At 47.5% G+C, this 71,549-nt stretch overlaps 4 protein-coding genes across 5 annotated transcripts in view; 1 reads left to right on the plus strand and 3 right to left on the minus strand.

The window, feature by feature from the left end:
• Nucleotides 1-7,937: 7,937 nt before the first annotated feature.
• On the minus strand, nucleotides 7,938-12,167 carry tbxtb (T-box transcription factor Tb). 2 transcript variants are annotated; one of them, XM_067236732.1, is made up of 8 exons: nucleotides 11,962-12,167; nucleotides 11,412-11,676; nucleotides 11,013-11,147; nucleotides 10,703-10,764; nucleotides 10,269-10,330; nucleotides 9,157-9,333; nucleotides 8,450-8,576; nucleotides 7,938-8,193 (listed from the first exon to the last, which is right to left on the minus strand). In XM_067236732.1, exons 1-8 carry the CDS (start codon nucleotides 12,165-12,167, stop codon nucleotides 7,938-7,940), a joined length of 1,290 nt encoding a protein of 429 aa, XP_067092833.1. The 2 variants fall into 2 exon arrangements, with proteins under 2 accessions (XP_067092833.1, XP_067092834.1); XM_067236733.1 differs by lacking the exon at nucleotides 9,157-9,333.
• Nucleotides 12,168-33,122: 20,955 nt separating this feature from the next.
• Nucleotides 33,123-34,533, minus strand: prr18 (proline rich 18). The gene has a single exon (XM_067236865.1). It carries the CDS (start codon nucleotides 34,417-34,419, stop codon nucleotides 33,637-33,639), a length of 783 nt encoding a protein of 260 aa, XP_067092966.1. The 5' UTR covers nucleotides 34,420-34,533; the 3' UTR covers nucleotides 33,123-33,636.
• Nucleotides 34,534-37,892: 3,359 nt separating this feature from the next.
• sft2d1 (SFT2 domain containing 1) lies at nucleotides 37,893-57,733 on the minus strand. Its single transcript, XM_067236311.1, has 8 exons — nucleotides 57,550-57,733; nucleotides 56,528-56,614; nucleotides 54,892-54,974; nucleotides 49,652-49,733; nucleotides 47,095-47,130; nucleotides 46,334-46,392; nucleotides 41,659-41,688; nucleotides 37,893-38,484 (listed from the first exon to the last, which is right to left on the minus strand). Exons 1-8 carry the CDS (start codon nucleotides 57,613-57,615, stop codon nucleotides 38,445-38,447), a joined length of 483 nt encoding a protein of 160 aa, XP_067092412.1. The 5' UTR covers nucleotides 57,616-57,733; the 3' UTR covers nucleotides 37,893-38,444.
• A 1,825-nt stretch (nucleotides 57,734-59,558) lies between these two features.
• The window catches only part of lhcgr (luteinizing hormone/choriogonadotropin receptor), a 12,299-nt gene continuing 308 nt past the window's right edge, over nucleotides 59,559-71,549 (plus strand). Inside the window, exons 1-10 of the mRNA XM_067236718.1 lie at nucleotides 59,559-59,722; nucleotides 61,550-61,621; nucleotides 61,949-62,023; nucleotides 62,826-62,900; nucleotides 63,265-63,339; nucleotides 63,529-63,606; nucleotides 66,677-66,745; nucleotides 66,858-66,932; nucleotides 67,231-67,416; nucleotides 70,450-71,549. The exon at nucleotides 70,450-71,549 is cut by the window's right edge and continues 308 nt beyond it. Of these exons, the coding sequence (XP_067092819.1) occupies nucleotides 59,559-59,722; nucleotides 61,550-61,621; nucleotides 61,949-62,023; nucleotides 62,826-62,900; nucleotides 63,265-63,339; nucleotides 63,529-63,606; nucleotides 66,677-66,745; nucleotides 66,858-66,932; nucleotides 67,231-67,416; nucleotides 70,450-71,549 (1,969 nt within the window). The remainder of the gene's footprint in view (nucleotides 59,723-61,549; nucleotides 61,622-61,948; nucleotides 62,024-62,825; nucleotides 62,901-63,264; nucleotides 63,340-63,528; nucleotides 63,607-66,676; nucleotides 66,746-66,857; nucleotides 66,933-67,230; nucleotides 67,417-70,449) is intronic.

Raw genomic sequence — 71,549 nt, forward strand, 5'->3', positions numbered from 1 at the left:
AGCTTGTAACCTAGGAGATGAGACAAGAGCAGCTTGTAACCTACGAGATGAGACAGGAGCAGCTTGTAACCTAGGAGATGAGACAGGAGCAGCTTGTAACCTAGGAGATGAACCTGGAGCAGCTAGTAACCTAGGAGATGAACCAGAAGCATCGAGTAACCTTGGAGATGAGCAAGGAACAGCTAGTAACCTAGGAGATGAGACAGGAGCAGCTTGTCAGATAGGTTAAATGGTGCATTCAAACGTTCATCTCCCAAACATGGATAAACATCAACAGCAGTAAATGTAGAGGAGGAAGAGAGAAAGCTTGTGTGCTGTGCTGAAAGGAAACAAACAGAGAGAGAGAGAGAGAGAGAGAGAGAGAGAGAGAGAGAGAGAGAGAGAGAGAGAGAGAGACAGACAGACAGACAGGCAGGCAGGCTTGTAGACAGACAGAGAGACAGACAGACAGGCAGGCTTGTAGACAGACAGAGAGACAGACAGGCAGGCTTGTAGACAGACAGAGAGACAGACAGGCAGGCTTGTAGACAGACAGAGAGACAGACAGACAGGCTTATAGACAGACAGAGAGACAGACAGGCAGGCTTATAGACAGACAGAGAGACAGACAGACAGGCAGGCTTGTAACAGACAGAGAGACAGACAGACAGACAGGCAGGCTTGTAGACAGACAGACAGACAGACAGACTTGCGAACGGACAGGAGCAGGGTGGGAGGGAAACCTGGCTTTACTACTGATTGGGTGGCATGGAGGGGGGGGGGGGGTTGTTCTGTAGTTGTAGCCACACCCCCATCACAAAGCTGCCTTCAGTGTGTTTACGTGCAGGCGTCTGACCAAGACGTTATCTTTATACTCGCATGCTAGCACCTCCATATTACTAATCCAGATATGAGTGGAGCCAGTCAGTCAGTCATCAGTCTCAGTCAGTCAGCCAGTCAGTTTCAAGTTCAAGTCTTTTATTGCAAGATGCACAGAACAACACAGGGTCAGACAAGACAACGCAAAACAACCTGGCATAACATGACATATAAGTACTCAGAACATAGGTCACACCTATGACAATCTAACATATAATATAATAAACCTCCAAAATATACAAAATAATAAACAATACAGTATACTAAACCTATAATACACATAATATCCTATACTAACCTTATAATCTATACTAACCAAGATACAAGTAGGGTACAATTAGTGCTATATTGTTGATTGTGCAACCAGTGTGTAAAGTGACTAGTGTGAGTGTCGACAGTGTATCAACGTCCAAATCAATGTTCATTCAGAAGCCTGATGGCCCTTGGAAAGAAACTGTTGTCCAGTCTGCGTGTGTGAGACCGAATGCTTCGGGATCGCCTGCCAGAAGGAAACGGGGTAAAAAGACTGAAGGATGGGTGGTAACAGTCTCTTAGAATCTGGACAGATTTCCTGAGTTTGTCTGTCTGTCTGTCAGTCAGTTAGTATGCTAGTTGTGCCCTTCAATGGAAGCCTGAGAGCTGTGTAATCCAGGGGCAGTCTGGATGATGTGACACGTCGGATTAGGAATGTGTGTTCATGACCACGTGTGTTGGGAACAGCTACGTATGATTGGTGAATTTCTGTGGATTATTAAAGGGCCTTGTGTTTGACATGCAGGGATGGACTGTAGGGCCGGACAGTAGGGAGAAGAGGAGAGGTGGAGGAGAGGTGGAGGGGATGGTAGGGGAGGAGAGTGGAAAGGAGGGGAGGGGAGGAGGAGAGTGGAGGAGAGGAGATGAGAGAGGAGAGGAGAGGAGAGGAAAGGAGGAGTGGAAAGGAGATGAAAGGAAAGGAAAGGAGAGGAAAAGGAAAATATGAGAGTGGAGAGGAGAGTAGAGAGGAGGGGAGAGAGGAGAGGAGGGGAGAGAGGAGAGGAGAGGAGGGGAGAGAGGAGATGAGGGGAGAGTAGAGAGGAGGGGAGAGAGGAGAGGAGGGGAGAGAGGAGGGGAGAGAGGAGAGGAGGGGAGAGAGGAGAGGAGGGGAGAGGAGAGTAGAGAGGAGGGGAGAGAGGAGAGGAGGGCCCAGATGTCATGCTCAGCGAGGGAGTGGAGGATGTTCCTATCTCTTCTTCCTGCTCGCCAAGGAAACCTCCGGTCTGGGCCCCGACCCAAGACCCTGCGGCCTGTCTGGATCCTGGCCCAGCAGCCACAGCACCTCAGGCCCGGGGCCATGCTCTCTGTCCCAACACGAACACAGCTCCACAGAGTTCTCCATACTACTTCATGAAGCATAGCGTTTTCAGATTACAATAAGTGAGATTAGGACGTCGTAAAGCAGGCTATGCCAAAACTATATACAGTAGGATTGACAGCGTTCATGCTGGGTGGATTAAACGTGCTGTCTAGAGAGCCTGGTCACTAAGCAGCAGCTCTCCTCTGAGCTATGCTTTTTCAACCAATAAAAAACGACACTATCTTCTTCTATGGTAGGCCTACTGTTCGTTAAATCACTTCCTCTGACAGACTGAATTAGACAATTCTGGTGTAAATCACACTCCAGGCATACACTTCCAGGAGTATGGTATCATTGTCCAACCTAATGCATAGTATGTATTTATATAAACTGCATATTGTAAATAATTCAGACATAACTTTCATCACCATTGAACCAGAAGCTTCCACGTACAACACGCACCATATAGACGTCGAATAACGTACCTGTGTCACTGCTTCCTGTATGCTGGAAGTCTTCAACACTTGCAAGGTCCCCAGGACTTTTCCGTTTCTTCGACATTTGCCGCTCTTTGTTTAGCAATGACGCCCGGGTCCTTCGGTCTAGCGCAAGCGAGAGGAGGTGTGTAACGAGATGCTAGCAGCAAATCACAGTTGGGCTTGTGTACCAGTCAGAGGTTGAAGAGAGCAGAGGTCCTGATAAACGCCAGTATCGTTCATCCAGACCTCTTCTCTTCTTCACTGTACTCTCTATTCTCCCACCTAGACCAGTGTGTTTCCGACCAGTTCAGACTGAGGAAGTTGGCAGGTGCGCAAGTGCCCGGTCCCCGCAGACGCACAGATTGAGGTACTGTCGGTGACAACAGCGGTAATATAAATGTGCGTCTTCGGGGAGGCGATAGGCTTATCTTTTTTCTCTGACAAACGATAAATTTGGCAGCGGAGGTGATTTGTTGATCACGTGTGTCCCGGCGTATTCTTTCCCGTGCTGGGTGGGAAATTACGCACGAGAACTAATTTGCGCCCTTTCATGACTCCGAGACAGACCAGCAGCTCAGAGACTCACTTGTCTGATTCTGCTGAAAATAGTTTTCATTTCCTTAAAATCAGTCACCTGGATGTCTCTCGTTTCATGCGTGAATCTCTGGCGCGCTAAAATGACACGTGCAAAAGCCAGGGACCTGAGAGCACAGGCCTGCAGGCTGACAGGTGTGATGCTAGTCTACATGACGTACTCTCCCCTTCCCGCTCTCGTCCATACTAACAACTGACTCTCGCTGAGGTAAGGCAGCAGTCCGTCTAACTTGACTGAACGGACACCCTATGGTGTCTATTTGGCACCCGCGCGCATTATGGTTGTTGTGGCACGGCCAGGGAGCCATGGGTGACAGATGCCAACAACATCTGGCGCACGCCTCTTCAGACTTCGTCCTTCCGTGTCGGTCCGCCACAGAGCACCGGGAACCACGCTGGGAGAAACAGCTTTGCTCTTTTCCTCTTGTTGGTAAAACGCGCCGTCAGTCCGTGGACTTGTCGAGAACACTCCGCTTGTCATCTGAGCTCCTTTTGTAAAACTTCTTAATCCTGTTGCTAAGGAAACATAACTCGACCAAACGGGCATGGTTTTGCGCCGGTCTTTAGCGACCAGGTTTTAGGCAGCGACACAATGTCTTTATCTTCTCCGCCAATGCAGGCAGATGTCCGTCTCACTACAAGGTACTTAACACAGCTACTTGAGGTTTGAGACAGTAAGTAAGTGGTAGGCTTCGCGAGACGCTCCGGGGGTGGCTCCCTCGTTCTGGAGGGGGCAATGACGTCAGTGGCTTTTTATTTAACCGTTTTTTTCGTTGGTCTTTATCCTCCCGTAAACTAACTGTGTCAAAGCGACACTTTTAGATGAACTCCATGCAATAACCACCGAAGCCATCATGATCACCAAGACCTTTACACACTGCTCACATAGTCTGGCTATGAATCGACCCATTCAACCGACTGTTTAGGTACTTTACCGAGACCTAAATATCTTCAGATTTAAGCAAACAAAGAACCATAGACAAAAGATAATCATAATCTGCTTCATCCCACTCTTCTGCTTTTAATCCCGTTCATGTGTACAGCTACTGGTTTCTCTGGAGACATGCTCGAGTCTAGCCACCTGTTGAGCTTTTAGTCATCTAGACACACACACCCCTACACGCACACACTTTTCTTTTTCCCTCAGTCTCTCCCTTTTCTCTCTCTCTCTCTCTCTCTCTCTCTCTCTCTCTCTCTCTCTCTCTCTCTCTCTCTCTCTCTCTCTATCTCTCCCTATCTCTCTCTCTTTATCTCTCTCTTTCTCTGACCAACAACCCATAATTGTTTCATGCCGAAAATAGATTATGCTTAGTTAAGTGTGCTGCTTGGATGGTTGTAGTCTACTTTTAAAATTGAGTGTGTAGATATAAATGCCATGTTTCATTCATATATAGTCTGTCTTTTAGCACGGACGCCTGAATGTGTATTTCTGAGCTTTCTCACGTCTTCAATCGATTTTATGTCGTTTCATGGGTGTCTCTTTTGAATTTTTCGAAGTGGCATACAGTTGCGTTTATGCAAGTGACGCTCGTCCGCCGTATTTTCTGAGGGCAAACATGCTCGGTGCTCTGCGGCCCTCCCCCTTCTCCCTCTCCCCACTTCTCATTCACTGCAGTACTGACGTCAGAGCTGCTTGCGTCAATGCCGGGCTCTAACAGAGAGAGAGCTGTTTTTCAATAGGATCCAAATGGGATTATTAGGCTTGGAGAGAAAGAAAACTGCCTTCGGGCTTTTTAGATTTAAAATAAAAAAGGTCCTATCATCGATGCCTGCTTTATGCTTTAGTTTTCAGATTTAAAAAAGGCTTGGGCCTCAATACACCTATCTTAAGGTTTAAAGAGGCATTTTAGGGACCCTGACTAGTTTCTTTGTCTATGTTTGTCTGCCTGGTGTAAATAGCAGTTGAAATGCCAGGGTTGCTTGAGTAGGAGTATGAATGGTCTCATGATCAAAAAGGAGCAGATACGGTCTGTTTCTAACACCTTCCTGACGATTCTACCGGTAATCACAACCCTCTTTCACCCCTTCTCCATCTCCTCTCATCACCCTATTTCCCCCCCCCACCCCCCCTCCTGTGACGCGAGAGATGCAGCCCGTCATACAACCATGCATCAGCGGCATCACCAGCGTCATCACCAGCATCATCACCCTCAGCAGCGTGTAGAACAGCCCTCGTCACTCCTTCCAGCATGTCAATAGAGATGTGCTCACATGCGGTTGGCTGTCTGAGATGATGACACGCCTGTGATTGGCTGGCTAGAGCTGAAAGATGGCAAGCTCTATTTGAGGGGGTAGACAGACAGACAGACAGACAGACAGGCAGACAGCCAGGCAGGCAGGCAGGCAGGCAGGCAGGCAGGCAGGCAGGCAGGCAGGCCGACAGGTACACCAAGATAGTGTGACATGCATGTCTGAATAACTGTGTTTGTGCATGGATGTAATACATAGGTTAGTGCTGCCCTCTGCAGGAGGTATGTTGTCACTACACTGTGCCAACACCTAAATGTTACAAATCTTTTGTTCAGGTATTTAAAATATGTAAAATGTTTTTGTGTAGTATGTCAAATAAAATGACAAACTTTGAGTTGGTTATTACATTATAACAGGTGTGTGTGTAGCACTGTGTGGTACAGTGTTAATCCACACATACTGTATATTGTAAATATACATACACACACACATACAGAAACTGTGTGCGTGTTCTTCCAGATAGGTAATTGTCCAGACACAATTCTATTGTAATTTAATCATTTTTCACGCACAATTGACATACAAAAACACAACATACCTTATTTACACAGTGACCCTCACATGGAGAAGATGATATAATTATAATTAATATTTACACTATCAACAATACTTATGTACATCCATCTTTACAGTTAAAACAGAATTCAATTTATCAGCCGGTTTAATCCCTGCTTCCTTTTTCAAAACCAGCATGTCAGTGTTGACATCTCTTTATCACGGTGTCACAAGGTGTTCCACATGGTGTTCCACATCTGGTTAGAATAATTGAGATACTGCTGTACATTTTCTGCATTTTATATTTTCAACATTTTATATTTAAAATTCTTATACGTTTATCGTATGCACCTCCCTGCGATAGTAGAGTCCTTGTTTGTGTAAACTTACTTGACAAATTAAGCTGATTCTGATGGAAGCTCTGACCGAGCAGCATTGTTGTTGCTGAATAGTTCTACAGGTCCAGGGAGGGGTCCAGAGAGAGGTACTAGTTCTACAGGTCCAGGGAGGGATCCAGAGAGAGGTACTAGTTCTACACGTCCAGGGAGGGGTCCAGAGAGAGGTACTAGTTCTACAGGTCCAGGGAGCGGTCCAGAGAGAGGTACTAGTTCTACAGGTCCAGGGAGGGGTCCAGAGAGAGGTACTAGTTCTACAGGTCCAGGGAGGGGTCCAGAGAGAGGTACTAGTTCTACAGGTCCAGGGAGGGGTCCAGAGAGGGGTACTAGTTCTACAGGTCATGGGAGGGGTCCAGAGAGAGGTACTAGTTCTACAGGTCCAGGGAGGGGTCCAGAGAGAGGTACTAGTTCTACACGTCCAGGGAGGGGTCCAGAGAGAGGTACTAGTTCTACAGGTCCAGGGAGGGGTCCAGAGATAGGTACTAGTTCTACACGTCCAGGGAGGGGTCCAGAGAGGGGTACTAGTTCTACAGGTCCAGGGAGGGGTCCAGAGAGAGGTACTAGTTCTACACGTCCAGGGAGGGGTCCAGAGAGAGGTACTAGTTCTACAGGTCCAGGGAGGGGTCCAGAGAGAGGTACTAGTTCTACACGTCCAGGGAGGGGTCCAGAGAGAGGTACTAGTTCTACAGGTCCAGGGAGGGGTCCAGAGAGAGGTACTAGTTCTACAGGTCCAGGGAGGGGTCCAGAGAGAGGTACTAGTTCTACACGTCAAGGGAGGGGTCCAGAGAGAGGTACTAGTTCTACAGGTCCAGGGAGGGGTCCAGAGAGAGGTACTAGTTCTACAGGTCCAGGGAGGGGTCCAGAGAGGGGTACTAGTTCTACAGGTCATGGGAGGGGTCCAGAGAGAGGTACTAGTTCTACAGGTCCAGGGAGGGGTCCAGAGAGAGGTACTAGTTCTACACGTCCAGGGAGGGGTCCAGAGAGAGGTACTAGTTCTACAGGTCCAGGGAGGGGTCCAGAGAGAGGTACTAGTTCTACAGGTCCAGGGAGGGGTCCAGAGAGAGGTACTAGTTCTACACGTCCAGGGAGGGGTCCAGAGAGAGGTACTAGTTCTACAGGTCCAGGGAGGGGTCCAGAAAGAGGTACTAGTTCTACAGGTCCAGGGAGGGACCAGGGAGGTGGTTGGGGAGGTGGTTGAGGAGGAGGTTGGGGAGGTGGTTGAGGAGGTGGTTGGGGAGGTGGTAGGGGAGGTGGTGGTTGGGGAGGTGGTGGTTGAGGAGGATGTGGTTGGGGAGGTGGTGGTTGAGGAGGATGTGGTTGGGGAGGTGGTGGTTGAGGAGGAGGTGGTTAGGGAGGTGGTAGGGTAGGTGGTGGTTGGGGAGGTGGTGGTTGAGGAATGAGGATATGGTAAAAGAGGTGGTGGGAGGGGGAGTAGTAATGAGAAGGAAGTGTTTGTGGTGGAACCAGAACAAGGCTGTGGGGGTTGTGGTGTTTGGGAAGAGGAAGAGCAACAGGAGGAGGAGTTTTCCAGGGTCACAGAGAGGGAGGACTGACAGGAGTCCAGGCGGAGGTGTGGTGTGTGTGTGGAGAGCTGTCGTACTGGCCGCTGTCCTGCAGGTCCAGGTTGCTGTCATACAGCGGAGAGCCTGAGGGGGGTGCTGTGACCAGGCCAGGGTAATAGGAGGGGCCACACAGGAACTGGGAACCCAGGCAGTTGGCCAAGCCCCCTCCTGACTGGGAGACTGGGGGGAGGGAGGGGCTGCTGACAGACCATAGGCTGGTGTACTGACTGGGGGGGAGATGGAGGAGGAGTTATCTTCAATTCATTTCCATGTAATCTTCATATGACTGTCATGACATTGATCCAAGACATCAACATAGATCACTTCACAGAGGAGTGGAGGAGAAGAGAGAGAGAGGAGAGAGAGGAGGAAGAAGACATGTTGAAAAGAAGGAGAGGTGGAGGAGAGGGAGGAGGAGAGAGACGGAGGAGAGGTGTTAAAGAGACGAGGAGGAAGAGGAGGAGGAGGGTGGCATCCACAGACCTGTTGTTCCCAGGAGGGGCGCTGTGTGCCGTGGGCAGCAGGGAGGGGTGGGTGTTCATCTGCAGGCTCCAGCTCTCATGATAGGGCAGCAGGGAGGGGTGGGAGGATGTGCTGTCACTGTAGCCAGCTGGATGACAGACACACAGACAGGCAGACAGACAGACACACAGACAGGCAGGAAGAAGGGCAGGCAGACATGGAATTAAATCATCTCTCCTGGTTGTGCTGGTGTACATATCTAACACCCCTGTCTCGTGGTTGGGCTGTGTGAACAGCTTCCTCCCTGGACAGTGTGTCTGCCAGCCAGCTGTTTACAGCTACGACCCTGCGCTCACACAAAGGCCAGAGGAATGCCAACCATCCTGGTCACACAGACATGTTTGACTTTCTGGTTAATGGCAGGGAGGACAAGGAGAAGCACCAACAGGAGGACACACACACATGCACACACATCTGTGAGCCTCAGAAAGAGGTGGTCCTCTGTGTGTGTGTGTGTGTGTATGTGTGTGCAGGGTACTTACTAGGAGAGCTGGTTCTGTGTGTGTGTGTGCAGGGTACTTACTAGGAGAGCTGGTTCTGTGTGTGTGTGTGCAGGGTACTTACTAGGAGAGCTGGTTCTGTGTGTGTGTGTGTGTGTGTGTGTGTGTGCAGGGTACTTACTAGGAGAGCTGGTTCTGTGTGTGTGTATCTGTGTGCAGGGTACTCACTAGGAGAGCTGGTTCTGGGTGTGTAAGGGTTGCAGTATGGGGTAGAGCGATGGTTTCGCAGGGGGGAGTATCTCTCACAGCTGTGGGGGGAGGACAGAGACAGGGGCCCCCCGACCTGACCCTGGGGGCTGGAGGAGGGGCACCGTGACCCGGTGCTGGGCAGAAACCAGCCACTCACTGGGGGAGACAGTCACACTGGGAATAAGTACACACAGACACCCATACACACTCTCACACTGGGAGTAACTACACTCACACTGGGAGTAACTACACACACACACCCATACACACTCTCACACTGGGAGTAACTACACTCACACTGGGAGTAACTACACACACACACCCATACACACTCTCACACTGGGAGTAACTACACTCACACAGGGAGTAACTACACACGCTCACACAGGGAGTAACTACAAACACACAGACACACAATGGGAGTAACTACACACACACTGGGAGTAACTACACACACATATACAGTGGGAGTAACTAACTACACACAAACTCACAGTGGGAGTAACTAACTACACACAAACTCACAGTGGGAGTAACTAACTACACACAAACTCACAGTGGGAGTAACTACATACACACTCACAGTGGAAGTAACTACATACACACACTCACAGTGGAAGTAACTACATACACACACTCACAGTGGGAGCAACTACACACACACTCACAGTGGAAGTAACTACATACACACACTCACAGTGGAAGTAACTACATACACACACTCACAGTGGAAGTAACTACATACACATACACAGTTGGAGTAACTAACTACACACAAACTCACAGTGGGAGCAACTACACACACACTCACAGCGGAAGTAACTACACACACACACACTCACAGTGGAAGTAACTACACAACACTCACAGTGGGAGTAACTACACACAAACTCACAGTGGGAGCAACTACACACAAACTCACAGTTGGAGTAACTACACAACACTCACAGTTGGAGTAACTACACAACACTCACAGTGGGAGTAACTACACAACACTCACAGTGGAAGTAACTACAGACACACACACACACACACACACAGTGGAAGTAACTACACACACACACACTGGGAGTAACTACACACACACTCACAGTGTGAGTAAGTGGGCTGCTGGCTGTCCCTGGGGTCCTCCAGGAAGTCCTTGTGGTCAGTCCTGAGGAGGAACACAGGACTCAGAGCAGCCGACACAACACAGTGTTACCTCAGTCTTATCTGATAACTGCATTATCATAGCTGACATTATCTGACTGTGGCAGTCTGGTAAAAATACTGACCGTTCTTCAACTCCAACCACTGTTATACTGAACTGTGCACTTCTAATTCTGGATTATCTGCTGTTTTATATGGACTATTTGTAATTGTATAGCATCTGCTAAATGATGATGCAACAAGAATGACAAATATGTATAATTTATTTTACATCTATATTTCTGTAAAATCTCCAACAATGTATGCCCTCTTATAATGTTCCCTAACCATAACCCTAACAGCAAATAACATTTTCCAAAGCAGTCAACAGTCAGACCTCTCTTTGACATCCAGAAAGGCCTTGGCAAATGGGTTGAACTTGATTTTCAGAGCAGTGATCTGAAAATACCAAAATCAATGTAATTATTACACAAAATTCATGAGAAACGAAACGTTTTTGATCAAATGTATTTAGCTAATTTCCCCATGTTCCTTTTCCAGAATGATTGAACTGGAAATCACACTAGTTCGTGCGTAAACCGGCGGCGATCTTTAATACACAAAAAACGAACAAAGTATGTTTGAGTTTCTCTTCATTAAGACAATATCTGAAAAATATGAAACAGAATTCATCAATGTCCAGATACCTCCTCGTTCTGATATGCCGTTACAGCGATAAACTGGGTCTCCGGGAACGAGTGGCTCGTGATCATCCTCTGCGGGCCTCCGACGCGCACGATGTGAATACGTGGCTCATACTTGTGCAAAGAGTTTAACATGATCTAAAACAAATATATATTAGTATATTTTATATACGTATATATTTATATAAATGTATCGGATGTAGAATCATACAATATGTGTAGCTGTTTACATTGAATAATGTAGCCTGTGTTTGTAAATAAACCCAAAGGGTAAATATAGACTTTGTTAGACTAAGGAGCAATAGTCACTAAAAATCAATTAGCCTGAGTAATACAAATATGCAATAGGCCTACAATATATAATAAAGTTAATAATATGGAATAAAGTTTCAGATTTCTTACCTGGCCTCCGCCGTTTAGTTTGTTGGTGAGTTTGACTTTACTGAAGGAGACCGGAGCTTTCATCCAGTGCGCTCCGAAGTTGGGCGAGTCGGGATGAATGTACACACAACTTGGAGTCTGGGGCTCAGGCTTGCCACCGGGGACCCACTCTCCGTTAACGTACTTCCACCGGTGGTTGTCGGCGGCCACAAAGTCCAACAGAATGGAGTACATGGCGTTGGGGTCGAGCCCGGAGACGTTAACTTTTAGCACTGGAAACATCCGCCTAGAAATCATGATAGTATGTTAAATTAAATATTAGCACTTTAACAGGTTACATATTTAGTAGGTTGTAGCCTATCTACTAGATCTAATCATGTGTAATGAGGCCTGTTTAAACTAGAGGACGTAGTAGGCTATTTTCCAGTCGTCCGTTAACCACATAAATTCTTTTCTGGCCCCTGTACGGCGGATGCAACTTTTGCTCCCTTAAAGCCTACTTTTGATCTAGCAATAGTCTGTTCAGAAGGCTAAAACCTGTTTAACTATGTCATTGAAATCTAAGCCATACCTTCCATTTTTGGTTACTATCATTTCATTAGTGAGATCCTTGAACTTCTGCCACAATTCGTTTTCGTCTAAGCAAACTTTCAGATTTCGCTCCGTGGGATCCCCCTTCTCGCTGCCCGACTGAAGCTCCGGCTCCACGGCGCTGAGAAGGTGGTCTACCCGGTACTGGGGGCTCTTCTCGGGGCAGTCACTGGCACCTGTGGCCATCCTGTTCAGCAGCTCCAGGGTGGAATGCTGAGGTGTGAGCATCCCTTGTTTTTAAGTAAATTAAAGTTAATTTGTCTTCCTAGAAGACTCAAAACACAAATATTTCCAGGTTAATTCCAGTTGGGATTTTGAAGAAAAGCAACCTACCTACCTAATAATCTGCGGTTATATACCCCGTAGTGCCAGGTCGTTACCGGATAGGCTCACACCAGAGTACTGGTTGGCTGATCTCCGCTTTGATGTCTCCGTCGTGGTATGGATTGGTCGCTGGCGCGCATATCAATGGGGAATACACATTGTGTGAAGGTAATTGCCGGACGAGAAATTCGAATGCTTTATTACTTCATTCTGTAAATATTGACACTCATATCAAAGTAACACACGCAGTTAGGAAGCATGCATTTAAATGTGTTTTTTTATACGACAACTGTTACAAATTCTGCTCTATTCTGAAAGGAAACAGTGGACCCCCGCCTATCTCTAACTGAAGTCTGCTATCTGGTCTGTTGTTCGTCAAACTACAACGGAAGTGCAAGCACCTGCAATTTATATATGTATTATACATAGTATAAATTAATTTGATGTGCACAATAATAACCCAACATCTCCAACAAGAACAATCTGAAATATTTTTTAATCCGAGACAGTGAAGTAAAATGTTTCTCTTTTCCAAATACTCTTGTATTGACATTAAACTGGTCAAATCCAAATTTACAGGTTCCTTGGTAATTGATTATTTGCTTTAATATATGTTCTTATGCAGTCTTATAGTCTACAGTTAAAATATGTTTTAAGACCTCAATCCGAGCGATTGAAAAGATTCAGACACCATACACGGAACTCATGATCCTTGCCAAATGAAATATTATCTGGCATCAAAAATGTCCTTTTCAAATGGGCAATAAAGGGCAGCGTTGTGCGTCATCTTCATGGGAGGTGTGTCCTGGTGACGTCATCTTGGAGCCCTCAGCTTTCTTCATCCCTGGCATAGTTCCACCACAGCAGACCCCCTGCAAGCACCACCTGCACACGGACACACCACACAGTCACATGGAGGACAGCCACCATCACAAACACCTCACTCTCTCTGACAGCAGAGCCTTCCTGGCTGGCCTCTGTTGCTGAACACAAGCCTTTGTGGAATGAAGAGAAAAGGAAACAACCTTTCCGGAGGTGTCTGACTGGACCCGTGAGCTGAGGCTTCAGTCTACAGGAGCATCACAAGGACCCTTAGAGGACAACTTTACATCTACACATAGAACCTGCTCATAGAGAGAGGCTTATGTGGTCAGAAACGGTTCTGAGCCTGTGTTTGAGGAGTGTTTGTGAGAGATGGCTTACCCCAGAAGGATTCCTCTCGTACACGTCCTCCATGGATAGGGGGACTGGAGTGTGGCTCCTGCTTGCTGTCTCCCTAGCATCATCATGGCTGCAGAGCTGTGGTGCCTCCCCAGGACCCACAGGGGGGGCACCATGCCCCTCTGCCTGGGGAGGGAGTGCACTGGTGCTCTGGCTGGGCTCTGATTGGTTCAGGCGAGGGAGAGGGTGAAGTCCTCCAGTGGAGCTCTTCTTCTCTGGTGTGGAGTAGATGTCTGGGAGGACACCCGGCTTCTGGTGAAGAAGAAGAGGACATGAGAGTCCTTTCCTCTAAAGACTGGTCAATGGGATCAATACAAACAATTTGAAAAAATAAAATAAAAATACATATATATATATATACAGTATGTATATTCCAGTAAACAATAAGCTCCATTTCAGATTTATCAAGCCAAGTATTTGAGTTGGAGTATGACCTCTGGGTTCAGATATGAGGAAATATTTAACTCCAGTAGCCATGAAGACTGCTGTAAAAAAACAGAGGGAGGAGTGCTAGGTGTGATGTCTGATGTAGTGCTGCCTGCAGGTGAGCTTGTGTCCTGCTACTGACCCACTCCTGGTTGCTGGTCTGGGGCTCCCAGCTCGGACACGGCCTGTCTCTCCCCAGCAGGCTGCCCAGGAGAGTTCACATCACCCAGAGAAAAACAAACACCGGAGTTTACACACCAGCTGAAGGAAGACCTCATCATGCTTCTGATCCTTTTGACCTCTCTCTCTCTCTCTCTCTCTCTCTCTCTCTCTCTCTCTCTCTCTCTCTCTCTCTCTCTCTCTCTCTCTCTCTCTCTCTCTCTCTCTCTCTCTCTCTCTCTCTCTCTCTCTCTCTCTCTCTCTCTCTCTCTCTCTCTCTCTCTCTCTCTCTCTCTCTCTCTCTCTCTCTCTCTCTCTCTCTCTCTCTCTCTCTCTCTCTCTCTCTCTCTCGAACGCACCTAGAGGTGTACCTCTAGGTGCGTTCGACTTCATGAAGCGCCGGCGGCGCCGACAGCCGGCTGCCTTGAAGCTGAGAATGCTATTGGCTGCTTCATGTCAGGAGAGACGGCCATGTTGGTGAGGGACAGGGTGTACCTCTGAGAGACGGCCATGTTGGTGAGGGACAGGGTGTAACTCTAAGAGACGGCCATGTTGGTGAGGGACAGGGTGTACCTCTGAGAGACGGCCATGTTGGTGAGGGACAGGGTGTACCTCTGAGAGACGGCCATGTTGGTGAGGGACAGGGTGTACGTCTGAGAGACGGCCATGTTGGTGAGGGACAGGGTGTACCTCTGAGAGACGGCCATGTTGGTGAGGGACAGGGTGTACCTCTGAGAGACGGCCATGTTGGTGAGGGACAGGGTGTGCATGCGGTGCAGCTTGATGTTGTAGAGCTGAGCTCTCCTGCTCTGCTGTGGAGGCTGAAGTAGGGTCTGAACACAAGACAACTTGCCTCTCACAACCAGTCCAGCATGTATGTGTGATCCATAATATGATCAGGAGGAATAAAGATGAGCCCACCTCAGGCATACTGCATTGCAGGTTTTTCAGAAAACTGGGTTGGAGGCTGGAAAATTTTGGAATTTTCACCTGTGTAGACACTGGACATTAGTACATGAGCACCTGGATAAGAATCAGATTAAACGACGATACGCACATATCGATGTGAGAACACTTGACTTTTCTGTCTCGGATGCAGAGCAACCGGTGGAGGGGTAACCATGGTGATGGTTGATGGCAGATAACCGGAGTTGTTGTGGTGAGTGCTGTTCACCACATTCCTGGTGTCCTGTTTGGAACCACCACAGCACACAGCTCAACCCCCTCCCCCCGGTCTTCAGTCACTTACAGTAGCTTTCCTCCACAGACTTCAACACACTTCAACACGCACACACTGTCAGCACAGGTCTGGGTGAGTAATGCTGCTGGCCCATTATCCTCTGGCCCGCTGTAGACCTGTCTCCATGCTGTTTACCTACCCTTCTCCTGGCCCCCACACCCCCCCTGCCCCTCCACACCCTCCTATCCCCTCTCCTGGCCACCACACCATTCTCCCCCCTCCCCAACACACATCCTACTCCTGCCACCCCCCCCCCCCCCCACCACAAACACTCCTCCTGCACCCCTCAACCCTGCACTCCTCCTGCCCCCGCCACGCTCACACCCACACCTCTCCACACACCCTTCTCTTCCCCTCCCCCATCCTGCCTTCCCCCAGTTGCCCCAGTCCTATTTGAGCAGTCTCATTCTCACACGGAGGAGATAAAATGAGTGTTGCCTGTCTGCCTGGTCATATATGCCCCTCTAACCCCTCAGAACCCCCTCTCCTGTCCCCCCCACCCTTCCCTTCCCTTCCCTTCTCCCCTCCCTTCCCTTCTCCTCCCCACCCTCCATGATAATGTTTTACACCAGTGTTCCACATCTAACATGTTCACTAAAGTTGACTGGTCAATGTCTCTGTGTATGTCAACATGTGCATGTGTGGTTGTTCTGTATGTGTGTATGTGTGTGTGCATTGATGCACAAGTGCATGCTAGCGTGTAAGTGTGTGCGTGAATGTGTGTGACACAAGCGTGTGTACTTGTGTATGTGTGTGTGGTTTGGTACGTACCCTGCTAGCCATCTGCTCTGTGGGATCCTGCTACAAGGTGGCACAAAATATAAACAGTTAGAGACAGTTGGAATCCACAGCTACTAGACAGACAGGACAAGCCCTCACACAGACAGACAGGCCCAGCCCTCACACCAGCAGTAGCGCCGTCAGGGGGGGGGCAAGGGGGTGCAGGGGTGGCCACGGCCCCCCTGAAAAAATAGCTGGCCCCCCCATCGCGAGCCGCATATTGTCCGTCATCCATATTATTATTTATTTTTTCATTAATCGAAAACGGGATTTCAACTTCACTGTAGTACAAATCAACCTCAAAAAATAATTTTAAAACACATTTTAGCCTATAGAAACCACAATCTACGATTGAAACATTTCGTCATAGAAATCCACGTATCTCCACACTCAGATCCTGACACCTCTGTGTCACCACTCCCCCCACAAGAGGTTGCACTGGGCCAGGTGAGAGTGCAGTCTATAGACCAATTATTTGTTTGTAAACATTCAGGATGCGCGCGCATCATGGTGGCAGAAAACTGGGAAGATAGCCTTTATAACGGCTAGAGAATTACATGGATAATACAAATAGTTAGATTTAAAAGACCAAAAATGTCGAGGAGGACAGTATTTAAGAGAGAAAGCAATTCCCCATTGATCTGTCACATCAGAATTCTGATGTGGGTCACGAAAGTCTTGAAATCGCCAGATAGACCGCATAGTCTTACTACTATAGGCAGTAGCCATGTCTCTTTCTTGGTCGAGTCAATTACAAAATTGAGCGAAAATTACAGTTCGGTCAATTCTACACCAAAAGTTTTACACCAAAAAAGTCAAGCAGGGCATCTTTCAAGAGATAAGGGAATTTTGCTTTTAGACATCCGATTATTTTAGTGATTTGTGTAAATCTGAGTGAGATTGCGTTCCACGGCATTATACTGTTTTGACGTTAGCCTAAGAGTCAGACGCAGTCTAATGTTGTATTTCACTCCATTCTACACCAAAAACGTCAGGGAGGACTGCCTTTTGTAGATACGAGCTTGCTGAAGATAGCCAACATTCGGATTTCTTTAACCGAGCCTGTTTCATTCGTCATTTACCTGAGAAAGCGACCTCTGTTAGCCAGGCTAGTTTTGGTCAGGCTATTTAAAGGTATCGGGGTCAAGTGACTTTTGTGCATGGACAAGTGAAATGTAAATGTACTTGTCAAGTGCCTCAAAAAGTTAATGTCAAGCCCTACAATCCAGTGGCCAGAGATATATGATGACCTGATCGACACTCCAAGTGTATTATACCCGGGAGAAGTTCATCTTTTGCCTCCGACATGCGCAGTTGAGCCTGCTTGACAGTCGTGTGACGTAGGGTGATAATTGGTCTATAGCCAGAGAATGTCTAATATAGGGAGAACTGCCACTCTCGGGAAACTTCCGGGTTCTGAACTGGTTGCAGTTCCACTCTATTTCCATATGAGTGCACTAACGAGCAAGTGCAGAATGAATGGAGGTCTATAGAGCTAAACCCCTCAAAATCCACTTTTCTCAGGATATCATTTTTTGTCTAATAATTTGAATTCTGAATTAGAAAGGGGAGGCAAAAAAAATACACACTGCTGGGTGTTAGATTTTTTTTACGTCGCCTTTCTGTTCTAAAAGGCCTTTAAAATGTCAATGACGTCATACACATCGTACGACCAGAGAAACTGCTTTACGGCAAGCTCTGGTCACTTCTTTTTTTCTCTCGAGGCATCAACAACACAACTGACAGGATAGGCTCTCCCTGTCAATACACATTCTAGAAAGAGGCTTGCTAATGTTGTTGGTAATGTTACTAATGCTCTGACATTCTGGTTCTGCTTCGGATGCCATCAAGCGGGATCTCTCTTCGTAGTCAGTCCTTCACTAACCAATCAGTATTCATTAGCAGAATGCTAGCGTGTTATGGGCAACAACGACTCATCCTGTAAGAAATCGAAAGGACATAAGTACTGTATTTCTTCGAATAAACGCCGCCCTCGAATAAACGCTGCACCAAAAATGAACGTTGTGTAATAAACGCCGCCGTCGAATAAACGCCGCACCAAAAACATCTGAAAACGGTTATTTAATTGGTTAAATTCAACCCCAGTATTTATTACACATGTACATAGCTTTCTGTTTGAAAGCTAACGTGTATGAAAATTTTGGCATGCTGCTTCAGATTTCTACACAATGTAGAACACCTGTATTTGAGACAGTTGAACTACCAATGCACACCTTGATAGCCATTGAGAAAGGGAGTTGCCGCACTGAGAGACAAACAAAGAATAGACAAGGAGGTCAGCGGTAGTAAATGAAACCTGCGTTTTTAGCAGCATGATTCATTTGTCACAATGCCAGAAACGAAGATGTCTATGGCTGAACTGCAGCTACAATTCACGAGATCACCCTTACTAATTAAACGCCGCCCTTGAATAAACGCCGCCCTCGAATAAACGCTGCACCAAAAATGAACGTTATTTAATAAACGCTGCGGCATTTATTTGAAGAAATACGGTACTCGTTCATTCAACTTTCGACCTATAATCCATGTTGAACATGCAAAAACTACAATCAAATCTGAGATTTCTCAACGACAATCAGGCGAAAGAGACAAATTTAGCCGTTTAGCTCCATAGACTCCCATTCAGAATGCACTCGCTCGCGATCACCCCCAGTGGAACTCTGGTGGAACTGCAACCAAATTCGGTATGGGGCTTAATGGGGCTTAAAGATCCTGTAAAGTAAATTCCATGATTTCCTTCTCAGTACATTATATACGTGTGAAATGAGTTCCCTAAAGCATGTGCAAAGCGCTAAAACTTAAATGTGGAGTTAGACCGTAGAACAGTTTCTCTTCCGTTTTCAGATCAGGTTTTAAAGGGTGGGGCCAGGAAAGGAAAAATAGGTGGATTGATTTTGTGAAGAGCCACGCTGATGGAAAGCTTCGGATAGACTCCAACAGCCGCCTCGGCAGTGACCATTTCACGGCGGATAGTTTTAACATGGACCAGAGACAGACGGGGTTCGTAGACACAGGGCTTCTCTTGCAGCGTGGAGCCGTACCGAGCATCGCCCTCCCGGCCGTTCCTCCTCCAGTCGCACCTGGACCATCCACCGCTGCCAGCAGTTCATCACTCAGTTCTGTGTGCTTGTTTTAATTATACTAGATAACTTTTCCAGAGTTATCTCTGCTATGAGTTAGTGCAAACCGCTAACTTGATATTAGGCTACTCGGTGTAGAATTATGGTATTTTGGTGAAATGGTAATGTGCAAGAAGTAGCCTTGTTGGAGAGCTCACTGTCTGCTGTCTCTGGTGTACATTTTTACTGTTACAGCTCAGGGGAAGATTTCATTTATATGCATCTGTATGTTTCACTCATTTAACAAATAAATTCTAATTCTATACGGTTTTGTTCGGCTTGACGTAGCGTCCATTATCTGGGTCGTAGGTAGGCAGCGAGGGGCGGAGCTTCAGCTCCTTCAGGTGACACGCCCCCCCAGTCTCAAGCAGAGAAGACTGCTGATTTTCTCACGATTTCAAAGCCTAATTTAACATACTTGTCTGTGTTTTTTTTTCCATTCGAATTTGGATGGGTAGTTAATAACACATTATTCTGTGGTGTGGTGAACTTAAAACTCGTTTTCAATTCCACTTTACAGGATCTTTAATAGGGAGTGGACAGGCTCTCCTTAAACAGGCTGTGGTCTACTATAGCCTAACGTTACATAGAAGCTGAGGCAGTGTTGCCAGGTCCGCGGTTTCCCTGCGGAATTGGGCTACTTTTGAAGTGTTGCCGCGGGTTGAATTTTTGTTTTTTTCCCGCTGGTTCGGGTAGACCTATTTTGCATGCAAATTACATGAATATCTTTAAATAAAAATCCATATTTTAAATGAAATAATTTGTTTATACCCAAATCTTACCAAACTGACTCCAGATCAGCACGTACACACATTGACATGGGACAAGCCCTCATACAGACACGCACTGTGCACGTGCACACGTGCCTAATGCTCTCAGTCTCCTGAGAAAACCTCCTGAAAACTGCTTTTAATCCTGGCAGACTAAACATTTGGTGTTACTTTGTAGATATTACAATACATTTGGCAATGATAGCAATTCTGTTGGACTTTAAAAGCAGTGTATATGGTTTAGCAGGGGCATATTTTGAGTTCTGATATTGGGCTGGTCTTTGGGCTGTTTTATTGGCCATTGGGCTGGTTTTGGGCTTGTTTTGTCACACAGACCTGGCAACCCTGAGAGGGAGCTTATCGTCGATAAAGGCTAGCCCTAACCCTAGCCCTAACCCTAGCCCTAACCCTAGCCCTAACCCTAGCCCTAACCCTAGCCCTAACCCTAGCCCTAACCCTAGCCCTAGCCCTAGCCCTAACCCTAGCCCTAACCCTAGCCCTAACCCTAGCCCTAACCCTAGCCCTAACCCTAGCCCTAACCCTAGCCCTAACCCTAGCCCTAACCCTAGCCCTAGCCCTAGCCCATTTGGACGCTGCTAAATGCAGATTAGTTAGGGGGGGGGGGGGGCTATCCGTCCACTGCAAACACGTATCATATTCTCATGTAGGTTAGTGCATGACATGTGCACCAGCAGATACTATTTTAAAATAAATTCCTGCATTAAAATAATGTATCATGACAGTTTGTATGATTTGGTCATTTATTATCACACTAGCATTTAATTATCACGGCAAACAATTACACTGCACTAAACTGTAAGTCAAAATGTTAAGTGAAAATAACAAAACCAGTCAGTATGATGACTTGAGCGAATATCATTCACGTCTTACTAAAACAGCGGCCATGCGAAAGGGAATGAGGAAACTTTTCCTCTATTAAAAAATACAATGTGGGTCACGTGAAAAAAGGATCCAAAGACTCGTAGAAAGACCGATTCGGGAAATGAACGAATCGTTCGTTTCCTCTAGCTACCAGTACAGAGCCTATGCAGGTCACGTGAAAAATGATCCAAAGACTCGTAGAAAGACTGAGTCGGGAAATGAACGAATCGTTCGTTTCCTCTAGCTACCACTACAGAGCGTATGCAGGTCACGTGAAAAATGATCCAAAGACTCGTACCTGAAGACCGAGTCGGGAAATGAACGAATCATTTCTGTTTACTTGGACGAGCCTATGCAACAGTCCCGATGCGCGGCCACGAGAAAATGAACAAATCACTCTTTGAGAGGACTCGTTACTCCCGAGTCCTTGTAAGGATTCGTTCAAAATGAACGAATCGTTCACGAACGACACATCACTAGTGCAGATACCAAGTTAAAGAAAAAAGTAGGCTAACTACAAATATTCAATAAACTGTTGAATTTAAAATTACCTATTTACAGTAGGCAACCTAGCTTACATTGGTTAGCTACAGTAGAGTCTAATTAGCTAACTAATGAGTGCTAGTTAAATTCGGTATTTTGTAGTGATGGGCATTCCGGCTCTTTTTCGTGAGCCGGCTCGTATGGCTCAGCTCACCAAAAAGAGCCGGCTCTTTTGGCTCCCGAACGGCTCTTTAAAAAATACATGTTTTAACTATGAATTTGACTATGATGGGTGTGAAAACTATTTGAATTAAATTATGGAATGAAATCATACTCGATTGTAACCACATATCTTTAAAAATGCATTGATTTGTCATGGCTCTCCTCCGAGTTTTGACTACTCTCTGACTGTGTGTGAGTTGGCTCGGCCCTCCCTCATGCAGGATTGACAGGAACAGAATGTGAGGATGATCGTGTGTGCCTTTAAGCCTACAAGTATTTTTTTGTTGTTCTTTGAATTAGTCAATTATTTTAAATACAATTAAAATTCATTATTTCATAATCATTTAGTTTTTATAGGCTGTATTAATCTATAAAAAATAGAGTCGGCTCTTCAGATATGCGAGCCAGCTCCCGACGTTCACCTTCAAGAGCCGGCTCTTAGAGCCGGATCGTTCGCGAACGACCCATCACTAGTATTTTGGGAGGGCTGACTGTCTTACCTTGCTAGCTAGCTAGTTTAAACAAACGAGAGGTTACTTCAGTCTAGAGAGTAGCCTATTACTAATTTATGCAATTCGGGCCAATCACACAGAGAGCGTATTTTTAAATCATTGCACTTAAAACCCCATTGTTTGCTATGGTACTTCAGTACAGCTCTGTTACATAACATATGCGCCTGGTGTGCCATCTCAAGATTTTCCCTTGACCCATCTGGCCACCTTTATGAAAAATGTCTGGGGGCGCGACTGCACACCAGTGTTGTAGTCAAGACCACCTAAACCGAGGGTCAAGACCAGACCACCCAAACAGTAGGGTTTGATTAGGTAATACGTTAGATTTGACCTGTAACTACCGGTATATTTAGTGATATTCCCGCAGTTGTGGTCTTGACCGGTCTTGAAATAAAATTCAGAGTGCGACAAGACAGAGTAAAAATGCGGTTGAGTCCGAGACAAGACTGAGACCTTCAAAATGTGGTCTTGAGACCAAGACCGGTATCGAGTAGGCTACTACACAACACTGCCTCACACACAGAGATAGGCCCAGCCCTCACACAGGCAGACAGACAGGCCCAGCCAGGTCTGGACAGGGACTGAAATCGGCCCGGGACTTTGAAACGCAGACAGGCCCACGGCCGTGTATTATTATTATTATTTTTTTATTTTTATATTATGCTGTGGCCGTTTGACTGGCCGTTCGGGAAATCTCCCGACGGCCAGTCCGACCCTGGCCCCAGCTCTCACACACAAACACACACACACACAGGAAAACAGACACCCAGACAGACCAGTGTCTCAAACCCACACTGTACACAGACACCACTGCTACAACAAGCAGGGTGCAGAGCTGTTTAAACCTGGGCACAAGCACACACTCCAGGCCCGTAGACAGGGGGGGGTTCGGGTAGGTCGAACAACCCCCCCTCACTGACAAAGTCAGTAAAGTAAATTAAGCAAAAAGGTCAACTAAAGGGAGTCAGATGGCTGAGCGGTGAGGGAGTCGGGCTAGTAATCTGAAGGTTGCCAGTTCGATTCCCAGCCGTGCAAAATGACGTTGCGTGCTTGGGCAAGTCACTTCACCCTACTTGCCTCGGGGGAATGTCCCTGTACTTACTGTAAGTCGCTCTGGATAAGAGTGTCTGCTAAATGACTAAATGTAAAGAAATAAAAGAACCCCCCCTTCCACTACGCTGGCTACAGGCCTCTGCTCTCTAACAAACGCACAGAAGCACACACACACACATGCACAAACAGGCAGGTTAACAGGATAGAAACCAGCTTAGCAGCTTGTTCTACAGCAGTGTATGAAGGAATGAGCAGGGATTCTCTCATCAGTCCCTGTAGCACTCCTGCTGTTCTGTTCTGGATGGGCAAGTGTGTGTGTGCATGTGTGTGTGTGTACCTGTATGTGTGTGTGTGTGCAGGTTAACCATTAGTTAGTTAACCATTAACAGTGTCAGCTCCTTGGGAGCTCCTTGGGAGTCAGTTGGCTGAGCGGTGAGGGAGTCGGGCTAGTAATCCGAAGGTTGCCAGTTCGATTCCCGGTCACGCAAACTGACGTTGTGTCCTTGGGCAAGGCACTTCACCCTACTTGCCTCGGGGGAATGTCCCTGTACTTACTGTAAGTCGCTCTGGATAAGAGCGTCTGCTAAATGACTAAATGTAAATGTCCTTGCTGCATAAAGGTAGTGGACTGTACTTCTGGCTGTTCTCATTCTACACATCGCTGTTACAAACGTGTGACATTTCTCACACTGGGGAGATCAAGACTGGGCCTGCTGTTACTGGTGAGGCATTCCCCCTCTCCTCCCCACCTCCCTCTATCCTCCTGTCTTCCTCTACTTCCTCTCTCCCCCTCTCCTCATCTAACCTCTCCTCCCTCTATTCTGTCTTCTCTCCTCTTGTTCAGCTCTAATTGGTTTTATTTCAGGGAGAAGGGAGGGGTATTTCTCGTAGGGGTGGGGAATGCTCCTTGTGGAAGAGCAGAGCTGGGGGGGCAGATAGGGGAGGAGGAGTGGATAAGAGGGCATGTAGGGAAAGAGGGGAGGTGTGGAGGAGGGGGTGGTGGGGCGGATGGGGAGGATTGGAGGTAGGAAGGAGGGGAGGGGTGATTATTCAGGGAGGAACTGTTTCATGGTTCCTAAACCACAAGGAGTCTCTGTAGAACCATACTTCAGGGGTTTCTTGTATTGTTCTATACAGCTGTCATTGAGAAGGCATACTATTATTTCTGTACCATGTTGATAGGTGAGATGTGGTTACTTGTGGCTGCTCCTTGACTCTGTCCACTAAAATACCGCAGAACTCTGCACTTGTGATCGTTGGTGTTCTGCTGTACATGTTGTTGTTCATGTCTCAATGAAGGTTCTGAAGTTTTACAGTGTAACTCACCTGGGCCTCAAGTGTCTTCTGATCTCTGTGAGGAGGAGGAGCAGGAGGAGGAGCCGGAGAGCTGCCCATCACTATCAACATCAACCAACACAAATCTGTCTCAGTAGACCCCAAATAAACCTCTCCATTCTGCAAACTACCCCTGTGTACTACCCCTAACCCGAGAGTCCGACACACATAACCACAGAGTACACTGTCTACTTACAGAGCTTCTTAGCAATGCTGATACACACTATGTAGCTACACACATCCTCAAATAAAGGATTTATTTATCTGTTTCTCTGTCTGGTGACGTCTGTCTGAGTGTGATGGCTGTTTCTCAGAGAGCAGCAGTCTGTGATCAGGACTTGGTTTACTTGTGGTGACAGAATAAACACTGAACTGTTGCTACGTGTGTCCTGCTGGTTCCTCTGGGGCTGGGCTGGACCCCGCTGGAGGCTCTGCAGATCAGAAACAAGCGTGTGTTGGTCAGTGAAGACGACCAGTACAGAATCATACAGCTGTTCCTTAAGAAGACCTTTGAACATAGAATATCACATATAGCACTCATTTTCATTCACTTTATAGATCCAGAACTTAATAGATTTGTTCCCGGGCGACACATACCTACAAGTATGTGTATGTGTGGTGTGTGTGATGTAGTTGTGCATGGAGATGTCTACCAGGTAGTATCTGCTCTTGGGTAGAGACGTCAGGAAGGACTCATCGTGACGGAGAGGGGAGAAGGGCAGCCTCTGTTTCTGACAGGCAGACAGGAAGACAGGCAGACACAAGCAGACAGGCAGACACAGGCAGACAAGCAGGCAGGCAGGAAGACAGTCACAGGCAGACAGACAAGCAGGCAGGCAGGCAGGAAGACAGGTACAGAGAGATAAAATGAGTTAGAGAGGTTGAGAAGGGAAGGGGTTTATGAAGCAGATCTCAAGGGTTGGGAACCTGAGCACACACCACAAATCAGAAGTAAACATCCATCCACAGGAAGCCATTACCAGCAGTCAGGACCCATTAGGGGAGACCCATTAGGGGAGTCAGGTGGCTGAGCGGTGAGGGAATCGGGCTAGTAATCCGAAGGTTGCCAGTTCGATTCCCGGTCATGCCAACTGACGTTGTGTCCTTGGGCAAGGCACTTCACCCTACTTGCCTCGGGGGAATGTTCTTGTACTTACTGTAAGTCGCTCTGGATAAGAGCGTCTGCTAAATGACTAAATGTAAATGTAAATTAGGGCCCAGCAGGTGTCTGAACCACCCTCAAGCACTGCGCTGACCAGCTGTCTCCGGTGTTTACCTACATCTTTAACACCTCCCTTGAGACATGCCATGTGCCAGCCTGTCTCAAGTCCTCCACCATCATCCCTGTGTCCAAAAAGCCAAGGCCAACAGGACATAATGACTACAGACCCGCCGCCCTGACCTCTGTGGTAATGAAGTCTTTCGAGCGCCTGGTGCTGGCACACCTTAAATCCATCACTGACCCTCTACTGGACCCCCTGCAGTTTGCCTACAGAGCCAACAGGTCTGTGGACGATGCAGTTAACATGGCTCTCCACTTCACCCTACAGCACCTGGACTCCCCAGCATCCTATGCCAGGATCCTGTTTGTGGACTTCAGCTCTGCCTTCAACACCATCATCCCCGCCCTGCTTCAGGACAAGCTCTCCCAGCTGAACGTGCCTGATTCCACCTGCAGGTGGATCACAGACTTCCTGTCTGACAGGAAGCAGTGCGTTAAGCTGGGAACACAAGTCTCTGACTCCCGGTCCATCAGCACCGGATCACCTCAGGGCTGCGTCCTTTCTCCTCTGCTCTTCTCCCTGTACACCAACAGTTGCACCTCCAGTCATCCGTCCGTCAAACTCCTGAAGTTTGCGGACGACACCACCCTTATTGGGCTCATCTCTGGTGGAGACGAGTCTGATTATAGGTGGGAAGCGGCCAACCTGGTGACCTGGTGCAGCCAGAACAACTTAGAGCTCAATGCTCTTAAGACAGTGGAGATGGTTGTGGACTTCAGGAGGAACACAGCCCCACTCACCCCCATCACCCTGTGTGACTCCCCAGTCAACACTGTGGAGTCCTTCCGCTTCCTGGGCACTATCCTCTCCCAGGACCTCAAGTGGGAACTGAACATCAGCTCCCTCATCAAGAAAGCACAACAGAGGATGTACTACAGAGGAAGTTCAACCTGCCAAAGACAATGATGGTGCACTTCTACTCAGCCATCATTGAGTCCATCCTCACCTCCTCCATCACCGTCTGGTACGTTGCTGCCACTGCCAAGGACAAGAGCAGACTGCAGCGTATCATCCGCACTGCTGAGAAGGTGATTGGCTGCAATCTGCCTACCCTCGAGGACCTGCACACCTCGAGGACCCTGAGGCGAGCGAGGAAGATTGTGGCCGACTTCTCCCACCCTCCCACTCCTGTTTCAGTCACTCCCCTCCGGCAGAAGGCTGCGGTCCATCAGGACCAATACCTCACGCCACAAAAACAGTTTCTTCCCTTCCCCTGTTGGCCTCTTCAACAAGGCCAAGGGACCACACTGACTCTAATGACTTCCTGCTTAAAACACACTGCTTTTTGCACAGCATTACAAAATTGTATCTTGTACATTTGTATTTTTTGTAATATTTGTATTTTTGTATTTTTATATTGTAATTTACGGCAACTTATATTTTATTTTATTGTATATTTAATTATATTCTAATCCCACTTAGTACTGCTAGTTCATGTACCCTTAGTATAGATAGTCCACATATTTAAATTTTAGGTCCCTATATGTTTATTGTATGCACCTTCCTGCCAAAGCAAATTCCTTGTCTGTGCAAACTTTCATGGCGAATAAATCCCATTCTGATTCTGATTCTGAAGATTTGCCTGCCCTGGCCAGACCTGGCATCTTCCACTGAGGAAACAATCCAACAGTTTCATTTGCTCAGCAATTTCTACCACAACAGTCCTGCTGGTCAGCCCATAAAATGCTTTACAGCTCGGCCTTTGTCTCCCTGCAAGGTTATTAGAGGACCAGCCCACCATGGAGTGTACCGGAGCTTTTATTAGGTGCGTTCGACATGAACTGACTTCATGCAGCGCTGCAGCCGGCTAAAGGCGGCTGACTTGAAACAGTGAATTCTGGTTAGACTTTTTGTCCGACTTGAGACGGCACCGAGGCTAGGTCACTGTGACGTAGCCATCAAAGTACCGTGAGATCGATTCGAGAACTGCCGGCTGTGTAGCCGAGCGCATTTTCTCAAGAGCAACTGCAAGGGTTCTAATGACGACACAGCTATTTCATGATTGGCCAGACTCACACACGACAACTTTGAAGCGTGTTTTATACTGACACCTTCAGTTTAGCCAACGCTCAAATCTGGACCAAACAGTTTAATTTAATTAAAAATGTGTTGAAGAAAAGGTTTTAGTCCGCCTCTTCACTAACGGAAAGACTAAGTTTAATTATAAATAAAGTAAAGTAAGCAAACAGCGCTTGATCGGCCATGACTGACGTCAACGCAGCAAACCACGAGAAGCTGCAATGTCCGACTTTACAGAGCCGTTTTCGACTCCTCCCCGACTGCAAGCGGCTACTCTCGCCGGTCGTTTCATGCAGCCGCAGTCCATTTCGAACGCACCTATTATATAAGTCTATGATGCATATGCATGACGCAGAAAAGCGCAATTTGCCATTTTCAGTTCCCGAGACAGGCAGTCTGCGCTTTTACCTCAGTGCAGCGTGTTTGTACATACCTCGCCATGCTTTTGCAAGTTGCGAAACAAATACGCCTGAAGTGGGCGCCAAAGCGTTAGTACATGAGGCCCTCTGTGTTTACCTGCTGAGGTGTGTCCTCTGTTTGCAGGCAGGCTGCCAGGCTGTGCTGTCTGAGCTCTCGTCTCTGGGAGGCGATCTTCTCCCGCAGCAGGTCTCCGTAGCGACGGTACAGGGCGTCTCGGAGGCGGCGCAGGCTCCTGTATCCCTGTAGATGGCGCTGGAGGACAACAGACAAACCACTGAGGACTGGCAGCTTGTCAGAGATGGAGTCTGTCATGAGTGATGTCTTATAGTTGCTTTTATCTGTATGCATTTACAGTTTTTCTTTGACTATTTACTGATATTTATTTACTACTTTATTGTTTTATTTTTTATTAGTTTACAAACCTGTAGTGCATTGTGGTCGTCTCAACAAAAAGCGTGAAATGCATTTTTACATTATTATTATTATTTTTAGGAAAAACAGAGACACATACAGAGCTACATAGAAAGCATACCCACAGCTAAACCATCACCACTGTTAACACCTAGTTGTGGTTCTGTGGTTGTATGGTCGGTTGTGGTTCTGTAGTTGTGGCTCTGTGGTTCTGTAGTTGTGGTTCTGTGGTTGAGGTTGTGTGGTTCTGTAGTTGTGGTTGTTTCTTTGTAGTTGTGGTTCTGTAGTTGTGGTTCTATTGCTCTGTAGTTGTGTGGTTGTGGTTGAGTGGTTGTAGTTGAAGGATTGTGGCTCTCTGACTGGGTGGTTTTGGTTGTTGTTGTGTGGTTGAATGGTTGTGGTTAAGGGGTTGTGGTTCTGTGGTTTGTGTTTTGGTTCTATTGCTCTGTCGTTGTGTGGTTGTGGTTCTGTGGTTTGTGTTGTGGTTCTATTGCTCTGTCGTTGTCTGGTTGTGGTCTGTGGTTTTTGTTGTGGTTCTATGGCTCTGTCGTGTTGTGGTTGAGTGGTTTAGTGGTTGTTGTTGAGTGGTTGTGATTGTCCTGGTACCTGGTCCGTCAGAGCCTGTCTCCTGGCCGGGGCCTCGGGGTCAAGGTCAGACTTCAGAGGATCCTCTATGTTCTGGTCCCTCCCCTTCCTGCCATCTGCTGTGTTCTGGCCCCGCTCCTTCCTGCTTTGCAGCTTCCTCTCCTTCGCCTGTTACATGCAGTAACCACGGTTCCATCACTTGTGAATTACCAATCTCACACGTATACCCAGTGATGTACATATGCACACACTCATGACACACCAACAGACGACCAACATAAACGCACACACACACCAGGAGGGCTGAGCCCACCTCCGGAGCTCTCCCCTGCCAGCCTGCGCTCATGGAAAACCCTCTGATGCGTGTGTTCTGTGGAGGCTGTCAGAGACTGTGTCATCCTTATGTAACCCTGCTTCCTTCTTAAGATGAGGGACAATCTGGGTTTTACACAACACCTGCTGCTGTGCTCAGAGGAGAGAGGCTGACAGGCTTGTGGAGTGTGGACCAGGCTGACAGGGCCCCTGGTGTGGACCAGGCTGACAGGGCCCCTGGTGTGGACCAGGCTGACAGGGCCCCTGGTGTGGACCAGGCTGACAGGGCCCCTGGTGTGGACCAGGCTGACAGGGCCCCTGGTGTGGACCAGGCTGACAGGGCCCCTGGTGTGGATGAGGTTGACAGAGACAGAGAGACCAGCCTGCCAAGGAAAGACAGAAACTGAGGTTTATAGGCTGATGCAGCAAAGGAAGTGGCCTCTTTGTCTCCCCTCAAAAAGAGCATTAGAGAGAGAGAGGATTTATCAGCCTCGTTGCCACAGTAATATCAAGACAGGATGTTGAGGGGGCCCAGGAAGTGTGTGTGTGTGAGAGAGAGGGAAAGAGAGAGGTGACAGGGCAAAGGCAGCATCAGTCTATCTGCACTGTCCCAATGAATCAGACCAGGACAATATAACCACCTAACTCGGAGTACCATAGCCAATGTGTGTATGCATGTGTGCATTTGTGTGTGTGGATGGGGTTGCAGATTATTTTGAATGCTCCCCCTATTTGTAGATCATTTCTTGCTGTTCACATTGATGGATAGAAAGATCTAGAATAACATAAGGAGACAGACTGAGAGTGACAGTGAGAGGGAAAGAGAAAGAGACAGAAGGAGACATTAAAAGAGAAACAGAAAAAGCAGAGGGATAAAGGGTAAAAGAGGGTAAAAGAAAACGAGAGGTTGTGATGGAAAGGGAACACAACACCACAGAGTGAAAAGAAAAGAACAGAATGAAAAAAAGCAAAAACAGAGTGTGTTTCTAGTTGTAACCACGACAACGGTCTCTCTCTGCCCTGCTAGGTTTTGTTCGGTTCTGGTAATGAACCGGTAATGAACCGTTCTGGTTCAGGATCTGTGGAAACACCTGCTTTGGTCTGGCCAGCCCAGGCAGGGAGCTGGGACACAGCTTCAACCCCAGACACAGCTTGTCTACAGACACGCTGGTGCTTTATTGAATAAGACATTAAGACATAAAGCTGGATCAATATGAAGGGTGAGACACATCCGCTGATTACCCATAAGCCTTTGTGTGTAACGGGAAAGTGAACTACTCATGGACACCAATATGGGTCCAGCATGGCCTTTTGAATGCATTACGGCGAACGGTAAGATTAGCTAAATGATGCCTTTAACTGGATTTATGTCACATTAGTTTATTGTCACTATGTGTAATTCCACTAGATTAAATACATTTTTACAATGAATTGTTTGATAACCCTGTTCTCATATTTTGCAGGAATTCCACAAATTGAGCAAATGAAAGAACTGCCTCACTCTCTTAGGAACAGAGCTGATGAGAAAATTGGGGGGGGGGGGGGGGAGCGGCAGCAGGGGGGCAGGGACAAGGGCTTGATTGTGATGTCATCGAGTTAAATAACACGGTTGTTCTGTTGTGACAGTCACCAGGGAGAGAGGTGGAGAGGGTTCTGGTAAACACACACACACAGGCACATGTGTTGATGCACACACACACAACCACACTCGTGCATGAACAGCTGTGTGAACCCTGAGCTCATCATGATGGATGTCCCACCAGACTCCCTCTCTCAGTGGAACCACCCAGAGCCTGGCATCAGACACGCTCAGTCCACCACCCTCACCCGGACCCTGTCATGAGGTCATTCTGTAGGGTCACTCTCACCACAGCTGGAGTTCAAACTTTATATGTTGGCCTTCCCCACAAATAGCTAATTTAACCCTTGTGCTGCCTTCAGGTCACATGACCCAAAGGTTCATAACGAACCATCATTGTGTTTACCCAATACAAAAACAAATAAAAACAATTTTCTTTTAACCGTCGCAATGTGGGGGGTCTGAGACAGCCATACGGTTAAAAGAAACTGCTTTACTTTGTTTTTTTTATGCGGTAAAGTTGTCGCAATACGACGGTGGGTCACAACGACTGATGGGTCAGAATGACCCGAAGATAACACAAGGGTTAAATGAGCTAAATAAATAAAAAATGCTGAACCATTTGTAAAAGTAGCTGAGCTCAAAATAGAAAGAGCTCATATCATGGATTCCTATGATATGACCGGGAGCTAGAACCAATAAAGGTTCCAAACAATACCCAGGGGTTCTGAAAGGAAACCCTCAGTTAGAACAGGTGTGGGGCACCCTGGGTGCTCACAGGGTGATTGCGTGCACCATGTAGGCACCATGTTGCTGTAGCGGCCTGGGTTCAAATCCAGCCAAGGCCCTTTATCAGGTTATCCACTCTCCCCTACCCTTTCTGCCCCTACACTCTCCCCATCAAAAAATCATGAAGGCAGAAATGCTCCAAAAATGTATCTTGTATTTACATGTGTTATAGGTGCTTTGAACCCTTTGCTTTTGTGCTTTACAACCTTGAATAACAGAGAGGCAGAGTAGCTGGTTTGCTGGAGAGCAGTTACCTGTCCGGCATCAACGTGTGAGCGGTAGGACTCCAAGATGGAGGGCAGACTGCTGTCTTGGTGGACGTCTCTCATCCTGCAGGCCATAGCAACCTCACTGGGAACCGTAGCAGCCTGAACACATCACTCACACGGGCATCAGGCAGTCAGGGAACAAACAGCTGCCAAACAACCAGCAAACTCAAATTTAGATCACTGGGCATAAAGAAAGTTGAAACCCCAACATTGATAATGATTCAATTTAAATGGCTTACCATTTACTGAGATCTTTGGACTTAGAATGTAATTCCCTCTTTTAGAACACTGTCTTTCCCTCTAACACTCTCTAACATCTAAACCCCATGAGAGTGCAATCACCTCCCACAAAACTTTGGTAACTAAGTTACAGGTAACAATGACATAAAGTTAGATAACAAGTCATACACCCACACTAGTTTTGCTGCTTTGACTACTGTAAAGGTCTAAAACGTCTTTCAGTTAGGGCTGAGTTCTCCTCAGTTCATAAAGATTCCTTGGCATGGTTCAAATCGTTTGGAATTAATTCAACCTCATTCATGGTACACAGAAGTAAAGCTATAAAGACTGGCATCAGACTGGGGTGGCTGTGTGTTGTTGGGTTGTTGCTAAGCTACACGAGCTGTATCCATTTGTTGTCGGTAGGGGGTCGCACGCACCTTTTCCTGGTTCAGAATAATCCGGTGCGACCATAGTCCTGCACTTCAATTAGCCTATGAAGAACCGTTTCAGAACGATTGTTGGATATTTTAAAATTTATATAATAGGTCAAATTAGTATTCCTAGAATGCATGCCTATAGCAAGTAAGCTTACACTTTAAAGCCTCAATGACATACAGTACATTATTAATAAAGACATAATTTGAAATACTGCAAACGCAAAAGCAAGTTGATTTAAATCATTTTACTTCATACAAATAGCATAAAAATGTCAAGAAATTGAAAAAACAAACATTTGCAAAAAGGCCTTGTTCGATTCATAAATACTGTACATAACAATAATCTACACATAAGATTAAAACAACAGTATCTCATGGGAGAAAAGGTTAAATGGACAGCTTGTTCCCGGCAGAAGGCGCGCGCAGAGCCTGTTGCCGTTGACAGCTATTGTTCCCGGCAGGACACAAAGGAGCCTAGTTTGTGACTCGAGGGATGCCACTGGTGCGCGCACCAACATTCCGTCAGACACAAACCTCTGCCAACTACATGTGCCCAACCGAAAACAAAATCCACGTGCAAAGAACATAACAGAAGTCTGTCACTATGAATTTAAGGTACTTAATTCAGCAGGTCTACAAGTCTCCCTACAAAGTAAAGTCCCCGCAGTGCAAAGAAAGGCTTTCGCCGTGCGTACTGGTTCGCAACCCCTTATCGTCCCAGGAATGTCGTCCACTCCGTTTAGTGGGATTTCCTATACAAGACTGGTCAGTAATGACGGACGTCAACAACCTTTAAGGTGCGGGAGAGAGGCAAGTTTGTCAACTTTCCCGAAAGCGGCAGCACTCTCCACTCCTTTCAGCCACTCTCTGCATTTCCTCAGGACCGTCTCGTCCACGTCCCCGTCCTCCTCCTCGTACTCCACGTCGTCGTACTTGTACTGATCGTTCAGCAGAGAGATTTTGACGATGGTGGTGATATCCTCCGAGCCCTCCAATTTGACGACAGGCGCGCTGCTCTTAGAGCCCCCCTGCGCCCTCTTAGATGGGAACACTCTCCTGTGCCGGAAGTCCGCCGACGCACAGCACTTCTGCTGTTTGGCCATCATTTGCTTTTCTAAATTACGCTTCTGAATAACAAGAATGGCTTCGGGTGTGAGACTCAGAGAAAACTGAATCTCTCCTTCATCTTTCCCCAGGGAGCTCCGCGAGGACTGCTTGCTTCCACGGTGTGTGGTGGACTCCATGGAGCTCGAACGCGTCACACTGTTGCAGGAGTCCCGGGGTTTGGGTAAACTCAGCCACGAGCTTTTGATCTCGGTGTCCGGTCCGGTGGCCGGCTTCTGCGCGGGGAGTTTAGTTTTCGGTTGTTGAGGTTTTCTCCCCAAGTTCCTCAAGTTGGCGGATGACCAAGACATAGACATCTTTTCTTTATCCGATTCAATCTCTTCTCCCGATTTGTTGGAAAAGATAGAGTGGGAAGGCACTAAATTGGCTTTCTTCCTCCGGAACAGGTCCCTTCCAGGAGAGGAGATCCTGGTATGGAGGTTTATAGGAGGGAAAGGCATCTTAAAGACGAAGCTGGTTTCGGTTGATGGCGAACGTCAAAGTCCTCGTTGTCGGGATGAATATTGTATACGAATGCAAGTGACGGCAGAGCGTTGTAATCTCATCATCCGCTAAAGCTGCGAGTCTGAAGCCTTTGGATTTACCTGCGCTCCGGTCTGGTGTTCAACTGGTGAGGGGGGTTGGACGATGGACGCTTTTGTACTCCGCCTGCAAAGAGGCGTGGTCTGGAAGAAGGGGGGCGGGCAGGGAGGGAGGGGGTGGGGGCACCAGGTTAAACAAAGCCTGGCAAAATAAAGTGTGGTGCTTGTGGTGATGTCATACAATAATTTCCAGGAATACTTCAAAATTGTTGTTAGTGGGGGAAAACAATTGCGAGAAGAAAAAAAAACACACACCACAGTATAGAAACTTAGTAGGTACCATTTGTTGTGTTCATCAACATGGTGCTCCTCCTGAAAACTATATTTATGCCCAAGAGCCCTTCATCTGTGGCTGTGTTGACGTCAGCCATCAATGAATTGAAATACGAACTGTTTAGGATTAACGGTCAATCTGGTAAATCTGAGGTAAATTGAGACAATATTGAAGAGTGATAGGAAGCTACCATGAGATGCTGGTTTTCTGAAGAGGACATTCTGGAGTTCAGAAGCCTTAGTTGTTAATTTTGAAATTATTTATTTAAGTAATTTTTAACTTTTCTTCATTTATCAATAGGCAAGCAACCCTATGAATCCCTAGCAATACAGACCAAATCACACAGAGTACAGTCCAGCCAAATTGACAAAACACCAACATAAAACCATAATTAAAAATCAAGCAATCCACCGAAGGAAAGGTAGTAGAGAAAAAGTAATGTCATAACTACAAAAGCTCCACTGCTCTGATGAAGGGCATGGTTTGGGGCAGGGTGATGCAGTGTTGTGTGTGGTGTGTTGACCAGCTTGGGAGAGTTAAAATAAACTGGCTTTGGCTTAGTGTTCTCTGAGGGGACCAATGACATACCAGAAATCATTAAAGCTGATGGGGTTATGGATTTACTGGTCAAAACACAGTGTTATGGTTGTGTTTGAGTTAATACCACTGGGTTTAACCAAGGAGAAAGGGTGAAAGAGAGAGGAGAGAGGGAAGACAAGAAAGGGTTGACGGGTTGCTTCAGACCAGCCTGGACACCACAGCAGACTGGGGTCAGAGATCAGTTACCTTCATCCCCACACAACATCACCCAAACACTCATCCACAACACTCACAAACACAAACATGCCATACCCAGAGACAGAGGGGGGGAAGAGAGAGAGAGACATAGGGAGAATGAGAAAGAGATATGAAGTAGAGAAAGGGAAGGGGGAGACAGATGTTTCCTTCCTCAGAATCATGACCAGGGTGCCGGATGAGCCCCAGTTCACTAAAGCAAGAACCACAGACATCCTGTCCCCTTGATTAGTAGGGGGGAGGGGATTAAATAAAAATCACTTAAATGTGTAACACAAATGCAAACACAGATACGTCCAGTGGCAGACTAACTGCTTTGGGAAGTCTACATCCAGCTGTCTCTTTCAACAGACAGGACATAACAGGAGTTTTCTGCCTGGAAGTCTGCTTCCTCGTCCTGTAGAAAGACAACCCTAAACACAATACAACCATAAACACAAGACAACCATAAACACAAGACAACCCTAACAAACGTGTTTTAGACACACAGGAAGCCAGAGACAACCTCCATATACAACTGACACCCAGGTAACTGATCTTACCCACACAGCCAGAAGCAGAGAGGATTTCCTTTGTTGGCTGAGCTGGGAGAAGCCCCTCTCCCCTCCTCCATAACTCCAGTACCATTGCTGCTCCCTCTCCTACCACTCACACACACCTCATTAGCATAACCATCATGTGACCAGGGCTAGCGCTACAGCTGGGATGAGCTTCGGCATTGCTCCTGAGGGGTTGTCATGGTAACCGCATCCCTTGGTGATAATAGGAGGCGAGCTGCTGGAGAACCAGTGGGTTATTAGGTCATGTCATGATTGGAAGCAAAAAGTGATTGGGCGGAAGAGGGGGGTTGAGAAAGGGAGAGGAAAGGGGAGGAGAGTGGGAGAGGAGGGGGAATCATGAGAACATCTGGAAGAGTGTTCTGGAATAAAAAGACAGCTAATTCATAGTCAATTAGTTCAAGCGGTGAAGCTGAGGGAGAGATCTCAATGTCCCAGGACATGTGTGGAGCAGAGTAAGACCAGACAAGAAGCCAGAGTCTTGGTGTTCCGGGGTGTGACAGGGCTGGGAGAGAGGAGGCAGGACTGTGGAGAGAAGAGGCAGGGCAGGAGAGAAAAGAGGCAGGGCAGGGGAGAGAGAAGGCAGGGTAGAGAGGAGGCAGGACTGGGGAGAGATGAGGTAGGACTGGGGAGAGAGGAGGTAGAACTGGGGAAAGGAGGCAGGACGGGGGAGAGATGAGGCAGGACTGGGGAGAGGAGGCAGGATGGTAGAGAGGAGGCAGGACGGGGGAGAGATGAGGCAGGACTGGGGAAAGATGAGGCAGGACTGGGGAGAGAGGAGGTACGACTGGGGAGACGAGGCAGGACGGGGGACAGATGAGGCAGGACTGGGGAGAGGAGGCAGGACTGGGGAGAGATGAGACAGGACTGGGGAGAGAGGAGGTAGGACTGGGGAGAGGAGGCAGGACGGGGGAGAGATGAGGCAGGAATGGGGAGAGAGGAGGCAGGACTGGGGAGAGAGGAGGCAGGACTGGGGAGAGAGGAGGCAGGACTGGGGAGAGATGAGGTAGGACTGGGGAGAGAGGAGGTAGAACTGGGGAGAGGAGGCAGGACTGGGGAAAGATGAGGCAGGACTGGGGAGAGGAGGCAGGATGGTGGAGAGGAGGCAGGATGGTGGAGAGGAGGCAGGACGGGGGAGAGAGGAGGCAGGACTGGGGAGAGAGGAGGCAGGACACAGACAGACTACGCCCTGGGACTCCCCTGTCACCCTGGAGATCCATTAGGCTGAAGCTCTACATCTGAGGACACAGCAGACTCATTCTTTATCCATCACTGCCTTCAACACACACACACACACACACACACACACACACACACACAGAGTAGACACACACACGGCCGACATAGGCGCACATGCACACACACACAGAGTAGACACACACACACACACACGGCCGACATAGGCGCGCACACACACACACACACACACACACACACACACACACACACACACACACACACACACACACACACACACACACACACACACACACACACACACACACACACACACACACACACACACACACACACACACACAGTAGATACATGGCAGACACATGCACACACACAAAGGCAGACACATGGCTGACACACACACACACACACAGACACACACGCATGCAGGCAGGCATGAGTGCACAGACACAGACAGACACACAGACACCGTGACTCAGTCAGGTGTTCAGAACACATGAGTCAAAAGCTTTGAGTGAATTATATGTTTACTGCATCAGTACAGTTTTCCATGGAGATCCTTCTGATTTCACACTCTATGCAACTCATAATTCTAACACTTCTGAAAGTGGAAACTAAAGTTAAAATACCACTTCGTCTTAACAAAATGAGTAGAAAATGCCCAAAAAACAATAAAGCACTTGGTGTATTTTCGGAATTTATGTGTTACAAACATTGTATTACAAGTTCAAATACGCACTTTCCCTGCACTTTACAAATCAGATATAAAAGTGAAAGACATTACATATATTAGGAACATTCTTAAATATTTTAATTTCAAGCAGTCACCACACTCTCACACCCAAAAGCAAACACTCCTAAAATACTTCTGATGTCAAGTATTCTGTTATACAGACATAATTGTATATAGAGTGTATGCTTCACAGTATAAAGTAGCAAAACACAGATTCAGAGGAGAGGAGGAAAGAATATTATAAAATTTTAAAGAAACATTTTACAGATAACCCATTGTAGTAGTTTGCATGTTGGGACCAGGCTTGTGGCTAATGGATCCTGCAGTACTAACTCAAACAGGTGGTAAAGCACTTCATCACTGCATCTCTGTTGAGAGAAACAGAGAAACATCAGTTCAGGTCCAGTAACAAGCCAGACTCAGGGACATTTATAGTTCATAAGATGTGGACAAGAAATTGTTCCAGGAACTAGAACAAAATAAGTATAATTTTGTATATTTAGGGTTTAGTTTTTTTTAAATATATTGTGGTGCACACTGCCCTAACATATGTAAAATAAAACATTTGATTCTTTATTTAGGCATGTTTTTCATATTCTTTAGTAAGTAATAATCCAGGAAGCGTGCGCACAGACACACACACACACAGGGCGGTAGCTGGGTGGGGCTCATCAATAGATGAAGGGTGTTTTGTTGAGGTAGCTGGGTGCGGCTCATCAATAGATGAAGGGTGTTTTGTTGAGGTAGCTGGGTGGGGCTCATCAATAGATGAAGGGTGTTTTGTTGAGGTAGCTGGGTGGGACTCATCAATAGATGAAGGGTGTTTTGATGGGGAAGGAGCACATGCTCAGAGTGATGTTACCATCTCTAACCGTCCCACCCCTCCCTCCCTCCCTCTCCCGCCTTTCTTTCTTCCCTACCTCCTTTCCTCCCCCTCGCCCTCCTTCCCCTTCTCTCATTCCACCACTTCAGGTATGGTATTCTGTGCTGTGGGATGATGCAATGCAGGCAGTAACCAAGGCAACAGCAGAACAAGGTCACATTCTACTTCCTGCCTCCCCCTCTCTCCACACAGTCTCTCTCTCCTCCTGATCCCTTCCTCTTCCTCTTTCACCCTGTGTTGCTATGCAGACTCCGTCAGCCTGAGAAGAAGGTGTGAATGTAGCCAAGGCTACAGCGGAGGAAAGACCATAACAGAGCAGGCAGGGGGTTGGTGGAGAGACTGGTGACCACATCTCGTTTCGCTATTCTGATTCGCAGTTTATCCCCATTCACACACACCAAACCCACTCACCCCCTTCGGACAAAAAAACAACATTTAGCATCAGCATCCCCCCCTCTTCAACCCCTTCTCCTCCACCCTCTTCCCCTTTCCTTATTTTAGTCCTCACAGCAGGCTGACTGCTATTTAAGATTCAAAAACACTTCATGAATATATAATCAATCACTAAGTGGTCCTCTTTTTTCTGATGAAGGCACCTAGCAATGGCTACCCTGGATACCCCTGCTAGCTAGCTCTGCCACCGTGCACTAAGCCTGTTTAGCCCTGACACAGCTTGCTAGCACTGAATCTGGAAAGCCCTAGCAACCTACTTATCTAGAATTGCCCTGGCTAGCGAACCAGCATTTTACCTGGTAAGCGCAGACATAGCTTTCTTGCATAGAGATAGATGGGCATTAGCTAGCCAGCTGAGAGAATCAGCCTAGCCACATAGCTGGAGAAGACCACCTGCACAGGCACTGCCTGTGAAGCCTGGGGCAGCCTTTCTACAGCTACCAGAGTAAACCATATTACAGCATCAGCGCTTAGCAGGCAGGAGGAGGGAGCAGAGACATGCAAGGATGCGATAGTGATGTGATAGAGAGGTGAGGTATAGGATGAGGTAGCGGGTGAGGTAGAGGGTGAGCCGAGGGTGAGGTAGAGAGTGAGACTGAGGGTGAGGTAGAGGTATATGGTGAGTCTGAGTGTGAGTCTGAGGGTGAGGTAGAGGGTGAGTCAGAGGGATGATAATGGGTTGACTTAGAGGGATGAGGATGATGAGTTGAGGCCAGCAGAGCAGAAGGGTGATACATGCATTATGGTATTTATCGAGGGATGTGGCTCCATGATCACAATACTGTACATGTCAGCTCTGCAATAACAACCACCGCTGGGCTTTAATCCAATCTGCCAAATGAAAATGGATTTAACCAAGAGGCTTACTGGATAAAGGGGAAAAACCATTTCTTGCCCACATGAAAAGCCCTAATGCTCCGACTGGGAACAACAAGGGAGGGAGTGTGAGTAAACAACCCACTGGGCACGTGTAGCTCGGAATCAGGAAAAACAAGCTCCTCAGAACAGCCAAGGAGAAGGCTCACACGCGGTCTTTGTCTCCTCTCCTCTCTCTGCTCTTAAGGGGGGAGGAGGCGAGCAGGGGGGCTCAGGGTGTGTGCAGGGGGGGGGGGGGGGTGGTGTTGGTCCTCAGCTGTCAGAAGGGATTAGGGTTTCTCCAACTTGGAGGGAGAGAGGGAGGGCGGTAAGAGAAATACATTCCCTCATTCACAGCTGGCCTGGGTCAACGCTGTGGCTCTGGTCATGGCCACATAGGGGACACCAGGACCACATGGCTAGGCTACCTTCAGCTCCCTAGTCCAACATCCTCAAGCACCACTTAACACATCAGACAGAAAAGCTGAGGCGTTCAGCTCATCACTCATTATCATCCGGCAAAAAGCACATGATTACCACACTGTGGATCTTAAAGAGCCTTATGGGCATAAAAGCCTCCATACTGTGAGCTCCACCTGATGGTGGGGAATAACAAGCAGCCATTTGCGTGTCCCTCGACTGAAAGGGGGGTGGGGGGTGCCATATGGTGAAGCCAAACAGTAGGGTGTTTAGGGGTAAATAACAACATGTTTTCATTCTGGGATCATCTGGCTCTCTGTTGTGTTTGTGTGTGACTGAAACAGCCCAGCGGTGGCTGGTCTGTGTGTCTGTGTGCACGTGTGTCTGTGTGCATGTGTGTCTGTGTGTGTGTGTGTGTCTGTTTGTGCGCGTGGGTGTCTGTGTGTGTCTGTTTGTGCGAGTGGGTGTCTGTGTGTGTGCGTGTGTGTGTCTGTGTGCATGTGTGTGTCTGTGTGCATGTGTGTCTGTTTGTGCGTGTGGGTGTCTGTGCGTGTCTGTGTGTTGCTGTGTGTCTGGGCACAGTGCCATTTGTGGAACAGTTTTTAGAGATAGTGTTGGTGTGTCTGGGTTTTCCGTAATCCCGTAACCAGGACACTGAGACACATAGCAACTGGCCTGCTAGCTCACACCAAAAGGTAAACCGTAAGCACTAGACAGACCATAATAGGAGACAGAAAAAGAACATTTAAATAAAATTAAAAAATCCGATTTGCTCCACACGACTTGGGTCAATTAGACATGTTTCAGGTAGATTTCAGCTCCGAAAGATCCTAGTTGGAGACCAGCAGCCCAACTTCCACAGAGACAAAGGAGCTGCTTCAAATGAGACACAGACAGGAAGTGACACAGACAGGAAGTCTCTGGATCTTACCTGGCAAATGGAATGTATGAGATGCTGTACCTGGAAGAGACAAGAGAGAAAGGAAGAAAGAAACAATGAGAGAAAGAAATGGAGAGAGAAGGAGAAGAGAAGGAGGGAGAAAGAGAAGGAGAGAGAAAGAGGGAGGGAGAGAGAGAGAGAGAGAGAAGGGGGAGTGAGGGAGAAAGAGAGAGAGGTTAGTGGAGTGTCACTTCTGTAGTCAGTGACATCAACCAACGTCAGCAGTCAGGATTTAAACAACCCTATATTACTCAACAATCAAATTAAATAGAAGATTATATGAACTGGTGCGTTAAAGTCCGTGAGTCACAGATAAACGTACAGTTGCCTTGATGCCGATGAGATTAGATTAAAAGAGACAAGAGAAAAAGAAAATGTATTTTACATAATACAAACCTGGCCATTATATAAACCTAGAGGGTTAAGGTTTGCGAGTTTGTGGTTAGTTAGACACACATGACAGTTGGGTAACACTCCTAAAAATCCGAAGCAAAACATTCATAATAGTATACAGGTAATCTGGTCCCCAGTTCTAGACCACCCCAGTTTAGAACACGCCAGTTCTAGAACACCCCAGTTCTAGGGCACCCCAGTTGTACACAACCACAGTTCTAGAACATCCCAGTTCTAGGACCCCCCAGTTGTACACAACCGCAGTTCTAGAACATCCCAGATCTAGAACAAGCCAGTTTTACACAACCCCAGTTCTAGAGCACCCCAGTTCTAGACCACCCCAGATCTAGAACATTCCAGTTCTAGAACATGCCAGTTCTACACAGCCCTAGTTCTAGAACACAGCAGTTCTAGAGAGCAGGATATGAGGCAGCCCATCCTGCCATCATTCACCACAATGATTAGTGTGCGTACAGTAATCATTAACCAGCAGGTATGTTCTGGCATGATTGGTATTTGATCTGCCTCGCTGAGCAGTCTGCAGGAATGTGTTCTATCATTTCCTGTCAAGGAGCAGAGCAGGCCTGGGTCAGTCCCCCAGCACACACACACAGCCCCCACGCACACAGACACAGCCCCCACGCACACAGACACAGCCCCCACCCACACACACAGCCCCCACGCACACAGACACAGCCCCCACCCACACACACACAGTCCCCACGCACACAGCCCCCACGCACAGACACAGCCCCCATACACACAGACACACAGCCCCCACGCACACAGACACAGCCCCCATACACACAGCCCCCACCCACACACACAGCCCCCACGCACACAGACACAGCCCCCACCCACACACACACAGTCCCCACGCACACAGCCCCCACGCACAGACACAGCCCCCATACACACAGACACACAGCCCCCACGCACACAGACACAGCCCCCATACACGCAGCCCCCACCCACACACACACAGCCCCCACGCACACAGCCCCCACCCACACAGACACAGCCCCCATACACACAGCCCCCACCCACACACACACAGCCCCCACGCACACAGCCCCCACCCACACAGACACAGCCCCCATACACACAGCCCCCACACAGACACAGCCCCGCAGCACACAGACACAGCCCCCACCCACACAGCCCCCATACACACAGACACAGCCCCCATACACACAGCCCCCACCCACACAGACACAGCCCCCCACCCACACAGACACAGCCTCCATACACACAGACACACAGCCCCCACGCACACAGACCACAGCCCCCACCCACACAGACACAGCCCCCATACACACAGACACACAGCCCCCACGCACACAGACCACAGCCCCCACCCACACAGACACAGCCCCCATACACACAGCCCCCACCCATACAGACACACAGCCCCCACGCACACAGACACAGAGCCCCCATTCACACAGACACACAGCCCCCATACACACAGACACACAGCCCCCACGCACACAGACACAGCCCCCATACACACAGCCCCCACACACACAGACACAGCCCCCATAAACACAGCCCCCACACACACACACACACAGCCCCCACGCACACAGCCCCCACCCACACAGACACAGCCCCCATACACACAGCCCCTACCCACACAGACACAGCCCCGCAGCACACAGACACAGCCCCCACCCACACAGCCCCCATACACACAGACACAGCCCCCATACACACAGCCCCCACCCACACAGACACAGCCCCCACGCACACAGACCACAGCCCCCACGCACACAGACCACAGCCCCCACCCACACAGACACAGCCCCCATACACACAGACACACAGCCCCCACGCACACAGACACAGAGCCCCCATTCACACAGACACACAGCCCCCACGCACACAGACACAGCCCCCATACACACAGCCCCCACGCACACAGACACAGCCCCCATACACACAGCCCCCACACACACACACACAGCCCCCACGCACACAGCCCCCACCCACAGACACAGCCCCCATACACACAGCCCCCACCCACACAGACACAGCCCCCACCCACACAGACACAGCCCCCACCCACACAGACCCCATACACACAGACACAGCCCCCATACACACAGCCCCCACCCACACAGACACAGCCCCCCACCAACACAGACACAGCCCCCATACACACAGACACACAGCCCCCACGCACACAGACCACAGCCCCCACCCACACAGACACAGCCCCCATACACACAGACACACAGCCCCCACGCACACAGACCACAGCCCCCACCCACACAGACACAGCCCCCATACACACAGACACACAGCCCCCACGCACACAGACCACAGCCCCCACCCACACAGACACAGCCCCCATACACACAGCCCCCACCCACACAGACACACAGCCCCCACGCACACAGACACAGAGCCCCCATTCACACAGACACACAGCCCCCATACACACAGACACACAGCCCCCACGCACACAGACACAGCCCCCATACACACACCCCCCACGCACACAGACACAGCCCCCATACACACAGCCCCCACACACACACACACACAGCCCCCATGCACACAGACACAGCCCCCATACACACAGCCCCCACGCACACAGCCCCCACGCACACACACAGCCCCCACGCACACAGACACAGCCCCCACGCACACAGACACAGCCCCCATACACAGAGCCCCCATTCACACAGACACAGCCCCCATACACACAGCCCCCACGCACACAGCCCCCACGCAAACAGACACAGCCCACACGCACAGCCCCCACGCACACAGACACAGCCCCCATACACAGAGCCCCCATTCACAGACACAGCCCCCATACACACAGCCCCCACGCACACAGACACAGCCCCCACACACACAGACACAGCCCCCACGCACACAGACACAGCCCCCATACACAGAGCCCCCATTCACACAGACACAGCCCCCATACACACAGCCCCCACACACACAGACACAGAGCCCCCACACAGATATGCTGTGCTGTATGTGTCAGCTCCACATAAACACAAGTGCGTCGGTGTGAGTTGATCATGTCCTCGTTACGCCAAGGCTTGGCTTGGAACACCCGGCTGCCGGTTGCCGGGGCGACGGCTGGCTCTGAGGCGCAGTGAAGGCGGAAGTGAAGGGAGGTGGTGTGTCTCTAAGCATCTAGACACCGCTGATCTCCCACCTGTGATCTCCATGGCCATGGCAGCTCTGGGTCAGCAGGCGCTTAGAGAGGCGCTGTTAAGTCCATCCTCAACATGTGCGGAGGTCAGGGTTAGCTCTTCACAGAGGGGATGCTGCCCATCTGTCCCTCTGGAGGCAGGGAGGATAGAGGCTGGGACAGGGAGAGAGGCATGGGCAGGACAGGGGCAGGTCATGGACAGAGGCAGGGGCAGGACAGGGACAGACGCAGGGGCAGGACAGGGACAGTTGGACAGGGACAGAGGCGGGACATAGGCAGACGGAGGGATAGGGAGAGAGACAGGGAGAGATAGAGGCAGGAAACAAGGAGACCAAGAGAGAGAGAGAGAGAGGGGCTGAGGCAGGGAAAGGGACATGGAGAGAGAGAAAGGCAGGGACAAGGAGAGGGGTAGAGGCTGAGGCCACAGGGCCCAAACAACCCAGCCCACACACCTGTACAGACCACAGCCTTGTTCTCGACTGACCTGCCTGGTTGACTGATGGTGAGCAGGGAAACTAGGGTAAGGCAGGGAGGTGGTGGAGGTGCTAGCCTCACGGTGCTTATCTTTCTGTTTACTCTCTAACAGGATTTAGCACCTGCCAAGTAAGGCAGCTCAGCTGTCTGTCAGCCAAGCCAGACATCTTATTAACACAAACTGTTAGCAAGTGACTTGTACTGTTATCAAAATGTCCTGCTTGTAACACCCACTACTAGAATGACCCACTATTATCAATACCCACTGTTATCAATACCCACTGTTAGCATCACCCACTGTTAGCAATACCCACTGTTAGCAATACCCACTGTTAGCATCACCCACTGTTAGCAATACCCACTGTTAGCAATACCCACTGTTAGCATCACAGACTGGTACCATCAAACACTTTTAGAATGTTAGTTGTTAACGCCCACTGCTAGCAACACCCAACAATATAAAACACACACTGTTGGCAAAACACACAAATACACCTACAAAGACTGGATCAAAGACTACACCTGACAGGAAGTTAGCTAGCACAACATAACCTCCCTGCCTCCCAGCCCTGTGTGTCTCACGCCAGTGAGGAGGACTACAGCATTACTACAACTACTTACCATGTCATAGCCAGGAACTGCAGGATACAGAAGATAATGGCCAGACCTTTTTTCCCCCACTGGAGGGATGAGCACAGAGAGAGAGAGAGGGAAGGAAAGAGGGGGAGAGACAGAAAGAGAGGGAGAGATGGAGAGAGAGGAAGATGGAGAGAGATATCAGATCTTGTTTGAGTGATTAACAAAGAGCAGTTGTAGAGGTCCCAGAAGGCCACAGCTCTGAGCCCAGCTCTGCACAGAGCCAGGGTGGTCCTGTCACATGCTCCTGGAGAGTTTCATGTCCTCTAGGCTTCCACTCCAAAACAAATGAACCCAAGGCCGTAGCCATGGAGTCAACATTGGAAGGGACAAAATCTGCTGGGGAGTCTGAGGGGGCCCCCCCTGAGAATTTTTTACGTTTAGTTATGAATATGATTAAATTTTTTATGATCATTTCGGACAGCGTGTGTGGTTGCCTGTCGTATCGTAGCACATTTATATTTTATTTATATTTTTCTATCAATATATTGGGGGGGACATTTTGACCAGATTTGGGGGATGTGTCCTCCCCAATATATATTAAGATTACGGCCCTGAATGAACCCGCTACATCAGAGCTGAGAGTCCCCGACTCACAGACAGGGGGCAATATCCCACAATACTTCCACAGGTGGGACCCACCACAGGTGGCCTACATTAGGGTTGGGAGTGGTAGGTCACAGGTGAGCATCTCTCCAGGAGGTCAGACAGGTGTCAGAAACCTTCAGAAGAGGGAAGACACTTACCCAGAAGACTGCACAAAGGGTCAGGATCAGGCACAGCTGTGGGGAGAAAGGCAGAGGTCAGCTTCTCGCACAATGACACATCATGCCCTAATCACATGTTAGCTGTCTTGTTTGCAACAAGCAAAGCCCCAAAGGCCAAAGATATGAACACCCAAGACACTACCATAGAGGGATAACACTACCATCATAGAGGGATAACACTACCATCATGGAGGGATAACACTACCATCATGGAGGGATAACACTACCATCATGGAGGGATAACACTACCATCATGGAGGGACAACACTACCATCATGGAGGGATAACACTACCATGGATGGATAACACTACTACCATGGAGGGATAACACTACCATGGAGCGACAACACTACTACCATGGAGGGATAACACTACTACCATGGAGGGATAACACACTACCATCATGGAGGGATAACACTACTACCATGGAGGGATAACACTACTACCATGGAGGGATAACACACTACCATCATGGAGGGATAACACTACTACCATGGAGGGATAACACTACTACCATGGAGGGATAACACTACTACCATGGAGGGATAACACTACTACCATGGAGGGATAACACACTACCATCATGGAGGGATAACACTACTACCATGGAGGGATAACACACTACCATCATGGAGGGATAACACTACTACCATGGAGGGATAACACTACTACCATGGAGGGATAACACTACTACCATGGAGGGATAACACTACTACCATGGAGGGATAACACTACTACCATGGAGGGATAACACTACTACCATGGAGGGATAACACACTACCATCATGGAGGGATAACACTACTACCATGGAGGGATAACACTACTACCATGGAGGGATAACACTACTACCATGGAGGGATAACACTACTACCATGGAGGTACAACACTACTACGGTGACAGGGGAGGTTCAGACAGAAAGTGTCCATGTGCCAGGGGCCCTGGGGAGGTGCGGCACCTCGTCTGGGCATCACCAGAACAGAAACACTTTTAGGAGTATTAGAAACTATAGGCTGCAACAAACGATTATTTTAATAATCGATTAACCTTTCGATTCTTTTTTCGATTACATTTACTTTACATTTAGTCATTTAGCAGACGCTCTTATCCAGAGCGACTTACAGTAAGTACAGGGACATTCCCCCTGAAGCTCGGTCAATTAACACACCTTTTCAATTTATTTAGTGTGAAATGCTTCCACACCTTGGATGACTTGGGTCGTACTGATTTCTCTGCCTCCGCCATGTGTTTCAGAACAACCTTACTCAACAACGTCTCTCCGATGGCCTTTCCTCTACCTCCACTCCGCTCCGCGCTCAACTCAACTTTTTTTTTTATACTCAAACATCTCCTTGACTTATTGAGTGGCGTAATAATCGCGCGACACAACGAATCGATAATGTAATTCGTTGCCAACGCTTTTAATAATCGATTTTAATCGATTTAATCGATTCGTTGTTGCAGCCCTATTAGAAACACTCATACGTCAGGACTTACAAGAGGTGCCCAGTTCACACACAGCTTAGTAGCCTAAATACATTTTTATTTGTTTTATTTTATATTTTATTTTACAAGCAGGACTATACTGATGCCCACAGATCAGCACCTATAACCAACCTACACTCTCATAGAAGACATCGAATACCTTTAAAGAAAAGCTGTAAGATCCCTTGAGAGGAGCAGATCAGGAAGCAGCATGGAGGGAGAAGAAAGATGAGGAGGAAGAGGGATAGGATTAGGTGAAGGAGGAGAGGAACGAGGATAATGAAAGGTGGAGAAAAGGAGGGAAGCATATGTTGTCCACCCCTCAGGAGGGACTTACAGGAGGCTAGAGGCACGCTAGGCTTGGCACACACCTGCCTGCTGGGGAAACAAGCCTACTGCTATAATTCACTTATTAATGTACACTCAGCGTAGCATCACTCACAGTGAGACTGATGCATCACAAACATATTAAGATCACAGGTGTTTACCTGAAACACAATTCTGTAAGCACTGTTGTATTAGTAGGTACTGTACAGAATATAGTACATATCACATCCATTCTCAATGTAAGTATGGCTAGGTCACAGTTACATCAGCCATCTAGGAGATTAGCAGTACCACCTGAAGACTGGAGCTATAAGCAAACACTCAGCAACTGTGACGCAAACCCAACGCACCTCTAATCAAGTGACTAATCTCCCAAGATTGTCCCAGGTCTGCTCTAGTAGCATGAAGGGGTGAGGTGGGGTGACGTGGTGGTGGGGGGGGGGGTAGAAGGGGTGAGGTTGGGGGGGGAAGGGGTGAGGGGTGAGGTGGGGGAGAAGGGGTGAGCTGGGGGAGAAGGGGTGAAGTGACAGAGAAGGGGTGAGGTGTGGGGGAGAAGGGCGGAGGTGGGAGGAGAAGGGGTGAAGTGACAGAAAAGGGGTGAGGTGGGGGGAGAGAAGGGGTGAGGTAAGAGAGAGGGGTGAGGTGGGGGGAAAAGGTGTGAGGAAGGAAATAGAGGGGTGAGGTGAGAGAGAGGGGTGAGGTGGGGGGAGAAGAGGTGAGGTTACCAGCATGACACAGGTTGCTATCAGTCTGGTGGGCTCGAACATGCGCTTCAGTTGTTTCAGAGGCCCCATCAGGAAGCAGGTGCTGCAGGAGACACACAGAACAGTTAAGTCAACATTTGCCATCCCACATCTCACTGTGTGTGTTTGGGAGCTGTGTTTGAGTGTATGCATGAGGTGTGTGTATGTTTGTGTGTCCTTGTGTGTCCTTGTGAGTGTGTGTGCGTGCGGGCAAGACAATGGCTCCCCCTCTCCCCGTCTCTCTGACAGGTAGAGAGGCTGGAGGAGTCTGTATGAAGTGGCCGTGGACAGAAGACAGAGCTGCCATTCAAAACAGACAGCAGGCAGCCCTGGTGATACAGGACGCTGACTTAAGATGTCTTGTTGCATTGTTAGATGAGCTAGCAACACCGCAGGCTCCAATTAGCCCTTGTACCCAGGAATTATCACCCATTCTTACAGAGAGATTATCAGTTTTCACCAAACACAAACATGAAGCACAGTAAGGCCATGACTGACATTTTAGACCATTTGTACAAAATCTGTCATGTGGCTACCTATCATGGCCCGTATCAGATTCAAGACCCTGGTATTGACCTTCCGAGCAGTGAACGGGACTGCACCCGTCTACATCAAGTCTCTCCTGCAGTCTTACACCCCCACCCGCCACCTACGGTCTTCTTCAGACAACCGCCTGGTGGTCCCACCGCTCAAGACCGCCCGGTCCCAACACAAGCTCTTCTCCTGTCTGGCCCCTCAGTGGTGGAATCAACTCCCCACCTCCATCAGAGACACTGACTGTCTCTCCACCTTCAAGAAAAGGCTCAAGACGCACTTGTTCCGGGAGTACAACGGTACTTAGGAACGGTTCCCTTGACCCGATGTTAGTTTCCTCAAGGATCACAATGACTCTTGCTTAGAGACTTGTTGCTCTTGTGGTTAGTGGTAACTGATTAAAATGTTTGTTCTCGCTGTGATATATTGTTTTATTACTGTTGCTTGCTTTTTTCCACAGGTACACTTGCACTTATAGCTGTTCATGTTGTTTAATTGTAACTTGTTTAACTACATGCTCTTATGGTTCTTCCCTTTGGCACTTACTTTGGTTGTTCACAATGTGTGCTTCATGTTTTGGCTACTCGCGATGTTTTTTGGCTATCTTGTTGTTATGATCCGTGACCTATGCACTTTGTAAAGCTCTCTCTTGGAAGTCGCTTTGGATAAAAGCGTCTGCTAAATGAATAAATGTAAATGTTAAGGACTGCTTAGAGCTCAAGACAGTCACATTCTCCCTGAAGCGCAGCAGATACCAGCACAGGATCACCCAAAGGGTTAGGGTTAGGTTAAGGCTGGCTGTGATACAGCAGATTGTTGAAGAGGTGTTTGTGGTCAGAGAGAGAGAGAGAGAGCGAGAGAGACAAAGAGACAGAGAGAGAGACAAAGAGACAGAGAGGTTGTGTTTGTGTCTGCTCTGGTAACCTGGGCTACCTGGCACAGTCTGACAGACAGGTAGACAGGCAGACAAGCACACAGACAGATAGGCAGATTAGATTACTTTATTTGTCATTGGGTGTGCTTGGCCTTTGGCAAGGGCACAACCTTTGTTCTCTCACATATATCTTATTATTATTATTTTCCCACCCTAAGGATCAGTCAATATTTGGACCACATAGACAACGTCGGTGTCAAAATGTTCGTCTTGGTCACGATTGTGTTGCTTCTATTGGGATTTATGTTCCGTTGCACGATTTAGGCTGAACTTAAGTTTTTGTGGCAAAAAGTGCCTTGTGTCAACAAAGGGTATCAGCGCTAGCCTACGTCACAACGTCAGCACACGTTAGCAACGACGCATGGATACAACGTGCATAGATGTGCTGTTGCACAGCGAGTATCGTGCCGTGGTGTACTAGTAGCATCATACATGTACATTTAAAGATCCTGTAAAGTGGAATTAAAAACGAGTTTCAAGTTCACCACACCACAGAATAATGTGTTATTAACTACCCATCCAAATTCGACGGAAAAAAAACACAGACAAGTATGTTAAATTAGGTTTTGAAATCGTAAGAAAATCAGCAGTCTTCTCTGTTTGAGACTGGGGGGGCGTGTCCCCTGAAGGAGCTGAAGCTCGGCCCCCTCGCTGGAAGGCGCCGCCTCTCTCAAGTAAGCTACCTACGACCCAGATAATGGACGCTACGTCAAGCCGAACAAAACCGTATAGAATTAGAATGTATTTGTTCAATGAGTGAAACATACAGATGCATATAAATGAAATGTTCCCCTGAGCTGTAACACATTAGTAAAAATGGACACCAGAGACAGCAGACAGTGAGCTCTCCAACTTCTACTTCTAGCACATTAGCTACCATTTCACCAAAATACCATCATTCTACACCGAGTAGCCTAATATCAAGTTAGCGGTTTGCACTAATTATAGCAGAGATACCTCTGGAAAAGTTATCTAGTATAATTATAACAAGCACACAGAACTGAGTGATGAACTGCTGGCGGCGGTGGATGGTCCAGGTGCGACCGGAGGATGAACGGCCGGGGGTGCGATGCTCGGTACGGCTCCGCGCTGCAAGAGAAGCCCTGTGTCTACGAACCCCGTCTGTCTCTGGTCCATGTTTAAACTGTCCGCCGTGAAATGGTCAGTGCAGAGGCGGCTGTTGGAGTCTATCCGAAGTTTTCCATGAGCGTGGCTCTTCATAAAATCTATCCACCTATTTTTACTTTCATTATTAACAGGGAACTTAAATGGCGTTGCAGCGCAGCTAGTTCTTGCATCCAGGGAAGATGCAGTTGTGGGTGGTGGGAGACATCCTGAAGCTAGCTAGCTAGCTGATGTAAGCTATAATAATAGTACAGCAGGAGGAGCCATTCAGTGATCTGACGTAGATTGGGCGAAATGACGTAGATATGGCATTTTTTGGCTCCGCCCATTAAAACCTGATCTGAAAACGGAAGAGAAACTGTTTTTCGGTCTAACTCCACATTTCAGTGCGACAAAGTTTTAGCGCTTTGCACATGCTATCAGGAACTCATTTCACACGTATATAATGTACTTAGAAGCAAAACATGGAATTTACTTTACAGGATCTTTAAGCAAATCAAGACTTGCATGTAAAGTAAGTAATGTAACATTAAATAATGTATTTAAACTCAAGCTTGTGTGGTGCGTCGCTGGCTTCAGTGGCACAGCCTAAACTTTATGTCAAAAGAAACGTTCTCATTTCCGGCGCTGTCAAACAATCCCCTCACTCAGTGAAGTTTTGCTAGCCACCGCAACTAGCTTGTTTGTAGCAAACCTCTTTTGAATTAGCCAATTCTCTCTAAATAGATATCAAGCTTATTTACGTTGGGGGCATATTTTCAGTTAGCAGATGGTACTGTTTGAATCGCTATTCCATCTGAAATACTGCCGGTGACAACGTTGTTACAGTAGTTTGTTTCAAAGGGGGTTCTTAATGAATTACGCAATATGAGTAGGCTAAATGCTTGAAAAATGTCACTAAAAGAGAAAAACTTAAGGAGACGGACCTACCTGCAACCGACGCAAGCAAGCACACCCTACAATTTCCCCAGAAATTGTACCCTCTCTAGTTGTGCAGTAAAACCATACAACGAAATGTACTTGTGCAGCCTTTAAAACAATACTCACTTTCATATACACACTCACACAAGTAATAAAATAAGAAAAATATAAAATAAAAAGGCAGGCAGACAGACAGACAAGCACACAGACAGGCAGCCAGCCAGACAGACAGAATGACAGGCAGGCAGGCAGACACACAGTCCCTGAGAGAAGGAGACCAATTTTGTTGGGCTTGTTTCCTCGTTTGAAGTTAATATTTGTCACACCAATTCTCGGTATCAGCAGATAAAAACATGTCTCTGCTTCCTGCAAAACACAGGTCATATGACCAGGGGACAGAGCCCTCGTGGCTCCCAGGCAGCCCCTCTCCAGAGGACTCCAACACACAGGCTGGGACGGGACCCCTACAGGACAGCTGACGACACGTCCTGACTCACACCCAACTGCTGCTTTAGCCGTGAACGTTACCGTGGCCACCAACCTGCTCCAAACATCAGCCTGGAGACGGAAGGGCTCCGAATACAACGCAAACGCTGACCCAGTTTCTGAGTGTAAACACTCGAGACTAAAGATGACTGTGAAGCAGACGAGCCAGCGTGTGACACAGCTAACAGGACACTCAGAAGTGACTGGTGTCCCTGGCTCAGAGCCCTCATCTTACCTAGACAAAGACATCTGAACTCTACACCGTTTCTTTCGCCCCACATGAGGCTATACACATCCTGTAAACAAACACAGCAGCTGTCAACAAGAACAACAGACACACGGGTCCCAAAGCATGAATGTGTTGCTGTGTTCTTGTGACGTAATGTCCAGCTCCAGGACAGGAGGAGGAGCTGACTAGGACATGAGGAGGAGCTGACTAGGACAGAAGGAGGAGCTGTGTAGGACAGGAGGAGCTGACTAGGACAGGAGGAGGAGCTGACTAGGACAGAAGGAGGAGCTGACTAGGACAGGAGGAGGAGCTGACCAGGACAGGAGGAGCTGACTAGGACAGGAGGAGGAGCTGACTAGGACAGGAGGAGGAGCTGACCAGGACAGGAGGAGGAGCTGACCAGGACAGGAGGAGGAGCTGACTAGGACAGGAGGAGGAGCTGACCAGTACAGGAGGAGGCGCTGACTAGGACAGGAGAAGGAGCTGACTAGGACAGCAGGCCTGAACAAGGACGAGTCCGTGTCTGTCTCCATCAGTACATCAGTAGACCAGACTGCCACTGACTAATACCCGTTTGGATTTCCTTGTTGAATTCACTGGACAGGCTCCTGGTGGCGGGTCACCAGCTTAATTATTGATGTGCCATTTTTCAAGCATGGACAAAAAACCTAGCCCCTCGTCCATCATGTAAAGTGCAGCATCAGGGATCCGAGCGGTTCAGACAGGGTGGGGTGTCCCAGCCTGGCCGGTCACACAGCCAGCCTCAGGGGAGAGTCGACTCCTTCCTGACTCTCCCACAAGATCTGAATGTCCTGACTCTCCCACTAGACCTCAATCACTACAATCAGTTCCATTTTATTTTGTTTGGGTGTTTCTTACACCGACGACACCATCCACCTTAATCCTGACATGACTGAAACACAAAACAGCACCAACTGTACTGTCACTACCGTCAGAGTGAGGTCCCCTGCCGTGGACCCACAGAAGTCTTACCTGGAGATGGCTGACAGGTTTCCTAGCGTGTAGAACACAGCAAACAGCTTGGAACCATTGGGTAGGAATAACAGCGCTGTGCCCTGGGGAATAACAGGGTAATTAGATCACAGTCATGCTCTATCATTCAACACAATCAGAACCACATTATCATAATCAGGCTTTATTACAATAACAATCTTGCTATCACATATTGCAATCATTCTCACCACAATCATATCCATGCTTTTATCACTTTCCACAACCACACTTTATCATTCATAACAACCATGCTTTATTAGAAAATTTTATTAACCATGTTTTATTGATATATCATGAATAATATAAATCGAGGCAGGTCTGACCGATTATAATTAACAAGAGTATTTGGATTAGTTCATGTCTAATATCACTTCTTTTGGAAATCATACTTTAGGTTTTGCACTAAAAATGTATCTATATACTCTATTTGTACATTGCTTTGTATAAAAGTGTCTACTAAATGAATGTCAAATGTAATCAGTACTACATACAGATCCAAGATGACTGTGAAACCTTTTGGTGTGCGCTCCATCTAGTGGATAGGGTCAGTACTACAGAGAATTTCAGCTCAGGCCTAGCTAAGCTTTCAGGGGACACACAGTGCGGTCAAATCCACACCCAAATCAGTCTTAACGTGATCATGAGTCAGAAGAAACACTGTCATGTCCTGGTTAGCGACACTAGCCTAGCGACATGGCAACAGGAAACAGTGGTGTGGCGGTTTGACGAGGTGTGTGCAGCAGAGAGATGTTGCCTGCTCTGTACTGATGGTGTGGGACCAGTTTCTGTGTGGCAGATAGCCAGCTGATGCAGAAACACCAGGCATGAGGAAACACACAGCAGAACATGTTGCCAAGAAACACTAAATCCAGCTAAGTCAGAGGAAACTAATGAACTGTTTGGTGACAGGAAGTATTCAGTTATGCTTAGATGAACCACACAAACAGTATTTTCCAGCATTGAGTAGGCTGCTTGAAAATGTCTAATTTGTTTGTATAAAAGCTCAGCGGCTAAGCGGGGTCAGATGGCTGAGCAGTTAGGGAATCGGGCTATTAATCAGAAGGTTGCCGGTTTGATTCCTGGCTGTGCAAAATGACGTTGTGTCCTTGGGCTAGGCACTTCACCCTACTTGCCTTGGAGGAATGTCCCTGTACTTACTGTAAGTCGCTCTGGATAAGAGCTAAATGACTAAATGTAAACCTGTAACTATTTGTCTGTAACTTTGTATAAAGCTCAATTAAATAAATAGTGATTGTGGACAGATAAGGGTGGTCCTGACAGTGGGATTCAGCATTCACAGTGGGGGCCTTCAGTCCCATCTACTGTACTGGCCCAGCTGCAGCCTCGGGGACAGGCCTCTGCCTACTGTGTTCTACCCCTGCTACGTAACAATACTGACTACACAATGTGTACTACTGTGTTGGACTAGCCCCCTGGACCAAAGCACAACACAGCTGTATGCTCTGCTGCACCAACACCTGTCAGAATCCTATTAGCCTGTTCCTGTATTTAGATGGAGACTCACGTTGAGAAAAATTACTCTTTGACAAGTACATGGCTGAATCTTAAATGTAGTCAGTCAGTATGTGTGTCTGTGTGTTCTATCCCCACTGACTAGTATGGAGCAGAGGACGCCTCCGGCGAAGCAGATGATGAACCACTTGACCCTGGTGCTGTAGCTGAGCGTGGAGGCATCCAGGACCTGCAGGGAACAATAGCAGGAAGTCACAAGATGGGCAGCCCCCACCCCCCACACACACAGGAGGGCTCGGCCTGGCCTACACCTCTAGACCAGCCCTGGACTAGGTCAGCTGCAGGCCCTCCTGTCAACCCTTCACCAACTGGCCACAGCCAGACGGCATCATGGGATAGCAACAGGTCATGTTATTCCTCTATCACAGGAACCCCACGAGCACGATAACATCCCAACATCCACATCACATGACCCACTGATGATATGGCACGATCTGATAATAAGAGATACACAGGCCTATAACCGCTGGTACTACCGTGTATTTAACAACGGCATTACTAAGTTGTGCCATACGATCAAGTGTTTTCAGGAGACATTCATTCATAGGCTAGTCTTTAAACCTTCAACTTACCTTCTATGGCCTTCAGTATCCTTACGAAAGCATGAAAAGAGTGGCAATACATTCAATTACACTTCACATTTTATAAAATTAGTGGGTAAAGGAAGTGTCTCAAAAGTGTATTTCCTAAGGAAGGTCAACAGCTGTTCTACAGTACTAACCAGATCGGCGAGCTAGCTAACAAACTAACTACAGTTGGCAGTGACATCTGAATTTGACAGCTTGCTGACTTGTCTTGGGGAGCTTAGCTACGTTAGCTAGCCTAGTATAGACCAGCTGTCAAACTGGGTTTTACTGTGGCGAGAATAGTTGAATAAGTCAAATAATACAAAACTAGTATTTTGAAGCAACTCAAGAATTAAAACAAATATCTATCAAACTATTTTTATTCAAACAACAATACTAGCATCAGTCTTTCAGTAAACTAGACTTAATGTCGTGTCACGTAAAAGTCATCATAGTAGCCGGGTTGCTAGAACAAGAACCAGTTCAAATATTCCCCGTCAAACTGGTTTGCCAACGAGCTGTAGTTACTGTACTTTACCTGTGCAGTAAGCCCTAACTCCTCATTTTCTTCTTGACCACTTAGCACACGACGTAGCTTGTCCATTGCAATATCTGTGCGTATTCCTAAATTAGTTCTGCAGCTAACGCTACTAGCTAGTAAGGACAGTTCGCTTGTTTGATGAAACTATTTCCTTTTCCTCGGACCTCTATGGGCGTGCTGCTGGGAAATAGTGTCACCTCGTTTTGGACGCTTGGCTCTTCCGACGCACAATTACTAGTGTAGGCCTATAGTGAACTTCACCAGCGAATTACTACAAAGGCCCAAGCGATGCATTTGGCCTACGTCACATAGATGTTTAGTATGCACCGACACCTGTCTATAATTGCAGGTTTTAGCTCGGCGACATCATGCCGTTTTTTCTTGGGGGGAGACAAGGAAACATAGTTTTTACCTTTACATAGCCCACATTATTTAGAATCTGGCAGTTTAGCTCTCTGTCTTTCTCTCTCTCTCTCTCATCAAAGAGCAACATGTGCCTTCATGAAAAGCGTCCACAGAAAATTAATTGTCTTGGCAGAGACCAGAGCCATATAAAAGGGGTTAGGGTTTGACGGTTAGTTCTTTTTCGTTAGGGTTAGGGTTCTTTTTCTATGGCTCTGGAAGAGACTATTGCTACGTGACTGAATGGTATACTAAATGAAACACAAGGGGGAGGTATAACACCAGTTGTCCACGTTTGGGTGTGTTGGGTGCGTCGAACAGCACTGATGAAGAATTCTGTGATGCTTTGTGTACGGGGATTTAGCCATACACTTTCTGAAGTTAGGCTACATAGTTGGGTAGCCTATGATTCCATGTTTTAATATATATTCTTCCGTATGGCCCAGCAACTTGCCTAGGGCTACTGTTCGAGTAGGCTCAGTTTGGCAGTCTGTTCTTGGAGCAAAACGGTGTTCTTTTCAATAGGAACATTTTATGACACGATTTATGAGACGGACTTAGCCAATTGAAGAGTACAGCTTTCTCCCCGTTCATGTGTAACCTCGGTGAATATGGAAGATATTGTCGTTGCATTCCAGGGGCGTAGCTGCAGCCTGCATTTGATACCAAGTCCAGGCAACCTTGCTCTGTCTTTATCAGCAGCAAACTCGGCGCCAGAAGAGATACAGCCATGGGAGGCTCGTACATGCGGGTCACAATGTCCTCCTTAAGGACGGTGCTCGTGGACTGTGTTTTTACATACACGCCTCATGTGCTTGTCAGTACAGTCTAATGCATCAGTTATAACATGAAAGGTATAGGCTAACTATAACTACCATAACATATAGAAAGTATCTATCACAATCGCGTGGAAGGACAGATGGCGGGTGCCAAATAAACACAAATACATTTCCAAAATTCCTTTTCAGCTCTCCCAAGCTCCATCCTTTGCCAAGGTCATTCTGTTCTGATCCCGAACTGCTGATTAGTTTAGGATGTTGCATTTTGAAGATGTCTGCTATTTATTGTATAAAGTATAAATCAAATTTTATGTAGCCTACAGGATATTAAAGTTATTTGTGTGTATATGACATGCATGATCGGGCAGCCATTATAGCCAATTGTATGATTATCTTGGAGCTATGGACTAACTAGTATGATTTCAAACAGGTGTTGTACTAGAATCCGTCAATGCATCACATACTCTGCTCATGCTATAGTCTGTTAGGCTTAGGGTTAGGTTAAACTAAAGGCCTTGGAAGCTTTTTTGGACAGTTGTCCACAGATTGATTGGCACGGTTGGCATCGCAGTGAGCGCACATGGAGCATTTGCGCAACTCAACAGCGCACTTTCAGGATTTCTAGGGTTGGAATCAGAATCATCGAGGACTACGTGATCAGAGACACAAGCCTGTTCCGCGGTAAACCGAGAGGAAGGATAACACTTTGGTTGAATCTACCGTTTCTGATAGACGCAGAATATACACACAGAACACTGCTATGAGTCATTTGGACATTCCCAGAAAGACGGAAGGGACTGCTTCGGTGTGAACACAAGTAAAATAATGTGGACATCGCGTGCTGTTTTTTTCTTTACGTCCTTGCTGCTATCCTTTGCCTCTCTGGATGCCGCTAAGTTCGGGTGTCCGAGTATCTGCCGTTGCTTCTCCGGTACCATCAGATGCAACAACCTAACGGAGCGGTCCGTGCCCGTCCCCCAGAGACGGCTGTAAGTGATGCATGTTGAGACAGCTTTGCAGTGGTGATGATTGTGCTTTTTAGGACACGATTGAAATAATCAAAACGGATGTATAACCAATACAACTTCAATAGAAAATGAACTAATTATAATGACGGTTACTCCTTTGTTCCTGCGCTTTTACGCGCAGACGCACTAATGGGCACTAAGTAAGCTTATGATGACAATGGGACTTTGTAAAGCCTTCTTTACATTTACATTTAGTCATTTTGCAGACACTCTTATCCAGAGCGACTTACAGTAAGTACAGGGACACTCCCCCCGAGACAAGTAGGGTGAGGTGCCTTGCCCAAGGACACAACGTCATTTTGCACGGCCGGGAATCGAACCAATAACCTTCTGATTAATAGCCTGACTCCCTAACCGCTCAGCCATCTGACATTCTTTACACTAAGAGGTGAGCATGTTAAAACCAGTTACAGTAATGGTTGGTGCAAAACTTGTCGGTCTTGATTAGGGTTAGCTAAGCTTTGCAGACAGCTTTGTGAATCTAAAACAGCAGTGTCGGCGAAGCATGAGCTATTGGAATTATGACTATTCAGAACAACACGTCGCCCGTAAGAATATCTCCCAGGAGTCCAGACTCCATTGAGTTAATTTAAAGCATTTTGGTACCCAAAATTTCCACAAAATAGACAAATGATCTGATCAGTAAATTGTATAATTACAGGGCATCGGTCTTTTCTGTTCATATGAAATGTGGCATACTATTGTTAGGACATTTTTATTTCCAAATGCACCTCATACAATATTATATAGTTTATAGTTTAAGGTAATACTGAATGTGCCCCATTTCTTCACCCCCCAAAAAACATTCATTTTCAAATCACGTCAATTCTAGTTTTGTAGGGGAAATCTTCTTTTTAAAGAGAGAGAAAGAGAAACTGAGAGAGGGAGGGAGGGAGAGAGAGAGAGAGAGAGAGAGAGAGAGGGAGAGAGAGGAAGAGATAAAGAGAGAGAGACGGAGGGAGAGAGAGAGAGAGGGGGGAGAGAGAGAGAGATAAAGGGAGGGAGGGAGAGGGTTGGAGAGATAACCAGAGTCCCTTATTGTTATTGTTTAAGGTTTTGCACCCACACATGTTGAGGTGAGGCTGCACTCCATCCCAGTCACACAAGATCACCATTGTTTGTTCCCCCCCTTGCAGGTTAGATGGTAATTTTGGGACAGTGTTTAAACCACATCCACTAATCACCAAGCTGGTGCAGAATCTACCCAGCACCCCTCTGTCCTGGCTTGGCCCAGCTTAAACTGTGACTGTCTCCAGTCTGAAACCTTCCTCTGCGTCTCATTACACTCAGAAAGTCTCACACCACATGTTTCTTTATTGTGAAGAAGCTAGTGAACTTTCTGTTAAAAGAAAAACTCTGTGGAAGGTCAAGGGTTCTTCCCTTCCTGATCAAGTGGTCCTGATTGGTCCTTCCTCCAGGAAAAGCAAGTACAGAGGAGCTGAATGTGAGGTTGACGGATGGTTGATATGCTTGAAGGCTGAGAATCTTGACCTTTCTGTCAGAGGGCCACAGAGCCTTGAGCATTGACCGATAAGCATCCATGTGCACCAAGGCTGACAGACATAACGAACTGGAATCAAACTAATTGTATGTGAGGCACTTCCAGCGCTGCTCCTTCCCACACTTGACACAAATAGAACTCCATATCTGGAGGTCTTGAAGCCCAGGTGGATAAAGGGGTTAGCAGTTTGTGAGGCTAAATTAAAGTAGCTAAAGTCTGAAATGAGGGGGATGCTTCGATTGACAGCGTTTTGGTATTGGCCATCCATGGGTCCGCTGTTTCAACAGGGTGCTGAAATATATGGAAGAGAAGACAATCTCCAGCCTCTCGTTTGACAGCCTGGGCAAGGTCGAGGAGATGTGAGTGCTGCAACATTCTTCTTTAACTTCAGCTCAGTAAGGAACCCCCTCTCAAGACACGCTCTGTAGAGCTTCTCCACGGACAGAACTCTAAGGTCTAGAACAGAATACAACCTTTTCGTATCCTTATCTTCTGAGGTCCTTACTGGCTGGTTTGTCAAAAACTTCAAAAGGAAGAAAATTCGAATGACCACCAGAACCCTAAGTTTAACCGATGACCCCATATTCAACAGTTTTTTGTTTGTAATAGTTTGTATCATGTGCTGTGTGTTTTGTATTCAGATGTTTTGACTGAAAATTATTTTTTGTTTCTTTTTGTGGTTTAAGAGAAATTTCTCAGAGTACTACCCTGGAAACCATGGAGACCCTGGCGTTTAATAACCTTCCAAGCCTGTTTGATATGTGAGTGTCAGTCAAGCCCCTCTCCCCTCTCTCCTCTCCCCCTCCCTCCTCTTCCCCTCCCCTCCCCCCTCTCCCCTCTCCCCTCTCCCCTCTCCCCTCTCCCCTCTCTCCTCTCCCCTCTCTCCTCTCTCCTCTCTCCTCTCTCCTCTCCCCCTCCCCCCTCCTCCCTCTTCCTTCTTCCCTCTCTCCTCTCCCTCCTCACCCCACTCAGATGGTTCTGCTCCACCATCTGGCACAGCACAGACTCATGTGTTGAATACAAAACCTGGTGTTTAATAACCTTCTGAGCCTGTCTGATATGTGAGTGTTAGTCAAGCACCTCTCCCCTCTCCCCACTCCCCTATCCCCTCTCCTCTTCCCTCTTCTCTCCCTTCTCCCATCTCCCCTTTACCCTCTCCCTTCTCCTCTCGCCCTCCCCTCTACCCCTCCCCTCCCCCACTCCCCTCTCCCCTGTCCCTTCTCTCCCCCTCCTCTCCCCTCTCCCCTCTCCATTCTCTCCCTTCTCTCCCCCTCCTCTGTCCCCTCTCCCTTCTCTCCCCCTCTTCTCCCCTCTCCATTCTCTCCCTTCTCTCCCCCTCCTCTCCCCTCTCCCTTCTCTCGCCCTCCTCTCCTCTTTACCCTGTCCCTTCTTCCTTCTCCCCTCTCCCCTCTCCCATGTCCTCATCTGGCACAGCACAGACTCATGTGTTGAATCCAACACACTCTCTAGCAAACCAATCTTGTAGGTTTAGGTTTTAGATGCATTGTCAGATTTGACATTACACCTGGGTAATTTAGACAATGTATTGTTAATGTTTTTCAGCTCCATTCAGAGCATTAGAAGTCTTGTGCACATTCACAAAAAGGCGTTCAACAACCTACCAAAACTACGACATCTGTGAGTGAGAAACATGTCATTCTTTAGGCTTTAGCTGTGACTAGCTCTCTACGGAGTTCTCCAGACTGTCTGTATGAATCTCTTCCATTGGGGTACTAAACAATGTTTTAATACTGCATCTCATTCTGATTAAGATACTATAAGATGTGTGGGGCAACAGCGTTCCATTGTTACTCCCTCTCCAACTGGATATTAATATTAATAACATTTCACTGTGTCACAATTTTCATTCTTCTCAGACAAAACCCTCCAGCTGTGAATGGTATTGGTGTTTTGTGGAGTTAATGTAATGCTGCTTGTCTGTTGAAAGTAACAGCTGCTTGTTTCCTGGAAGAGTAACAGGCTTTGTTGTCACCATTTACAGGAGCATCACCAACACAGGGATAGGTCTATTTCCAGACCTGACCTCAGTTTGCTCTTTAGAACAAGACTTCATCCTGTGAGTCTGTAAACTGACCGGAGATCATTATTATATTCATCATCAAAATCATGATTGTTATCCTTAACCACACCATCATGTCTTGGTACAGTAGGTGAATCCCTCCAACCCGGGTCTGTGACCAGGGTTGAACATGACTGACATAGGATGTGTTGTGACTTCCTATGACAGAATACATTGTCGTTGCAGGTACATATGTGACAACCTCAATCTCCTGTCGATTCCACCCAACCACTTTGTTGGAATGACCAGGGAATACATTAGAATGTGCGTGAGTAGTACACAGGGAGTAGTGAATAGTGATTATGAGTAGGAATGGATGCATAGTGATCATTAAAGATCCTGTAAAGTGGAATTGAAAACGAGTTTCAAGTTCACCACACCACAGAATAATGTGTTATTAACTACCCATCCATATTCGAATGAAAAAAAAACACACCGACAAGTATGTTAAATTAGGATTTGAAATCTTAAGAAAATCAGCAGTCTTCTCTGCTGAACACTGCTTCTAACTTGATATTAGGCTACTCGGTGTAGAATGATGGTATTTTGGTGAAATGGTAGCTAATGTGCTGGAAGTAGTTGGAGAGCTCACTGTCTGCTGTCTCTGGTGTCCATTTTTACTCCTGTGTTACAGCTCAGGGGAACCAGCTTCATTTACATGCATCTGTATGTTTCACTCATTGAACAAATTAATTCTAATTCTATACTGTTTTGTTCGGCTTGACGTAGCGTCCATTATCTGGGTCGTAGCTAGGCAGCGAGGGGCGGAGCTTCAGCTCCTTCAGGCGACACGCCCCCCCAGTCTCAAGCAGAGAAGAGTGCTGATTTTGTCACGATTTCAAAGCCTAATTTAACATACTTGTCGGTGTTTTTTTTTCATTCGAATTTGGATGGGTAGTTAATAACACATTCTTCTGTGGTGTGGTGAACTCGTTTTCAATTCCACTTTACAGGATCTTTAAAACTGTATATATAGGTTTAATTCTTACCATACTCCAGTAATTTATTTAGGTAAGATCAACCGAAACCTGATTGTGTAAAAAAATTAGGGGTCTCATTTATAAAGCTTGCATACGCACAAAACGGGGCTGAAAATGTGCGTACGCCGCTTTCCACGCAAAGGTTGTGATTTATAAAAAAACAAACTTGACGGGAGAATGTGCGGTCCTCCACGCAAACTCTGACCCCCCCGTAGGCCTACGCACATTTTGGAAGCAGTTGGAATTGGCGATACAGATGACCGTACTGTAGTCAGACTGCAGAAAGTGAATGTGGGAAGAACATTACTCGTAATATTTATATATTTTGTTTTCCTTACACACGTTTTTTTCACTCGGTTTCATAATTATCATGAAGATTAAATCCAGCAGTGTTATTTGCGCTTGTACTGACTGATAATTGTTCCATAAACACCTTGTACAATCCAACTCAAATTTTAAATCAAAATTCAGCGCTGTAGGGCCTATGTCTCACCATCAGATTGTCCACTACGGGATGTAGGAGGGGGAGATGCCCGAGCCCGACTGCATGGAATACAGGATAACATCACATATAACTGCAGAACACATTGTATAACTAAATATATTTCTTTAATACTGTGCATATATCATATGTCAAAAACTGGAAATACAGTCGTTAAGATCCCGCGCAATCGCTACACTCTACGTCATCGTTATCAGTCCAGACTTCAATAGACTACTTGTTCATAACAAAACACTTTTGTTTTCAAATTGTATCTCGATTTGCGGTATCACTGGCACAGTTGACGCCACTCGCACTGTTTTTTTTTTATTGGTTATCCAACGGCCACCAAATAATGTGGTTTTCGGGCCTCCACCAATAGGTTTACAGTGTCTGAGAAGTTGTCATGCGCCATGATTCACCGTGAAGAACAATCGCATGCCAGGGTCATTAATATACTGGATTAGCATTCATGAGTGCTTTGCATTGACCATTTATGGTAAAAAATGGGCGTGGTCAGGGCGGGGTAAAATGCAGATTCACGTACGCACACTTGTGGGTAGTCTGTGATTTATAAAGGGAACATTGCTTACAGGTGTGCGTATGCACGCTTTTATAAATAAGATTTTTTTTTTGGCGTACGCCATTTTAGGCTTTTGGGCGTACGTACACTTTTAGTAAGAATCCTAGCACAGTTTTATAAATGAGACCCCAGGGGCCTCATGTATAAACGTTGTGTACGCACAAAAAGCTTGCGTACGCTGGTTTTCACGCATACTTTGTGATGTATAAAGATTTACTTGACGTGAGAATGTGCGGGCCGTCACGGAAAGTTTGATCATTAATGTGGATGATCACGGGAAACGCTATATAGCCTTCTGTTTAATCCGCCACCACTTCATATCATGTTAAACTTGAGGGTGTCAAACGAATGACAAAATCACTCAGGAAATGCATGTCACGCTAACCCTATAGCTGCCATGCTGTTACGATGCGCCACCACTCGTTTCTTCATTTAAGGTTTTACATCGGACAATTTCTTCTTAATTTCTGCCATGGTCCGGTTCTCTGAACCCACATCATTTATGGCCCCTATAATAATAATAATGATTTTATTTGTAATGCACTTTACATTTAGCTAAATCTCAAAGTGCTACAGGTTAAAAACAAGAAAGGGCGCAAATAGTGACAGTTTTCCACTCCGCCGACTTTCTTTTGTCGCTAATACCTGATGACAGGCTGACAAACAGGACACATTGTCAAGTCAAGTCACCATCCAATGCATCCTTGATAAAAGGGGCGGATCAGGAACATTTCCGGGTATTTTTGGCGTTCTTGGTGACTTTTGTTCTTTGGATTGGAACTGTACTTGGGCAATGAAAGATGACGTCAAACGAGTTCGCAAGAACACAAGAACGGAAAAAAACGTTGATTGCCATTTTCTCGCCCCCACCTCTGTTGTCAGAACCTCGATCTCACAGTCACCGTATCTCTTCATAACGTTCATTTTTGGTGCAGCGTTTATTCGAGGGCGGCGTTTATTCGAAGAAATACGGTAATTCAGACAACGAAATGACCTCAGGAGCACATTTATAGTCCATCTGCATATTCACTTATGGGAGGAGGAAAGGCGGGGTCAGTGGTTTGTTCACGTGCGGTCAATCTCACGTTGATTGTGATGTATAAAGGAAAGGTGCGCAAGACCTGACGTACGACCGCTTTTATACATGTGAATATTTCTGTGCGTAGGTACTTTTCGAGTTTTGGCCGTACACCATCTTCTGGTATGAAAGCTGCGCAATCCTTTATACATGAGGCCCCTGATCTATGAGAAACTCCTGTCATGTTGTGTATCTTTCCGCGTCCTGTGTAGGAAGCTGTTCAACAACGGCATCAGAGAGATCCATGATTACGCCTTCAATGGAACCAAGATAAACGAACTGTACTTTTAAAAGATTTTACCCCTTTTACTTGAACAAGATTCCCTCTCAGCAGTAATAAAAAACAGTCTTAGCTAAAGAGGACATCTGTCATGACATTCTCTGTGTTTGCAGGGTCCTGACGAACAACAGGAACCTGCAGAGGATCCACGTCCGGGCGTTCCAGGGCGCCGAGGGCCCGGAACACCTGTAGGTGACATGGTTCTCCTCCCACTGCACTCTCACACATCAGTACCAGGCCTTGAAATACTTCTGTACTTGAAACACAGAAGACTCGAAAAATCCCCTTAACCGAGTGGTTCACATGCACACACACCCTGTTCCATTTAGACCATATAGTAAAAAAATAAACTAGAAATAAATAATAAAATAAGCTCCTGTCCAAGGTTGTCCAGGTTCTAGTAGTTACTTCAGAGACAGGCTGTCGCACACATTGCAGTGTGTGCGAGTCTCCCGACAGTATGTGAATGAGAGTGGTGTTTTCCAGAGATGTGTCATCGACGGCGATTGAGACCCTCCCGCTGCAGGGTCTGGAGCAGGTCCGCACCCTGGTGGCCCAGGGGGCCTTCAGACTCAAGACGCTGCCCCCCATCACAGCCCTGCCTGCCCTGGCCAAGGCCAATCTCACCTACAACAGCCACTGCTGCGCCTTGCTCACCCGGAACACACGCGGGTACAGTAGACTGACCTGGAACACACATGGGTACAGTAGACTGACCTGGAACACACACGCGGGTACAGTAGACTACCCTGGAACACACACGGGTACAGTAGACTACCCTGGAACACACACGGGTACAGTAGACTGACCTGGAACACACACACGGGTACAGTAGACTACCCTGGAACACACACGGGTACAGTAGACTGACCTGGAACACACACGGGTACAGTAGACTACCCTGGAACACACACAGGTACAATAGACTACCCTGGAACACACATGGGTACAGTAGACTGACCTGGAACACACACACGGGTACAGTAGACTACCCTGGAACACACACGGGTACAATAGACTGACCTGGAACACACACACGGGTACAGTAGACTACCCTGGAACACACACGGGTACAGTAGACTGACCTGGAACACACACACGGGTACAGTAGACTACCCTGGAACACACACGGGTACAGTAGACTGACCTGGAACACACACACGGGTACAGTAGACTACCCTGGAACACACACGGGTACAATAGACTACCCTGGAACACACATGGGTACAGTAGACACACACAGGTAGGACTACAGGGACAGAGGTAGGACTTCAGTAACACATACAGGTACACCCTCTTTTGATTTCGTCATTTTTGCATTGTTTACACATGCCCCCGCCCCCCTGGCCCCCTCCCTCCCCCGCTGACCGCCTTTCTCCCCCATGGCCCCATCCCTCCCCCATCATCTATTTCAGAAGAGCATTTTATGGTCTCCTTATTCTTTTCATTTGGTCACGTTGAATGTTCTTTTTAGAATTTCGGCATTGCTTTCCCTACCACAGTCTGTAACTCAATACTGACTAGAAACTCTCCCATGTGGATCCCTCATGTTTATATTCACATCATGATGTAAGGTGACCTTTCCGACCATCCGCATCTAGAATCCTCCAGTTCTTTAGAACCACACTCAGAACAGTCAGTCCCCTAACTTAGTCGTATTGAGTTACTTATTTAACTACAAAAATGGAGGCAACTTGTCACCTAACATCTGCACAGTTCATCAGGGACTTTTGGTTGAATGTGATTTATTCATGTAACGGAAACAGCTTACTGTAGTGTATGCCAAAAAACACTGTACTGATTTCATGATGAATGAGACCATGACAGTTTAGAGACTGTGACCATTCTTGTTGTTGTGAAAATTACCTTTGCTCACATACCCTGTGTACCAAGGCCGTAGCCATGGAGTCAACATTGGGGGGGAAGAAATATGCTCGGGAGTCAGAGGGGCCCCCCCTGAGAACTTTTAATGTTTAGTTATGAATACGATTACATTTTTTAAAATGATAATTTCGGACAGCGTGTGTGGTTGCCTGTCGTAGCGTATCACATTTATATTGTATTTATATTTTTATATCAATATATTGGGGGACGACATTTTGACCAGATTTGAATATTTGGGGGGGGGGGGGGGGGGGGGGGGTGTCCCAATATATATTATGATTACGGCCCTGCTGTGTACCGATTGGCACCACCACCAAGTATGTGGCTCAGTGCGTAATCCTTGGCATTTCCTGACTTTAGGATTCTGGATAAAGGCAGAGAATGTCTAATATAGGGAGAAATGTCACTCTCGGGAAACGTCCGGCTTCTGAACTGGTTGCAGTTCCACTCTAGTTCCATATGAGGGCGCTAACGAGCGAGTGCAGAATGAATGGAGGTCTATGGAGCTATACCCCTCAAAATCCACTTTTCTCAGGATATAATTTTTTGTCTAGTAATTTGAATTCTGAATTCGAAAGGGGAGGAAAAAAAATACACACTGCTGGGTGTTAGATTTTTTTAAAGTCGCCTTTCTGTTACTGTATACACATCGTACGACCAGAGATACTGCTTTATGGCAAGCTCTGGTCCCTTAATTTTTTCTCTCGAGGCATCGACAACACAGCTGACAGGTTCTTCCTGTCAATACACATGCTAGAAAGAGTTTTGGCTTGCTAATGTTGTTGCTAATGTTGCTAAAGCTCTGACATTCTGACTCCGCTTCGGATGCCGTCAAGCGGAATCTCTGGTCGTAGTCAGTCCTTCTCTTACCAGCATTCATTAGCAGAATACTAGCATGTTATGGGCAACAACGACTCACCCTGTAAGAAATCGAAAGGACAGAAGTCCTTACATAAGTCCATACTCATTCATTCAACTTTCGACCTATAATCCATGTTGAACATGCAAAAACTACAATCAATCTGAGATTTCTCAACGACAATCAGGCGAAAGAGACAAATTTTGCCGTTTAGCTCCATAGACTCCCCTTCAGCATGCACTCGCTAGCGATCACCCCCAGTGGAACTCTGGTGGAACTGCAACCAAATTCGGTACAATGGGGCCTAATAGGGAGTGGACAGGCTCTCCTTAAAGATCTCATGACATGCTGTTTTTTGATACTTTTATATAGGCCTTAGTGGTCCCTTTAATACTGTATCTGAAGTCTTTTTCCCGAAATTCAGCCTTGGTTCAGAATTACAGGCCCTACAAGCAATCCCACAATGAGCTTTCCTCAGGACACGCTGTTTCTGTGTCTGTAGCTTTAAATGCTGTGAGGAAGAAAGAGGCGGGGCTAACTGCCATGCTTCGGTCGTTTGCAAGCCATGATGTCTCGAGGAAAAACCAATGTCGCGCTCGCACGGTCGTAGCTCGTTTTTTTTATTGGTGGGCCAAATTCTCTGTGTGGGCAAAGCAGAGAAAGGGGAGGTAACCTTCCCTATTGTGACGTCATAATAGTGGATTTTCAAAACCGAGCGTTTGAGCTCTCATTTTCTAAAAGGCGGAGAAGAGTACCCAGGGCTTGGTTTGCACCTATTGAAATTTCTAGCCACTGGGGGACCAAAGGCAGCTAGGGGAACTCATATTAATGTTAAATAACCTCCTAAAGTGAAGTTTTCATGTCATGGGACCTTTAAACAGGCTCTGATAAAGGGTTGTGACTTATTCTGTACTCTATATTGGTTTTCTAACCACCTCTTTGCCCGCTTGCTCCCCCTAAAGGGTCCTGGGTGTCGGTGCAGCCTTACTACCCCCTCTGTCTGTTGGCCCTGATTCATCTGACCTACTGAAGAAAGCAGCAGATGTAGATGAGGACTTTCAGTACTCACTGTTGACCTCTGCCTCACCCGGCCCCGTGATCCAGTGCAGCCCCAAGGACGACGCCTTCAACCCCTGTGAGGATCTGATCCATTTCCGCTTCCTCCGAGTCGCTATCTGGTTCATCAGCCTGCTGGCCATTGTGGGCAACCTCACCGTCCTCCTGATCCTCTTCACCAGCCGCGACAAGCTCAGCGTCCCTCGCTTCCTCATGTGCCACCTAGCATTCGCCGACTTATGCATCGCCATCTACCTGCTGATGATCGCATCGGTGGACCTGCGCACGAGCGGACACTACAGCACTTACGCCATCGAGTGGCAGACTGGCCCCGGCTGCAACGCGGCCGGCTTCCTGTCCGTGTTTGGCGGGGAGCTGTCCGTGTACACACTGGCCACTATCACCCTGGAGCGCTGGCACACCATCACCCACGCCCTGCAGCTGGAGCGCAGGCTGGCACTGGGGCAGGCGGCCGGCGTGATGGCCGGAGGCTGGCTGTTCTGCCTGGGATTGGCACTGCTCCCCCTGGTGGGCGTGAGCAGCTACAGCAAGGTGAGCATGTGTCTGCCCATGGACGTTCTCACCGGGCCGGCGCAGGCCTTCATCCTGCTCCTCCTGCTCTTCAACGTGGGAGCCTTCCTGGTCGTCTGTGTCTGCTACGTCCTCATCTACCTGGCGGTGAGGAACCCAGAGTTTCCGGAGCGCAGCGCGGACACCAAGATTGCCAAGCGAATGGCGATTCTCATCTTCACAGACCTGCTCTGCATGGCACCCATCTCCTTCTTCGCCATCTCGGCAGCCTTCAAGGCTCCCCTCATCACCGTCACCAACTCCAAGATCCTATTGGTGCTCTTCTTCCCCATCAACTCCTGCGCTAACCCCTTCCTGTACGGCATCTTCACGCGGGCGTTCCGCAGGGACGCCTACCTGGCCCTGAGTGCCCTGGGCTGCTGTGAGAGCAAGGCCAGTGCGTACCGCATGAAGGCCTACAGCTCAGAGAACGTGA

The sequence above is a fragment of the Osmerus mordax genome, chromosome 5 (assembly GCF_038355195.1).
Source record: "Osmerus mordax isolate fOsmMor3 chromosome 5, fOsmMor3.pri, whole genome shotgun sequence".
Taxonomy (NCBI): Eukaryota; Metazoa; Chordata; class Actinopteri; order Osmeriformes; family Osmeridae; genus Osmerus; species Osmerus mordax.

Coding starts and splice junctions, on each gene's coding strand:
- sft2d1 (XM_067236311.1), bottom strand. CDS start 57,615: ATGGACAAGCTACGTCGTGTGCTAAGTGGTCAAGAAGAAAATGAGGAG. Junction 49,734..54,891: donor AACCTGTCAGCCATCTCCAG/GTAAGACTTCTG, acceptor TGTCTCCTGCAG/CACCTGCTTCCTGATGGGGC. Junction 46,393..47,094: donor CCCTTTGTGCAGTCTTCTGG/GTAAGTGTCTTC, acceptor TCATCCCTCCAG/TGGGGGAAAAAAGGTCTGGC.
- prr18 (XM_067236865.1), bottom strand. CDS start 34,419: ATGCCTTTCCCTCCTATAAACCTCCATACCAGGATCTCCTCTCCTGGA.
- tbxtb (XM_067236732.1), bottom strand. CDS start 12,167: ATGGCCACAGGTGCCAGTGACTGCCCCGAGAAGAGCCCCCAGTACCGG. Junction 10,331..10,702: donor TTTCTGGATGTCAAAGAGAG/GTCTGACTGTTG, acceptor GTTCCTCCTCAG/GACTGACCACAAGGACTTCC. Junction 8,194..8,449: donor GCCCCTCCTGGGAACAACAG/GTCTGTGGATGC, acceptor TCTCCCCCCCAG/TCAGTACACCAGCCTATGGT.